This window comes from Numenius arquata, chromosome 11, assembly GCF_964106895.1.
Source record: "Numenius arquata chromosome 11, bNumArq3.hap1.1, whole genome shotgun sequence".
Classification (NCBI taxonomy): domain Eukaryota; kingdom Metazoa; phylum Chordata; class Aves; order Charadriiformes; family Scolopacidae; genus Numenius; species Numenius arquata.
In genome coordinates, this window is record NC_133586.1 from 21,626,794 (window position 1) to 21,695,310 (window position 68,517).

Genomic DNA, 68,517 nt, shown 5'->3' on the forward strand with positions numbered 1-68,517 from the left:
TTCTGGGTGCAGGCACTGAGCAGGCGGCCAGTGGATGAAGCAGAGAAAGGCTCCTCTTCTCCTCTCCCCAAGGCTGAAGCCATCTCAGATGGGATTGTTCCCTTCCCTTCAGAAGAGGGGTTGGCCAACCACTACCCCACTGCCCATCTCCAGGCCTGGACATGGAGCCCACAACAACATTCAGGCTGAGACCTCACCTCTCCAAGGCTCAGAGATCCCCCTTCACTAGCTCTCGTGGGTGCCTGAGTCCCAGACAAGCCCTGCCTGTGGGCTGTGGGCAAGATCAGGGTCCAAGGACCTCGGGCTGGATGCAGTGCCACCGCGCCGACTCCAGCTGTCCTCGGCTGCACATCTCCCTCCAGTGCAGCAGCCCGGCCCCAGGGGCATGGGGACCCACCTGCACGTGGCCCAGCGGGGAGCTGCGGGTGTAGATGCGAGCCTGTGGTGGGAGAGGGGCAGAAGCACTGTGGGACACGGTTGACGGCCTTCAAGCAGAGCTAGAAACACCCATTGCTCCCAGAAGAACAATCCCACACAAGCAACCTCCTGCGGGTGGCAAGGAGTACCTCCTCCAGGCTTGCCTGTACCCCTCCCACAAGTTGGGGCCGAGACCCCCCCAGTTGCAGGAGCATCTCCTGAGCATAGGGGATCCAGGCCACCTTCTGGCCATGGTCACCTTCACTCTGCTCACCTGCATGACGGTGAACTCCAAGGCCAGCTCTTGCTGCTGGATGTCCCCAGCGGGGAGGTTGAAGAGGAACGGTGCGTTCCAGATGGGGTTGTAGCCGGTGATGGACTTGGTCTCCTTGGTGTCAATGACACGGCCGTTGTGGTAAAGCTGGATGATGACGTAGTGGCCTGGAAATGGAGATGGAGCCTTGGTGAGAGGGACCTGCTCTGGACACCCACCAGGGTGGGAGGCGGGAGGTTCACGAGCCAGATTCATGGCTTGGGCAGCCAAACTGGGGTGCTGGGGATGGAGGGGCTACAAGATCTCCGTGGGGCTCTGTGAAGCTGTGAGGAGAGGATGGAGACACACTGTCCATCTTGGTTGCACCTCCCAAGTCCTCAGCTCCCATGCCTACCTGCATCCCACGGGCTGAGGGAGCCAGAGGTGACAACAGCCAGCAGGACAAAGCCACGTGCTATTTTTTTTAACCATAAATAGGTGTATTTTTAAGCATTTTGGGGCCGTATTGGAGATCTCCAGATCCTTGCTGTGCTGCGTGTTACTCAGGAATGAGGAGTTCGAGAGAAAAAGGAGGGGAAGCCGGTCCCTGTGCCCACCTGGGCAAGTCCTTGCCCCCGTGCCCTACCTGGAGTGCCCAGCATGCGCGAGAGCCGGCCCAAGTGCTCTGCCTTGCGGACCAGCACCTTGATGCGACTGGCCAGGGCTTGGTACTGGAGAAGAAGGAAGAGCTGGCCAAGGGACCTGGGGGGCGAGGAGAGGACGCTGGGGCTCACGTGGTGGGCGCCGAGACGCTGCAATGGGATGAGAGAGCAGGAGACGCCATCAAACCTCCTCTGACCTCACCCAGCCCCGGACCCCACCTACACTATGGGTCAAGAACAGGCAGAAAATGAGTCAAGAAGGTGACTTTGATGCTCACCATCACCATAAGGATGGTGGCAGCTCTGCCTTTAACCCTTCCACCCCTAGAAACCCCACCTTCAGCGAAGCCCCTGAGCAGAGATGCTGCCAGTCACTATGGTTGATGGATATTAATTGTGGGGCAGCCCATGCACCAGAAGAGAGGACACCACGGGGACGGGGGGGGACTGCTGTCTCAGCACCTCTAATCATGCTGCTCTCCCACCTTGGGGAGGTGGCTCTGGTTCTCGCTGTGGAGTTTTAGGACTCTGAGACCAAGCGGACCTCTGCCAAAATGTGAGGACAGCCACCCCCCCCTCCTCGTTGGAGACCTCTGCCATCCTGACCTTTCTGAGCTTGGTCTTGGTCCTCGACAGCTCCCAGCTGTAGCTAGAAGACTCCTGGGGGTCCCAGGTGGCCTGAGCGCAGGGGAAGAGGACCTCTCCCACAAAGGAGTCCTTGAGACCTCTGAACCCGGCGTAGACGGCGAAGCGCAGGGTGAAGCTCCTCAGCTCCTCCAGGCTGTACCGGCCAAACCGGCATGGCTCCCGGCGGGCAGGGTGGAGGCCACCGTGCTCCAGTGACACGCGCCGGGATGCTGGGAGCCGCGGCAGAAGGTACACCTTGACGTAGGAGCCCTGGCCACCCCGCAGACCCTTGGGCAAGTGGGAGAGGCCGAGGACCATCACGGTGAGCGTGGCCTCAGCCGGCGAGTAGGACAAGTCGCAGTGGAGGAGGGGACGCTGCCTGGGGACGGGGACGGAGGGCAGCGGGGTGGGGGGTCCCAGGACGGGGTGGTCCAGCGGGTCTTCCTCATTGCAGAGAAGGTTCGCACCAGAGATGGTGCAGCGGCGCCACCAGGCTCCCGCTGGCTTTGGGGAGAAGGGGAGGCTGGGCAAGGAGGCTCTGCCGTGGAGCAAACCCCCCTGAGATGCCGGTGACAACGGGGGATGCAGCACCTCTCCTGCCACCTCCTCGTAGTGCCCCTGGATGGGCACCGGCACCGTCCCGGCAGGCAGGGAGGGTCTCAGCCCCACCATCGCCCGCTTCCAGCCCAGGGGAGGGCCCGGGTGCCAGCGGTGCCACCAGCACATGGCGCATCCCAGGAGGATGATGAGGAAGAGCAGGGCCAACCCCACGCCGAGGAAGACCTGCAAATGCACTGGAGAGACAGAGACGGGCACCGTTAGCGCGACGGATGGGTGACGGAGCCACCGGAGAAGAGCAAGACCAACCCCGGGTGGCCCCCCTCCCCGTCTTCACCCTGGTGGGATTGGACTGGAGCATCCCAAAGGCAGGAGGCGGGAGAGGGAGCCGGCGGGGAGGTGCTGGGAGGTTCGGCACCCCGGTGGGGCTCCGGCCAGGCTAAAACAAACCTGGCCTCACCCCGGGGGACGATAAGGGCTATGGAAAAAGGTGGCTTTTATCAGCCCCTGCTGCCAGGCTGACGCAGGCAGGGCCCAGCCGACCATCAGCGGGCACAAAACTAGCGGGGAAGGGCGGGGGGGGCACCTTCCAAGGAGGGGGTGTCCCAGCAGGATTCAAAGCTGCAGCGGCCCCCCTCCCCCTCCCCAACCGAGGTGTTATATACACTCAAAAAGAGGGGGGGACCTCCTCCCCGAGGTGTTGCCCAGGGGACCGGTGTCCTGCGGGCGATGAGATGACGATGATGGGGGCGGGGGGGGGGGGGGGGTGCCCGCGTGGTCTGGGGGCTCACCGGCAACTGAGCAGGGGGGAACGTCTGGGCACGTTGGGCATTTAAGGAGCAGGGAAGCAAACAAACTCCTGGCCATCAGGGCTGAAGTTTCTTAGGAAAGTTGGATTTCGGAGGCGGGCGACAAGCGGCGATGCGAATATCACCCTGCCCAGAGCTGGCTTGGCCCCCCCCAGCAGCGAGGGATTGCGGAGAACGGGCTCTGGACCAAGCTCTGCTGGGTTCGATGAAGGAATCTTGATTTTTGGGAGAGAAATCAAAGAGAAATCGAGGTCTCATGCCGTGGGGCTGGGCTTTCCTGCCCCAGAGGGTTTAATCCGCGCTGGGCTCCCTTTCGCCCTTTGTTATTACGCCAGGTTGGGATGAGCGGTGAATGGCGGCGTTTTTGGGGGGGGTGGGGTGGAAGAACTCACCCTGAGGATTAGATTCCAGCCCAAACAAGGGCTGCTGATGGCTGGGGAGTCGAGTCGGGGGCTGCCCCCCACCCCAGGCACAGGGACCCATGGTGGTCTGTGGGGCTGGGGAGGAAGCGGGGAAGGGATGGCATCCCTTGGGGTACCTGTTTTTGGGGGGGGGCGCTGGAGGCTGGGAGGGATGTCCCAGACCTCAGCAGTGAGGTCGGGGTGGCCACCACAGAGCCCCCCGCCCCCCCCCCAAAACCAGGTCTCTGAGCGCCCCAGGAGCTGAGGGGAGACCCCCCCCTTCAGCTTGGCACCGGGGCTGGAATCTTCCCATCTCTGATTTTAAGGCTGCTGGTGGATAACTCCCCCCCATCCCGGGCAAACACCAAGGTGGGGGGGGGGGGTTTGCTCCCCCCCCCGCCCACCTCCCTCCATTGCCAGAACCCACCTTACCTGTTTCGGGCATCTTTTAAGGTGAAAGGAGGCGAGTCCTTGAGTCGCCTCAGCTGGGGAAAAGTGGGAGCTGGGAAAAGCCAAATCCACCGGGAGGGGTGGAAACACCGGGGGCGTGGGGGGGGAAAGCTCTGGATAGGCTGGGACGGGAGCCCAGGGGAGGTGAGCAGCTCCACCAGCCCATTCTCCTCCGATAACCGGGATCCTTGGGGCGGCTGGGGGGGTCATTGAACATAGGAATGGCTCTTCTTACCCGGCACGGGGTGACATAGTGGAGAAATTTGGCCAGGAGCTGAATTTTGCCCCCCCCCCCCCAGCGACGGCCACCAGCCACATCCCCATGGCACGAGCTCGGGGACTCGCCTGCCTCGCGGAGAGAGGGGGAACGAGCAGGTTCTTGGCATCTCACGTCAGCTTTGGGGCCACCAGGAGCAGCTCCCGGGCACCCACCGGGCAGCAGAGGCTGGTCCATCCTCCCCAGGGGAGCAGTGGGGATGCTCGAAGAGCTCCCAACCTGCTGGTCCACAGCATCCCGGCCATGGGGGATGGGGCAGTTTGGGGGGGGGCGGGGAAGTTTGGGGGGGACGGGGGAGGTCACTGGGCTCCGTCCCAGCACCCTGGGACGGGCCACCGGCCAAAACAAACGCTGGCATCGGAAACGCTGGTACGAAAAGGGCTGGAAACCAGTTCCTCTCCCGCTGCCGAACTGGTTCAATGAGTGGAAAAACGACGTCAGGCGCCGTGCAAATACCCAAAGCCCGGGGGAGCGTTAAACGTCCCTTCGGTGGGGAGGAGGAGGTGACACGGGAGGGACTGCCCCGGGTTGGGGGACACGGGGCAAGCCACCGAGAGCCCTCGGCAACCCCTGGGAAAGGAGACCCAGCACCCGGAGAGGACAAAACCACATGGCAACAGCCCAGTTCTCCCCAGAAAGGGACAAACTGGGAGACAAAGCTGCCGTCCCGTCCCCCCCCCCCCCCCCCGAGAGCTCACCCAGGCCCGAGAAATCTTTTAATGGGGCAATTAAGCAGAACGGGGTGGCCACAAACGAGGCTCGGTGGGGTCACCACGTGAAGAGGTAGAAGTTTATTGGAATATAAACATTCAGATAAACGTGTTAAGATAGAAAAACCAACCAAAAAAAAAAAACAACCAAAAAAAAAAAAACCCAACCCAACAACAACATATACAGACACTTGTTGGAAGGAGACGTTGAGGTATTTATCCACCGCCTAGGCTAGCACAATGCTTTTTTTATTTTTAATTATTATTTCTTTTTTTTTTTTTTTCCTTTTCTTTTTAAATAGGTAAGAAAACTAGTAGCGAGGCTGCTGCCGCTGTTTTGGTGAGAACATCTGAGATCCGAAGCCGGCGTTTGGAGCACACGCAGCGGCCGGAAGGGCTCGGAGCCAGGCGGTCACTGTGGGAGCCGCGCAGCCTCCCCCCTGCCCCCCCCCCCCCCCCCCCAACCTTTCCTCCCCCACCCCACCTCGCCCTTTCCCCTTCCCAGCTCAAAACCTTTGTGCCTTCCCAGCAGAAACCGGGATCTGCTGGAAGAGGATGGAGCAGATTTCGGGGGGCTTTTTTTATCCACGGATTCCAGCTGGGAATTTCCTGACACCCCCCCCCCCCCCCCGCCCCATGCCCCTGAAGCAGGAGGATGGAGGCTGCACGGAAGCGAGGTGGGGGCTTTAATTTTATTTTAAAGTTATTATTTTTTTTTAATTTTTTTTTTTAATTTTTTCCTGCTGCTCGCTGCGAAACCTTTGGGCCGGGCCCGGAGTTGAGAAGAGAATTAAAGCCACACTGCGAAGCCGGGGGGGGGGAGCTCTTCACGCCGGGAAACGAGTCCCACCCCCAAGTATCAAAAACCCCTGAGAACTTCTTACAATCGACGGCGGGCGAGAGAAACCAAACGGAGCCGGGGAGAAGGCAGGAGGGATCCACCGCCCCCCTCTTCTTCCTCCCCCCCCCCGCACCCCAACTACTCCTCAACTGGGGTGGGGGGGCTCCCAGTTCCTCCTCCCCCCCCCCCCACCTCTGCTGCTGGTTTCCATAACCCTGTGGTCCCCCCTCCACCCCAAAAAAACAAAAAAGCCTGGCAGCTCAGTAGATCTGGAGCTCGGCCCTTGGGCCGGCTGCCAGCGTCAAAGCCAGGCGCAGGGGACAGGGTTTTTTTTAGCCTTTCACAGTCAGAACAACCGGTCCCTGTCACCGCCCGGGGAGAAGGGACCGGTTTATTGTTGCAGCTTATTTTTTTTTTTTATTTTTTTTTTCAATTTTTTTTTTTTTTTTTAACTGAGGTATCTGTTATAACGCATCCCGACTCGATTTTTTTTTTTTTTTCCCTGAATTGGATACGAAAGGATCTGGGTTAGTCCCTGTCTGTTTCCAGTCTAAGTTGTGTCAAGCTTATAAAACATTAATACTCTGGTAGTGTCCGAGCTGTTGAGCAGTTCAGTGATTCGAGTGCCCTTCTGTGCAAGAAAACACAACCGTAGCGTGCGATACAGAAGCCAAACCACCCCATTACTAACCCTCTGCTCCCTGCCCCCCCCCTCACTCCCCCCCCCCTCCCCCCCCCCAGGACCAAAGAAGAAAGCAGAAGGAAAAAGCAAAAAAAAAAAAAAAAAAAAGGTCCCCCCGCGTAGGAAAGAGCCCCCCAAAACCCACCCCAAATTAAACAAACCAAAAAAAAAAACCAACCAAAAAAAAAAACCAAACAAAACCAACGACCAGAAGAAAATAAAAAAAGGGAAAAAAACCACCCCCCAATCTGAATGAGCCCCAGAGTCTGGAAAACCCTCTCCGAGGCGGCGGAGACCTGTGGGATCTGCCGAGCAAACACCCCCCGCAGCCGAGGAGTGGCTTCCCCGAGGTCCTGGCTCCAAGCCCAGAGCATCCCGAGACGGGACGTGGCCGAGCAGCATCCATCCGGGGACGCGTGCGTCCTCCTCACCCCGCTTCCCACCAGGCTCTCCCCTGGGATAACTCCAGCTCCAGCCTGTAAAGTCACCTACAGAGGGCACGGGGCCCCCACTCTGTGACGAGGTTGAGCCGGCTCTCGGGGACGGAGCAACAGCAGAGGATCAACAGGGAGAACCTGACATTTGAGAACTTCCAAGGAAAGATTATTCACTTCAGTTTCTATCTAACCTTTTTAAACCCAACCCTCGGGCTGCTGACAGGGCTTTTCCGGGTGGGTTTTAAAAGCCCTGCTCTTTCCAGTAATACAAAATACCAGCAGGCTGTGCTGGGAGCAGGGGGACCATGCCACAGCTCGCCAGAGGGCACCTCCCCTGGACGGGGAGGGTCTCCCGGAGCACCAGGAGAGGCTCCAGATGCTCAGAGCATGGGCAGGGGAGGAACAGCCTCTAACGGCAACAGCACCTCGAGCCCCCCCCTGCCCCGGTCCTGCACAGAGAGAGCTATGGGCTCCCAATGGCTCTGATGACCTGCGGGAGTAGATAAAGGTGACCTTCTCTTCTCATACTGGTGGTGTCACGCACCCACCGCGCACCAGGACACTGCTTTCGAGGAGAGGCTGAACCTCTGGAGATACAACTTCCACTTAAATCGTAAGGTATCTGGCTGGCTCAGGTGGTCACTGGAGTAACTTCTTATTTTGGTGCCTCTGACAAAGGACCCCCTCACCGTGGCTTGTAGAGTAACCAGGATTAGGCATAATTAGCCAGAATTAGCTGTGTCCGGGTTAACGAAGTCCCAGCAGAGCGGAGGAGGTGGCTGGGCACAGCACCACCAGACCAAGCTGGGCTTTCAGCTGCCAGAAACTACTGTTTCTGGGAGAAGCCTGGCCAACCTGTCGTCTAAGCGGCGCTGTCACCTGGATCTCGGGGACTTTGGAGCCACCCTTGTGTCCCAAATGAAGGCTCTTCTGAGTCAGCAGCCGCTCCTGCCCTCTTTTCCCGTCTCTGCCTGCCCTCCTGTGTCACGCACACGTCCTGGGACGATGCTGCTCGGCTTGTCACCCGCTCGCCTAAAGGATGGGGAAGCCACCGCCGCTTCGCTCAGCTTCTCTTTCTGTCTTTGGTGATACAATTAAAAATAATAATAATAATGATAAAAAAAAAAAAAAATAAACACAATGTCAGCAAAACCACATAAAAAAAAAAAAAGCGATAAGATATGCCAATACTTCCTGAAGAGGTTAAAAAAACCCAACCAAACCAACCCAAAACAAAGAAAACAAAACAAAACAAAAAAAACCCCCAACAACAAGTACGTATCTGAGGTATTTCATCTGCTCAAAAAAATAAAAACCCCTGACTCGGGCCTGGAGGATGGGAAGGACGTCACCGGGGCAGGAGGAACGGTGCTGGGACCTGATCTCCCAAGGGAAAGGCCAGCGGGAGGCGAGAGGACAGAAGGAGGCCACCTGAGTGGGAGCGGAGCTGGGGAGGGGGTCACCAAGAGCCACGGTCACCTGGAGGTTGGCGGGGAAAGGGCGAGGAAGGGCTCCTCTCCCAGCTGGTAGAGGGAAAGGTCTCGCTCGACTCAACTCAACTCCCCGCTTGCTTTTCGCTCAAAGGACAATTTGGAAGGGGACGGGGCCATCCGTGGGCTCGTTCAGAAACCAAAAGACGCTCCCAGAACATTAACAGGGACACCACCCCCTGCACCCCACGTCCCCACTCAATGGGAGTTCACTTATCGCCTCCTGCTTTCTCAGCGCAGGGACGTGGAGAGTTTCCAAGGGGCTACCAAAAGACACCTTCCGAGAAGGAAGTCGCTCCAGGAAACCCGGATCAACCTCAGTGACAGCCCTTTTGTGTCGAGGGGAGCGAGGGGATCAAACCGGCAAAGCCAAAGGAGCCCGGGCTGGCACAGGGTGAACGTCAGCGGGATGAGTTCCTGGAGGGGAGGGGAGAGAGACAAGGTCAAGGGCGTTCAGAACGTGGCTGAAAGCCTGAAGAAGGCAACAGTAGGGCCGGCACCAGCCAGGAGGAGGAAGCAGCTGATGGAGAGGTTTTTTTATGGGTCAAACGGAGCGGTGAGAAAGTCCTTCCCCTCTTGCCAAGATCTCAGAGAGGGAAGAAGGAGGCTCAAAAACCAAGATCGGGTGTTCGAGGGGAGGAGATACCAACACCGGCCCAGGACAGATCCCTGAAGAGGGAGCTTGCCCACTCTGCAGCCGCAGGAGCCACCGGAGGACCAGGGACAAGGCACCCGCCGGCTCTGAGGATTGTCAATACACGGAGCTGTTTACTGGAAAGAGCCCTTGCGGCTACTGGTTTGAGGAGAAATGCCCCCCCTGCTCTTCCCTGCCCCAATTCCAGCTCCTTCCACCTGCCTTGGTGACGTCTCAACCATCTCCACCCCAGAGACGATCCCTGATTGAAAAACGCCAGGCGTGACCCCCCTCACCTTCCTCCCCTCCGTGTCCCACCCATCCAAGAGGAACACAGCAAACCCTGGGAGGAGGAGGAGGAAGAAAACGAAAAAGCAAAAGGGAGGAAGAAAGGGAAAGAACAAAGAAAAAGGCTGGACAAACAAGACGATGAAGAAAAAAACTCGCTGGCATGGAAAGGTTTCATCATCATCATCGTCGTCTTGCCGTTGGCCAACCGCAAAAGCAGGTTCCTTGAGATGAGGTAAATCTGTGCGACTCCTTCCTGGGCTGGCTCCCTGCCCAGAGCAGAGACAACAAGTTGCCGGGGGCCCAGTGTGAGAGACAGCGGGCTCGGCCAACCATCAGAGGGACCAGCTGGTGGAGGGCTCTGCGCTGGGGGTTCCCCGGGATGAGGTAGGGCTGGGAGAGCAGTGGGAGCTGCCGCCGCTGCTGCTGCTGCTGCAGGAGCTCTGGGTGCTGGAGCCTGCGATGAGATGGACGACCGGTTTCTGGGCGAAGAGCACTCCTGCAGGGCAGAGAGAGGGACAGAGAAGGGTCACTGGGACGACGAGGTGGCACGGCTGAGGAGGACACAGCAAAGAGCGGTATGTCCAACCCCAAAGACCTCAGCCCAACAGGAAGGGGCTTGGCGCAAGACAAAGAGGCTTGGAGACAGATCAGAGGTTCAATGACAACCAGGACATAAGGAACCCCCAGGACTTGTTCCAGCAGCCTCTGTCTCAGGGATGTTTTGCTTATAAAAGATCCCAAACGGCTTCAGCACCTTTGGAGAGAAGCAATTTTCATAGAATCACAGAATGGTTTGGGTGGGAAGGGACGTTAAAGACCACCCAGTCCCACCCCCTGCCCTGGGCAGGGACACCTCCCACCAGACCAGGTTGCTCCAAGCCACATCCAACCTGGCCTTGAACCCCTCCAGGGATGGGGCAGCCACAGCTTCTCTGGGCAACCTGGGCCAGGCTCTCACCACCCTCACAGCAAAGAAGTTCTTCCCCACATCTCATCTCCATCTCCCCTCTTTCAGTGTCAAACCCTTCCCCCTCCTCCCATGGCTCCCCTCCCTGATCCAGAGTCCCTCCCCAGCTTTCCTGGAGCCCCTTGAGGGACTGGAAGGGGCTCCAAGGTCTCCCCAGAGCCTTCTCTTCTCCAGGCTGAACCCTCCCAACTCTCTCAGCCTGTCCTCACAGCAGAGGGGCTCCAGCCCTCCCAGCATCTCCGTGGCCTCCTCTGGCCCTGCTCCAACAGGTCCATGTCCTTCTGCTGTTGGTGGCCCCAGAGCTGGAGGCAGCACTGCAGGGGGGGATCTCCCCAGAACGGAGCAGAGGGGCAGAATCCCCCCCCCTCGCCCTGCTGGCCATGTTGCTGGGGATGCAGCCCAGGATACAGGGGGCCTTAGATTTTAAAAACATTAACAACCACCACCACCAGAAGGAAAGGCCGTTCATCTTGACCGCTAGGACTAGAAAAAAAGAGAAGAGGAATCATTTCCTCCTGAGCTTTCTAGGCCGGAGGGGTTGTGTGTGCCCTGCTTTGGCAAAGTGCAGCCCCCCTGGGAGCCCCCTCCACGCCTGCTCGGTGCCACCTCCCACCCCCGGCAGCGGGTCTTTCTCACCGGCGTAAATGGTGCCGTTGATCTCCACCGACATGTTAATGCTCCCGATGCCGTTGGGTGACAAATTCAGTGCTGCCGCCGCCGCTGCCGCATCTGGTTTGTCTTCTTTCAAGAAAGGAGAGAGGCAGAGTGAGAGAGTGACCACCTCGTTCCCCAATCAGAGGCGCAGGCAGCCCTCCTTTGGTGAAGAAATCCCCACACGATGGCCACTTCCAGTCTGATTTTAAGTCTACAAAGTTGCTGAAGCGCTTAAGGGGTGTGAACGGAGGGCGGGCTAGGACCCCACTGGAATTTGCAAGTCTCTCCTGGAGCTTTGGGCAGGGGCAAATTAACCTCCCCTCCAAAGAAAAAGGTGCCAGGAGACCAGACCAGAGTCCTGTGGTCTGAGGGGTGGCAGCTTCTCAGGGAGCTGGTGGGAGTCCCCGTGCTGGGCTCGGGCTGCAGCAGCTCCAGTGGCCACTGGAGGGAGGGGACACAGCACCAAAGATTCCAACCCAGGAGCAATATACGCTTGGCTGAACCTACAGCATGTGTAAAATCTGCTTTTTACCCCATTTCCTCAGCCTGGAGCCTCCTTTCCAAGCCGTGAGGGGAAGCTCTGGAAGGGTCAAGGCAGAGGAGGAGCTGGATTTGCAGTGATATTTAAAGGGGGAGCTGAACGTCAAGCTCCGGGCTGCAGGACGCCTTCTCTGGGCTCACCAACGGGGGCTCTGAGTTTGCACAGCCCCATCGTGGTTACCAACCTCACCCCGTGTTGGTTTTGGGCCACCGGGCTATTCAAACAGCGAGAGATTACTGCAGACAGTCTGCCCTGGCTCTGACACTGCATGGAAAATGAAGGGGGGGGGTGTGTTAGCTCCTTTGGAGTCTGCTGGGACAACGAGGCCACCCTCCCTCTAAAGAACACTAAGGACGTCGTTAACGTTTAACCAAAATATTCCTATCAAGCGATGATAAGCTCATACAAAGCACAATATTATTTCTATTTCGCAGTTGGGAAAATAAAGGCACAAAAGACAGGACAGGCTTGCCCCCGCTCAGGTAACAGAGGTGGGAATAGCATCATCCGAGTCCTCAGGGCTCAGCCCTCGGCCCGAGTCCATTTGGAGAGACTCAAATTGCTCCCGGCTTTTGATTTTGGAAGTTCAGCGGGGAGAGAAAAAAAAAAAAAAAAAGATGGGAGGGAATGAACGTTACTTGATAAAATTTGTATTCCCCTTTACTCACTATTTTTGGGTTTGGTTCGGGTTTGTTTTTTTTATATCAATGTGAAATTTAGGTGGATGCAAAGCTGTTTGGAACTCTGATCCCAAGTCTCAATCCTATTAAAACTCCACAACAAGCTGCTCCTGCTTCGAAGGGGAACCTGCTTTGACCCTTTCCCATCTCTATTTCTGGCAAAACGCCTCAATAGAGCATTTCCCAGCGTTTCTAGCCAAGGCCTCAAGAACAACCCCTCCCCTTTCTTCCATGAAACCTGCCTGGCCTTGCGCCCTCCCTCCCAATGTACAATTCAGTGGGGCTCCGAGACCTTTAATCTTAACGGATCAAAAGGTTTGGAGGAAGCAGCTGGTGGGACTGAATTTTTTTCTTTGCCATCCGGTGAAGCGCAGCCCCCCCCCTGCCCCCTCCCCAGGACAGGTAAAGTGTGTGGGGGGGATAGCTTCATCAGCTTTTGAAGCCTCTATGTAACGACGTGACCTTTAAAAGGGGGTGACTCCCCCCCCTTTTACAAAGCGCTTCAGGAGCGCCTTTCCCAGGCCGTGAATGCTGCTTATTCGTGACCTTCTCACCCAGCCTTGCCAGGAGTTCTGCGCCTGGAGGCTTCGCGGCAGATGGTGGCAGAAATCACCTCGCTCTCTTAAAAGCCCTGGGAGGCATCAGCACCCCCGCCCCCCGGAGATAACACAGGTCTTTGTGGCCTGCTCATCACACCTGGATTCCTAAAAGCTGGGGTATCTGTCTCCTGCAGGCTGCTATCCCTACAGAAAAAGCCTCCAGGACCAACTAAAAAGGTTCCTGGTCAGGAAAGGACAGGAAAATCATTCCCTGCGGCACAATGCTGGTGTGAGGCTCGGATGAGAGCGGGTCAGGGGAAAGCTGAAACCATGGTAATGGGCTTCCCCTCCAAAAAAGTCATCGTATTGACCATAGAACCACAGGATAAACCTCGCTCTGGGAGCTGAAATAAGTACCAGGGGGCATATATAACCCCTCCCACCCCCAGGGGGGCAGATATGGGGCCCAAAGCAATTTCAGCCAAGCCAGGCGCTTCCCAGGAAGGAAGGAGCACGCTGAGGGCACACAACAGAGCGCTGCTGCCAGGACAACTGAGCTACCGTCACCCCAAACTGGTAATTCCACCCCCCAGCGCCAGTTCCAGGGAGAAATAACAAGCTTTGAGTCCTGGAGGAATCTCACCAGGATCAACACAGGAGGTCGTAAGCTGGGAGTGAGGGGCCTGTTGGATTTTTCATCAGCTTCAATCCAGAGCTTTGTGAGCACGGCTCGGGTGTTTCTGAATTGGGGCTGGATTATGGATCAGCAAGAACAGAACCGAACCTACCAAAACGTCGCTACGCTTTAGTTTTGCAGTTAATGTGCTCTGTTTTAGCAGCTTCTTGACGGTGATCTCTGGCATGGCAGCCAGAGACATAACGGAGCCTGCGTGTCAGGAGGTGTTTGAGACCCTGCATGGGGAACGATTCCCTCCCTGTACACCCTGCCCAGCCCTTTTGTGTACCCAGAGGCGCTGCTCACCCTTGCCGTTGATTTTGATCTTCATGGGGATCTGCCGGGCCACGCTGAAGAGGTTGCGCTGAAGAGCCTGCTGGACAAGCCGCTGCTCCTCCTCCGTCATCCGCGAGACCTTCTTCTCTGGAGGCTCTCCCGACTCCAGTCTCTCCCTCAGCTGCTCCAGGGTGGCCGTTCTTGCTGCCACGGTTGCCTGTTGGCTAGCCAAGGTCACTGGCACGGCGATACGGTTTGGCATAGACACAGTCAAGGGCACACCGTCACCTGGAACAGAAAAGAGTCGCTTAGTCCTTCCCACAGCCCTTCTGAGCACAGAATCCCAGAACGGTTGGGGTCGGAAGGGACCTCTGAAGATAATCTAGTCCAACCCCCCTGCCAGAGCAGGGTCACCCAGAGCAGGTTGCACAGGAACACGTCCAGGTGGGTTTGAATATCTCCAGAGAAGGAGACTCCACCACCTCTCTGGGCAGCCTCTTCCAGGGCTCTGCCACCCTCAAAGTGAAGAAGTTCCTCCTCATGTTTACACGGAACTCTCTATGTTTAAGTTTGTGCCCGTTGCCCCTTGTCCTGTCCCCGGGCACCACTGAGAAGAGCCTGACCCCATCCTCTTGCCACCCGGCCTTTAGATATTGCTCAGCATCAGTGAGATCTCCTCTCAGTCTGCTCTTCTCCAGCTGAACAGCCCCAGGTCTCTCAGCCTTTCCTCAGCAGAGAGATGCTCCACTCCCTCATCATCCTCGTAGCCTCCGCTGGACTCTCCCCAGTAGCACGCAAAGGTTTAAACCGCTGGTGGAATATTCTACAAACCCTGGAGCCACCCAAGTCCCGTTACTCTCAAATCCCAACTATTCTGGATGAAGAAAATGGATAAATAATTGGGTTTCGGTGCCTGTACCTCTTAACCCAGCCACCCCCTCTCACCTTTTCTGACCGCCGCTGCCGGAGACACCCGAGGGTTGCTGGTCCCACTGCCCGGGGCCACCCCGATGATGGGGAAGCGGATCTTCGGGGGAGAGAGGAGGGAAGGAGGCCCCGTGGCGGTGGGCGAGTAGCTGAACAAGGAGGAGCTGTAGCTGGGCCGCCTGCCCTCCCGTCTGTTGCCATCGATGGCAGCCTGGAGCTCGGCAGGAGAACTGAGGGATTTCTTCTCACATTCGTAGGCGTAGAGGTACTTCATATACCTGGGAGAGAGGCGAAAACAGGGAAACTCAGGCAGGTTTTCTCGACAGAACATGAAATCACAAGCATTGCATTCAGGAATGTTTATCAGAGCGAGGTCCTCTGCAGATCCAGAGTCTCTGTCTGCGCTTGGTTTGATAGAGAAGCATCGTGCAGCCCGGGTGCGAAGCCCAGCGCTCTCAAAGAAACTCTGAATTTACTCAATATTTCCAGGGAAGCACGTAGTTACCTACTACTACACCCACAGGGGCGGAAAAGAATCATTCACAATTCCTTTTACGACTGAGATACCATCTAAAAATGCCAAGAATTAAGATCTTGGACTCTTAACGCTTAATGCAAGGAATTTTGAGGAATTACCTGTGTCCAAGCCATTTGAGTCAGGCAGCACCACACCTTTCGGCAAGCACGTTTGCGGGAGACAGCCCGACGGTACCAAAGGCTGTAGAAATAGCAAGGAGTTTCCCTCTCTGGGTCTTTCTTTCTTTTCTACTTTTTTTTTTTTTTTTTCTTTCTTTTCTACTTTTTCTTTCAGGGCTTAGTTTTGGGGCCAGTCTTCTTTAATATCTTTATTGATGATCTAGATAAGGGGATCGAGTGCACGCTCAGTAAGTTTGCAGATGACACCAAGCTAGGTGGGAGTGTTGATCTGCTTGAGGGTCGGAAGGCTCTACAGAGGGACCTGGACAGGTTGGATGGATGGGCCAAGGCCAGTGGGATGAGGTTTAATAAGGCCAAGTGCTGGGTCCTGCATTTCGGTCACAACGACCCCAGGCAATGCTACAGGCTTGGGGAAGAGTGGCTGGAAAGCTGCCCAGCAGAAAAGGACCTGGGGGTGTTGGTGGACAACCGGCTTAACATGAGCCAGCAGTGTGCCCAGGTGGCCAAGAAGGCCAACGGCATCCTGGCCTGTATCAGGAACAGCGTGGCCAGCAGGAGTAGGGCAGTGATGGTGCCTCTGTACTCGGCACTGGTGAGGCCTCACCTCGAGTGCCGTGTCCAGTTCTGCGCCCCTCACTACAGGAAGGACATTGAGCTGCTGGAGCGTGTCCAGAGGAGAGCCACCAAGCTGGTGAGGGGTCTGGAGAACAAGTCATATGAGGAGAGGCTGAGGGAACTGGGCATGTTTAGTTTGGAGAAGAGGAGGCTGAGGGGGGACCTCGTTGCCCTCTACAACTACCTGAAAGGAGGTGTAGAGAGGTGGGTGTTGGCCTCTTCTCCCAAGGGAATAATGACAGGACCAGAGGAAATGGACTAAAGTTGGGGCAGGGGAGGTTTAGATTAGATACGAGGAAGAATTACTTTACTGAGAGAGTGGTCAGGCGCTGGAACAGCCTGCCCAGGGAGGTGGTGGAGCCGCCATCCCTGGAGGTATTTAAGAAATGTGTAGATGTGGCACTTCAGGGCATGCTCTAGTGCCCGAGATTGTTGGTTTGTGTCTGATTGTGGGTGGGTGTGGTGTGGGGTTGTGGGTGTTTGTTTTGGTTTGGTTTTGGTGTTGTGTTTTTTTTTGGTTTTGTGTTGGTTTTGTTTTTATTTTTGTGGGTTTTTTTTTTTGTTGGTTGGACTCGATGATCTCAAAGGTCCCTTCCAACCAAGAAGATTCTGTGATTCTTCCTTTTTTTCTTTTTTGTTTCGCTTGCCTAATCAACGTGAGGTCGGAAAAACAACCCTGACAATAAGTAGGTGCTAAATGCAAGTTTCCACAATTTAGTGGTGATAACAGAGGTGGTGAAATGATCAAGTTCGTACTTGATGCCTCCAAGTCAGGAGGCCTCTTCCCTCCTCCCCCGTGCCGAGGACCCTTCGGAGACAGAGCAAGAGCCTCCTTGCCCCGAGGAATTGTGGCTCTGAAGAGGCAGGAAAGGCAGAAGGCGGAGGGAGGCACGGAGCTCAGCGACCCAGGCCATGGCACCATAGTGCTGGGTTGGAAGGGATGGAAAGGGGAAAGAGTTCAGGAAAAGTCCTGGTTTGAGCAACCCAGGACTAATTTCTCCTCTAATGCTTGGGAAAACTGCACTTTTAGAAGACTGCAGTGTCTGAATTTGTGAAAATATTTACTTTATAGCCAGCTATTGTGTGTGGGATTCAAGGTCTCAGTGTTTTCCAGCTCCCCAGGTGCAGGGATGAGGAGGAACGAGACCTGGGCACTTGGCCCAAGCTGCCACCAGGGTTATTTCACACCATGAATGGCACACTCAGTATAAATTAGAAAGTTTGCTGGGGAGTTCTCTCTCTCTCTCCCTTGATGGCTGGGATCCTGAGAACTCCTTGCCCTGGTGCTGGAACCCTGAGCCCTTCCCTTCCTCCCGAAGCCACAGTGCTTGCAGGGTCCCACATTGGCTGTCCCTGCTGGGAGGGCACAGCTTCCTGGGATGGAATGGGCTGAGTATAATCCTTTCATATTAGTACGAAGATCAATACTGGTTCTTTAGTGTTATTAGTGTTAATTACTTAGTCTTATCTTATTAAATCTATTTATATTTCGACCCTCGTGTTTCCTTGTTTTTCCCCGATTCCCCTTCCCGGGTGGGGAGGGGTCATGGGGTGAGAGAAGAATTGTCTGAAGGACAATAAATTGTGGTGGGTTCCTCGAACCATAACAGGAAGGACCCCTGCTCAGAAAAATAAGGGGAGAAGGAATAGAAAAACTGCAAGCCTTGGGTGAGAGGGATAAATAAAGCAATTCATCAGCTCCTCTCTGACCACATTTGGTCTCGGTTTTTCTACCCCAGTCCCTGCTCGGCAATGCCCAGTCCATGTTGGCATCCACTGTCTTAAGACTTACTGGGTTCGAAGCGTGAAGGCGGCACTGGTGATGGAGGTGGGCAGGTTAAGGCCTTTGGTGATCTCTCGCCAGATTTTCTTGTTGATGATTTCCACCAGCCCTCCTTTCTCCGTCACCAGCTTGTAGAGCATGTAGAGATCCAGGATCTGCTTTGCCATGATGGGGATCCGATTGATGGGAGTTCCTATGGCAGGGGGGAAGGAAAGAGAAAAGTCAGAGAGAAAAAGAGGCCAAGAAAACCGGTGGATTGGGGCTACCCATCTTCTTGCTAATAGGAAAATTCAGGTGACTTATTTGTAGCCTGACTTGAGGCCTCTCTGGGCGAGTAAACGAGTGAGAGAAGCATAGCTACACGGCACGTCCTTTTCACGGAAAACTCCTTTCCTGTAGGCAAAAGCAATTATCAGACAAATAACGACCTGCAGCCAAGAGCGACTTCTAAAAGAGAAAGAGGGGAAGTGGGGACCGATCTGCTGCCAGGGGTGAGGGAGCAGCCCAGAGGAATCATCTTTTATGAGCTCCTGGAGCAATCTCAGATAAAAAGCTGTATCACTTGAGCTCAGGAAGGGGCTGAGTGGGCAGGAAGCTGCTCGCATGCTGGGATTCGGCTCCCTCGCTCCCCAGGATTTGATTTTGTGAGATATACACATATATATATACATATATCTCCTTCTGATCTCACAAAGCATTTTCACTCTCCCGCTCCTTCTCTCTGAAGGCAAGATGCCAAGGGGGCCGCACGTGTGTCTTGGCAGCAGCTGCAGCCCTGCTGCCGGAGCAGAAACTGGTGCCAGAGAGCCAGAGGAATGGTGTTAATGGTGAGCAAACGAGCCCAGTGATGGAGCACCAGCGTCCCGTCGTCCCCCCCGCCCCCAGCTGCAGACACCGCATCCTCGAAGCACCAGGCATCCAAGCAACGTTTTGGTACCCAAACCAAGGTGCAGCTCCATCCTTCTGAGGATGGAAGGGGCAGACGGGGAAACAGCTCTACCCTCCCTGTTCCATTTTGTCATCTTCTGGGTTAAAAATCGGATTTTTAACCTGAGAGCGCCCTTTTAGCAGCACTTTAAAGTGATAAAGCACTTTGAAAAGGTCAAACTAATGAGATTTAGGGCGAGGAGAGAAAGATGGTGGGGGGGGGGAAATAATGCTGATGTGGCAAACCTTTTATTTGGCATAGGAAATACTGTCCTGGATCAAAGAGGTGTCCATCCGAGGGCAGTTATCCTCTCTCCCACAATGGTCAGCCCCAGCCTTTCCAGGAAAAGCCTGCCAAGGGCTGTAATGGACAATTATGGGATCCCCAACCCACAGGGGAGACTTCTGCCACCGCCCATCAGCCAGCGATTGGGTTAATGCCCCTGAGCACGGCGGTTTATGGCCCTTATAAATGGGTTTTATTCCGTTTAGTGAAAAGGAGCTCAGCTCAGCTCTGCAGATGTCCTCATTATACATCTAAGTGTAATTTTTTTTTTCTTTTAACTCTCTCTTTTCTTTTTGAAGCCTGTTACGCATTAGCTCACGGGTTCCCAGTTACCGATTCCCATGGGGTAATGAGATGTTAGATAGAAAAAGTAAAACTTTTTCAGCTTTAAAAGGATGGCCTTCGACTTTACCGAGTTACTAACTCTTACACGGTAAGAAAACATTAAAGAGCAACCTGATCAGGCTTGGGCTGCACGCTCCGGCATTTTATATCCATCACATCCTCTTTTCCTTGTCTAAACAACCCCTCCCCTGTCCACAACACAAAAACCCGGCAAAGCAGTAATTTCACCAACTGCATCAGATCCTCTTCCTGCATTTTCCGAGACGCCCGTTCCCTCCGGGAGCTGAGATAAGAGACTGGTTTAACCAAACTGGTTAAACTCCATCCATCCCTCCCTCCATCCCAGCCATCCGGAGCTGGTCCCAGCCTTTGGAAATGGAATCTCCAGTTTGCTCCATTTTTTCCTCCGCCACCGTTTCACCTCCGCAGTGTTTTTGCAAGGATTAAGAGCGCGCTGAAGGGCGCCCTTTCAGACACACAGAGGGCTGGGAGTGATGGTGTCACCAGCCTGAAGTCAGCATCCATCAGCTGAGCCACTGCAACCAGCGGCACAGCCAGCCCCGCTCCCAGTGAAAAGCCGGGAAAGATTTATCCGGGCGGTCTCTAGAAAAAGCCAGGAGCAGGTTTTTCCACCCCAAAACGCCCCTTTGTTAACAGTTTGGCATTTCTGCCTTCGCAGGAAGGAAAGCCGGGGTGTCCTAAGCAGCGGGATGAAGACCCTTCGTCTCCCCATCTCCTCCACAACCCCATGCCACCCAAAGCTACTCAACTTGTCCCCAATCCAATGTAGGAAATGAAATTAACTCCTCCAGAAGGGAATTTGGTCTCCTCGGACAGTGACCAGATGGGGAGTGAAAGGGAAGGGTCACGGCTACGGCTCCTCAGGCAAACAGTAGGAGGAAATATCTACTTTTTTAATATACTGCTTTTATCCTAAACACAGTTGCACTCCCACCTAGATTCTCCCACCTCAGCATCTGGAAAGGAACACAAGTGTATTTAGCCAAATGCTCCTGTGAAAGGGACAAATAACATCTACATCAGCGGGAAATAAAGGCTTAAATCTATTTTCCAGGGAGCCTGCTCAGAGCTGGGGCATGAACAGCCATCAGTCCTTACCACCCCGCCGACACCTTCCCTTCCTCACGTTTGCCTTTAAACAAGACCCAGGGACCGAAGTGCCCTGAAATCTAATTAATAGCTTTATAAACTAAGCCAAAAATTATACCTTTCTTTTTTTCTTTTTCCCCTTAAAATTTCTTTATGCAGGCGGAGATACTTTCCAGCAGGGAAAAAACCACTTCCACCCTCCTACCCCTTGAGCACGGAGGTGCAATCGTTTTCCTCCCGCTCTTTCTCCTAGACTTCACTCCAAGGAATATTCACCCGGAGCGGCAAAGAGCGATCTGGGGTTTGGACCTGGGAAATTATCTGTATTTTTCAGAGCGAGCCAGGGCTCTGGATGTTTCACAGGAGCCGGGAAGCACGGAAAAGCTGCTCCCACTGCCCTTCTCTTCCCCTGGCCCCTCTCTCCGAGGAAAAAGTGAGGCGATAAAGTCTTTATTGGAAACCCCCCAGCACTCCCAACAGGAAAGGCTGAAAAACGAGTATCATGGGACGATTGGATGCTGAAGCCGAGCGGATCCTTTCACAGGCGGCTGCGAGGCTTGTCAAGGGGCCATGATGGATTACTGTCATCTGGCAGCATCAGGATTAATGATCCGGAGGTCAGAGGGGAGAATTCCAGAGGGAAAGGTCAGCAGCCGGGGGCACAGCATAAGACTTGTTGCCTTTTGATGGCAAACTCATTTTACTGTACTTTCAAGCCTTTCTATTCTGCCGTCTCCCCGAAATGCCGTATGTACTGTGCTTGCAAAGAGCCAGAAGCCTTGCAGGACTGGAGGAAAAGGAGGAGGAAGATGAGGGGCTCCTCTCCCTAGTTTTCTTGGTAAACATCTTTTCTTCCTCGTCGTATAACCCTGGCTACGCAAGGACAAGCCATTCCTGTAAGGAATGGGCCAAAGGCGGGGGGAGAAGGAGTCTGTCTGTACTGGAAAAGGGCTGATGGATAGTTGATGATGATGGGAGACCTCAGGAAGATAAACTCCGGCTACTGAAGACCCAAGGTGGGAGTATAAGCCTAAGAGTAAGAGGCTGTCAGACTCCAGACGACCTACCACCCCCTTTGCTAAGTAGAAGGGCTATGAAGACAGGACAAAAAAAAAAACCCAAGAATGACACTTGGAAGGAGAAGGAGGAACCATCCCAGAGCCTGTGGGCTCCTGGTTTTCTCAAGACAGCTGTAACTACAATTGAGAATTCTGGAATAAAGAGGTTTTTTCCCCGAAGGAAGCCTGACTGTAGCTATTAAACGTCTTTGTGCTTGGAGGGAAATAAGCAGCCCCCTCTGCCAAGCTGTTTCACCCCCCTCAAAAGCCTCTTCTGTTTCAGGCAGATGTAACAGAAGCCTGAAGGGCTTATATGGATGGGCTTGAATGTCCCCTATGTCCCCTCCACTGGAGAGGCAGGAGGAGCAACTGTTTGATTTTCACCCTTCAAGAGCAATTTTAGAAGGGTCCGAGGAAGCTGTTAAACCCTGGATAATCTCGGAATGACCACTTTTACATCTATTAGCAAGGAATTGGTGTCTTGGGGGTGCTGGCTCTGCTCCTGCGACAGCCACTCGCTCAGTGCAGGGGGCTCTCTCATCTCGCTTCTTGAAAGGGACCTAAGCCTCGGACCATCATCTTCCTCACCCACCCAAACACACTGCCCAAGGTGGGCTTTTTCCCTGCCAGACTTCAGGTTTACACCTAATTCTAAAGATGGAAACAAGGCAAACTGCTCCTAAGACTGGTCTTAAGCATAGAAAATAAGTCCCCCTCCTCATTTTGCGGGGATTTGCTTGGCTTGGCAAGTCCTCCATGATGGGGATCCCCTCCCCAAGGGCCACCCTCTCCTCTTCTCTCCCTTGCCCACCGCAGGGAGCTCCCCACCACAAGGAGTCTAAGCTGTGACTTGTCCTGCACGCAAGGCACAAAGAGCAGTTAATTACAGCCAGCCTGGAGCACTAATTTTTCAACCACCTCCCATTTTTTAACCCTACCCAACTGACTTGCAGAAACATCCTTTTTTTTTTTTTCACGAAGGAACAAAAGGAGGTGAGAATCCCAAACACTTTTTTTTCTGCAGAACAACATCCAAAGTGCAATAAAGCCCACTCTGGGGTGAAAAATAGGCATTTTTAAGCCACAATCTGTACAGGTAATGAAAGAGCTGCTCTTTCCAGCTTCCACTCTAAATACATTCAGAGGAGAAACAGTATCAGCCAGCCAAAAGGATGAGGTTTTTCTCCAGGAGACTGGGGAAGTCCACAGGGATTTAAAACAAATTTAAGCCAAGCCTTGAAGAGATCTTCCTGTTTCTTTGAAGGGAGACAGAGTCACTGCTTGGCATGAATGATCTCCCAGGCTAAACGGGTTAACAAAAAAAAAATAATCAGTTCAACAGCAAATCAGCAGCGCAGGACAGAAGCAAACCCACTTGAACCCTGCCCTGTCTCCTTCCCAGTTTGCTTGAATTCCTCATTCCTGGTTTGCTTGAACTCCTCTCCCAGGACAAACCCTGGGCAGCTTCACACAAAGCTGCCCCAGCTCTTGGCCCGGAAAGTTTTATTTCTGGAGTCCACCCCAATCATTCAACGTTAAAATAAAAAAAGGCAAGGTCTACAGAAGGGAAACAACCTCTGCCCGTGCCACAGCTGATCTAATCTCTCCCTACACATAGCATTTCCACAGCGGGCATTCTCACCTCCCGAGGGGAATGTCACCACCCGACGCGCCGGCCCGCGGCCCGTTAGACACCACTATCAAAGCGGGAGCCAGGAGAGAGGGTAATTAATCATGCTCCATTTGACAGGAGGCCCGCTTCTTATCCGCACCCCTCCAAACCCCATCAGCTCGTGCTTCCCTCCTCAATAAGCGAGGCTGACGGCGGCCCCTTATCAGATTTCGGCTGCTGGACCGGAGGCAGCCCAACTGGCAACCAGGGCCCCGCCGGTATTAGCCAAAGCTCCAGCCACATTAACCTCCCTGCAGAGGCTGCTCCTTCATCCCCAAGACCGAGATCCCATGGAGATTAGCTCTCTTCTACCCAACTCAACTACAATCCGACCCTTTGGCTGCCACAGCTGGGTCCAATCTATCTGCTATCACCGATTTCTTCACCAGATGCTGAACCGGTGGTGGGTTCACACACGTCTGATCTCTGAGCCAAGTGGACAAACTCTTCTTGAGGTAAAGAGAGGTACAAATACAGAAGGCAATGCAGAAAAACAAGGGCAACTTGGACAGGCAGGTTGCACAAAGTCAAAAATTGGAGCATCTTAATGCCTTAATTCCACCTTCTTCCATCCACCTGGGTATCTCCAGGGTCATCTCTTCAGTGTTGAGCCACCTCCGCTGCTTGAACGCAGCAGTTCCTTCATCATTTGAAAGAACGCTGTTGAAATTTAGGGAGGAAGGTCAAGAAGACCCATAGCAAAGAAGAACCAATATGAGAAAGAGCTCAAGAAGATGAGGGGTAATGGCTTCAAACTGGAAGAGGGGAGATGGAGATGAGATGTGGGGAAGAACTTCTTTGTTGTGAGGGTGGTGAAACCCTGGCCCAGGTTTCCCAGAGAAACTGTGGCTGCCCCATCCCTGGAGGGCTTCAAGGCCAGGTTGGAGGGGGTTTTGAGCAACCTGGTCTGGTGGGAGGTGTCCCTGCCCAGGGCAGGGGAGTTGGAACTCATTCATCTTTGAGGTCCTTTCCAACCAGAACCATTCTATGACTCTAAGACCAGGATTCGAGACACAAACATCCAGTATTTGAGATGCTGGAGCAAGAAGACAATTTAACATCTCAACTTTCAGGAAAAGTGAGGAGAAAACCCCCCTTTTACTCCATCACTCAATTCTGTGCACCCAGGGAAGAGCACCTGGGCTACGGAGATCCTCAGCTGGCAATCACTGGAGCAGACTGGTGTCAGATGAATAAGCTACAGAAAGGTTAATGCAAAGCAAAACGAGCCCCTAATCACTTCAAATTAACGTCTTTTGCACCCTGTCCAGTGCCAACTCACTTCATAACAAAACATTTCAGCTGCTCAAATGTCCTTCATGCTGGCTACATTTAAAACAAAGCTCCTGTAAGCCAGAACCAAGTCAACTCCTAATACTACTCTCCCATTAACTACAACTGCAGCTTCCAATAGGAATTTTCTTGGGAGCAAAAGCAGTATTCACTCTAAACCACCATTTTTTCAGCTGTTTAAAAGCCAGGGCTATTAATTACTTGCACTGAAAAATTAACCATGCTGGGGATTTTCCCAGAAAAGATTTTTTTTTTTAGATCTTTCCAAGGGGAAACTTCCAGGCTTTTTCCAAATTAGAGATTAAAAAAAATAACATATCTTACATATCTGGTGAAGGCTTTTATTTACCTGGCACCTAAGGCTGATGAGCAAGACACTCCCCACACAAAAAGAGATCCCAAACCCCTTGCTTTGTGCCCCGGTTTTATCCATGCATCATTTAAAAGTGTTTAAGAACGCAGAGTAGTGGCGTTCCCTATTCCGAAAGGCTCGAAGAGAGGAATGTAAACCCAGAATGCCAGTTCCCCCTAGAACTTAAGGAAAAGTCATTCTTTCTAACAATATAAAAGAGAAAGCCTAAAGTATCTCACTGATCCCCATCGCTTACCATTTGCACAAGACACTAGGGACCATTTTTCCGGAGTCTGAAGTCAGAACAGTTGACCAAAGAGGTTCTTTGAAGGAGGTATAAGAGGCGGAGATTTAGCTGCGTACAAATCCAAGTCTCTAATGGGGACAAGGACTTTGCCTGGTTGATTTGGCCCATCCAGAGCAGACCTTTGCAGCACCTCAAGGGAGAATTCTCCACTGAGGAACATCACCTGCTCTTTCGGGAAGCATTTGCTGTGGCTCAGCATCCAGCAGGTAGCACGAAAAAAGGACGCCGAGGAGCGATGTCTATCCATGTCTCATTTAGAGAACTACATTGCTTAATTCGGAAGCAAAACTTCTGATCTCCCAGAGGATCTTCTTTGATCTCCCAGAGGAACAAAACAGAAGAAAGCTGCAAAACTGAAATCAGTAGCAGAATGAAGCGTATTCCCCGGATAAACACTTCATAAACACCATTTGGCCTATAGATAAAAGAATCCATTGGTAAATGCTAATGTCAATCCCTTGGATTTGTTGCATTTCCACATCTAAAATTCGCAGGCAGAGCAGACAACAGCAGGAAAACATTAAAACCACACGGTCAGACGTACAAAGCCCCTTCTATGTATATACACATGAAAAACAGCAGAATGGTCAAGCCATCTGGGAAAACCAAGGTCAGGCAGAAACCTTGAACAAAATGAGTAGAGCTGTACAATCGGAGACATTTTATGAGGTCTTCACAAAGGCAGTTCTTAAAATGAACAAAACAGCTTCCCTTGAAAGGCAGCCTTTCCTACCACACCAGGGCACGCAGTCAGATCTCTGCCCCATCAAACCTCTTCTCTAGAGGAACGTCTCGCATGAACACTGATCCTTCCAGGGGGGTGAAACGTTTCCCGCTGCTCCGACTCTCTCCTGGGCCAGCACTGGTGGAACACCATCAGCTCGATAACGGGTAGCTATAAGAGTCATGTCACTACCTGTCCTTCGCTATCTGGGGACAAAAATCATCCTGGCTATGCCACCTAGGACATGCTGCAGGGCTAACAGCGACACTTTTCTACTGTTCATCATACCAATGCCTTCTATCGCTCACAGAAAAAGAAAGATGTAGTCAAAATTTAGCCTCAGGGTAAGTTCACAGGATGAGAAGGACCTGAAAAGAAGTGGGAAGATGTCATCTCTAACACTGAGTTTGATTTAAGTGAACTTGCCCAGAGAATCATAGAATGGTTTGGGTTGGAAGTGAACTTAAAGACCATCCAGTCCCACCCCCTGCCCTGGGCAGGGACACCTCCCACCAGACCAGGTTGCTCCAAGCCACATCCAACCTGGTCTTGAACCCCTCCAGGGATGGGGCAGCCACAGCTTCTCTGGGCAACCTGGGCCAGGCTCTCACCACCCTCACAGCAAAGAAGTTCTTCCCCACATCTCATCTCCATCTCCCCTCTTTCAGTGTCAAACCCTTCCCCCTCCTCCTATGGCTCCCCTCCCTGATCAAGAGTCCCTCCCCAGCTTTCCTGGAGCCCCTTGAGGGACTGGAAGGGGCTCCAAGGTCTCCCCAGAGTCTTCTCTTCTCCAGGCTGAACCCCTCAACTCTCTCAGCCTGTCCTCACAGCAGAGGGGCTCCAGCCCTCCCAGCATCTCCGTGGCCTCCTCTGAACCCGCTCCAACAGGTCCATGTCCTTCCTGTGCTGAGGACTCCAGAGCTGGACACCAAAGCTGAAGCCCCTTCCCTTAAAAATGCCCTGAACCACAAACTTGTCCACTCCTCACACAGCAGGAGGTTAAAAATCCAGCTTCTGCGAAACCAGACCACCAAGACACCAAAGCCCAGCTTGTCACAAGACACCAGGTCAGCAATGGAGATGGAGGGAAGCCACCGAAGCTGCTCATCCCTGCTCAGTGTGAGGAGGGACAACCCGTGGTTTGAGACTGCAGAAGGTGTGAGAAAAGGGAAGGTGGAAGCAGTAATACATCATCTCTGATGAGCTGCATCAGGTTGGAGGCCTGATTTGAAGTCGGTCCCACGTACTAATTGCTCTCCTCGGCTGGTCTCCCCTCCTCTCCCCATCTGCCCCTTCAGTCCCAGCCACGGTGGGACCCATTCACCTAAAGACATACACGGAATAAAACATCTAACAAAGGGAGAGTTACGGCTTTCCTCTCATCTGCCTCTTCCATCATTATTGCCACCGAAGGGCCATTTTTATCACTTGCAGCTGTGGTCATTCAGCGACAACCTGCTGTGCTCAGAGGCAGATGAGACCCGCACATTTGATCTGCATTAAGCCTGTTTCATGGCTTCACATTTCTAGGTACATTCCTAACAGCAGCCCCAACCGCCAAACCTTTTCATCCCTCCAACTACTCGGGAGCTCCTGTGAAATCTGTCATTTATCTTGCACATCAGGCATTTTTTTTTTCCTTTTGGGTTCAGCATCAGTTAGCAATCTGTGCCCCCAAAGCCATCAGCCTCAATCAAGGGGTAGCGCTTCTCCTGGACGACAGCAAAATCCCCGGTTTTTACACCAGCGATGTTTATTAGCAGAGCTGTTTTCCATTCCCTTCAGACACGAGGTGCAAATTAACCCGCTGTTCACACGTAACAGCTAAGAAACCCAGCACTTTGCTCTCAGGTGCAACGAGCCCTCGGTTGTAGCCATCTTTCAGGGGGCACTCTTTCAGAACAAGGCAGTTGTTTCGTCTCGTTTGGTTTCGGAGGCTCGTTTGGCACATTAAGCAAACGAGAGGAAGGGAGGAGAAATGAAGGGGAAGGGGAGGAGAAATGAAAGCCTGAATGGTATCCTGTGATAAACTTGCTGTAGAAGCTCCCAGATTTTTGAAGGTCCTAGAATAGGACTCAGCAGGCATGTCCATCTGCTCACTAAAAAAACCAAAGCCCTGCTGTAGATAGCGGTGGGGAGAGCAGGCGTGGGAGAAGCGGATGGTACAGCTTCTAAAAAGTCAAAAAATTTCCTTTGCAGTAAGGCTCAGCAGCTCAGATTAACCACAGAATCATAGAATGGTTTGGGTGGGAAGGGACCTTAAAGACCAACGAGTTCCAACTCCCCTGTCCTGGGCAGGGACACCTCCCACCAGACCAGGTTGCTCCAAGCCACATCCAACCTGGCCTTGAACCCCTCCAGCGATGGGGCAGCCACAGCTTCTCTGGGCAACCTGGGCCAGGCTCTCACCACCCTCACAGCAAAGAAGTTCTTCCCCACATCTCATCTCCATCTCCCCTCTTTCAGTGTCAAACCCTTCCCCCTCGTCCTATGGCTCCCTTCCCTGATCCAGAGTCCCTCCCCAGCTTTCCTGGAGCCCCTTGAGGGACTGGAAGGGGCTCCAAGGTCTCCCCGGAGCCTTCTCTTCTCCAGGCTGAAGGCCCCCCAACTCTCTCAGCCTGTCCTCACAGCAGAGGGGCTCCAGCCCTCCCAGCCTCTCCGTGGCCTCCTCTGGCCCCGCTCCAACAGGTCCATGTCCTTCTGGTGTTGGTGGCCCCAGGGCTGGAGGCAGCATTGGGGGAGGGATCTCCCCAGAGTGGAGCAGAGGGGCAGAATGCCCCCCTCGCCCTTCTGGCCACACTGCAGGGGATGCACCTCAGGATGTGGCGGGCTTCCTGGGCTGCCAGTGCACATTGCCATCTCATGTTGAGCTTTTCATCCACCACCATCCCCAAATCCTTCTCTTCAGGGAAGAGAAGGATTCTCTTCTCTCCAGCCACTCTCCTCTCACATAGATTTCTGCCTAGGATTGCCATCACCCAGGTGCAGAAGAGAGAGACAGAAGAGAAGGTGCCTCCCATAGTTCAGCACCTGCTGTTCTCCCTTCTATCCACCTGAAGAACCTTAGCTCCCCAGAGTCCTTCTGCCTATTCCTTTTGGGGGTGCCAAAACACAAAGCAACCCCCCCAACTGCCCTGTACCCCGCATTTCCCCCTGGCAGAGGTCTGGCAGTTCACGGCGTCTCTCCCCCCACGGGTGCTGGGCTCTTAAGATTTCATTTTCAGCCTTCTAGTGAGCAGGAAAAACAAGGGAGGCTTCAGAAAACAAATACACTTGGAAATGCCCAGCTGATTAAAAGCTCAACTCCTACAGCAACCAGCTGGTGACCAGCTCAGCCCCTGCACCGGGAACGCGTCAATTATAAATAATTAAAAGGTAATAGGAAGGAGACACTGAAGTATGAAGCAGATTTCTCTCCAGGTACCTGGAGGTTTCTGTTGCTGCCAATCACACCCTTCAGATTATTGTCTTGTGTTGTCAGTCATCCCAGCCCTCACAGTAACGCGGGAGCTCAGGTTAACATTTGCAAGTCAACTAATTAAGCCCAGTTATGCCTCCGCACACGAAAGCCAAAAACGCCAGCAAAACCCAGCTCTTGTTGTTAAGCGACTCAGAAGCAGAACCTGAAGAGTGAAAATTCCACCCACCCCTTCCCCCGGCCCAGGGCAGCCGCCAGGTCTCCAAGAAAAACGGACACAGATACGAAGAGTGATTGGAGTAGCTGCCTTTGGGAGAGCATCTCCTCTCCTTCTCATCCACAGAGGGGGATGCACCTCAAAATGCAGGCTTTAAAAGACCACCAGAAATCAGACTTTGGCTCCAAGCCAGCAAACAGTTAACTTTCAAATAGATGAGGCCGAGCTGTTGCATCTTTATGCTTTATTAGACTCTCAGGGCACACCAAGACAGCCCCCCCTTCCAAATATGCCCAGCCTGGCTTGTTTGGTCACAGAATCATGGAATTGTCAGAGTTGGAAGGGACCTCTAGAGATCATCCAGTCCAACTACCTTGCTAAAGCAGGGTTGCCCAGAGCACATCACTCAGGACGGCATCCAGGAGGGTCTTGAAGATCTCCAGAGAAGGGGACTCCACACCCTCCCTGGGCAGCCTGTTCCAGGGCTCTGGCACCCTCACCGGAAAAAAGTTCTTCCTCATATTTGAATGGAACTTCCCATGTTCCAGCTTGTGCCCGTTGCCCCTCGTCCTGTCACTGGGAACCACTGAAAAGAGTCCGGCTCCATCCTCCTTCAACCCACCCTTTAGATACTTGGAAGCATTGATAAGGTCTCCCCTCAGCCTTCTCTTCTCCAGGCTAAAGAGTCCCAGGCTCTCTCAGCTTTTCCTTGTAAGGGAGATGCTCCAATCCCTTAATCATCTTAGTTGCCCTACGCTGGACTCTCTCCAGTAGTTCCCTGTCTCTCTTGAACTGGGGAGCCCAGAACTGGACGCAGTATATTCCAGTTGTGGCCTCACCAGTGCAGAGTAGAGGGGAAGAATGACCTCCCTCGACCTACTGGCCACACTCTTCCCTACGCAGCTGAGTGTCCAGGACACACAGAGCATTATGCCAAGAGGAAGCAAAAGGTCCTTTTTATGTCTGCTCTTCACACCTACCTCTAGCAGACTTTTTGGAAACAAGAAAAAGGTCTATAGCACAATTTAACACTTTTTGGCAGAAGGATCTTTGTTGGAAGAGTCTGTCCAGCCTCGCATGTTTGGAGGGGGAAAGGAAGGGAGCCCCAAAAAGGATTTCTGCTCAGAGACGGGTGTTTTATACAATACCATATATAAGTAGATTTTTGTTATGAATTATTTGCAACGAGGGAGCTGAGCTTTGATAACTAAGGGACAGAAAGAGACTTTTGTGACATCCCAGCAGAGCTACTTCACACCTGCAGCAAGAAGAGAGGCAAGTTGCCGACACCACGGGGAAGAATGTGAGAAACCGCACGTGTCCGCACTCGGTTACGCAAAATTACTGAACGGAAAGCTGACACATTGTGAGAATCTACGGGAAAATGGGACTCAGGGTCTATTTTCCTGGTCTCCAGATGGTGTGGCCACTGCTCTGTGTGGACTGCGGAGGCATTCACACTCTGCTCCCAACACACTGTTGAAATCAAACATGAGAAGATGCGTGGTCACGCTACCTGAAGGGGAAACGGGAGAATCCCCGGCGGTACTCAGCCTTGGTTTAAAAATCCTGGGGGATCCAGGCTCCTTGGGCTCTCCAGTGCACAGACAACATCAGTATTAGGTAGGAAGGCAAAGAAATAGCAAGTGAAATTCAGTTACGGGGCAGGAGAGCTCTTTCCTACTGCCTTCCTTATCTCCCAAGGCAAGTATCTCAAGTCTGAGATATTTGAGACTTGAGATATTCCTGCTGTGGAACGATGGGTGTCTGATCTGCCACTTCAAGGGCTGGATTTGTTCCTTCAAACTCAGGAGGGATGAATTCAAAGGGCAGCAACACCCCACAGCCCCGTTTTAACCTGTCGAGTTCAAACAAGCGCTCACTCACCCCTCTTCTGCATGAAGATGAAGAGGTCGTCCAGGAACTCTTTCCGTTCGGGGTCACTATCCAGTTCATAGAGCTGGAAGAAAAAAAAAAAAAAAATGAAGGCAAAATCCACAAGGAGACCGAAAATAAATAAAATTAGCTTCTTCCCATAGGCAAGCTGGTGTTTGTACTGGGGGATGGGAGAGGGGGGCAGCCAAAAGGTAGCCACAGGGAGAGAGGCGAAAGAGGGAAGGATCCCCCAGCAATTTTGGTGGACAAGGGTTTGAAACCACCTGGAAGCCAAGGGGAGAGGAAACTGTTAAAGACAAGCTGGAAAGAAAGATGAGGCATCCAAAAGGAAGGTCACAGTGGCTCAGGGCAGATCAGTGGCCTGTACCTTTGAGGCAACCAGGGAGGCAAAACTTCTCTGCAGCTTCTCCTGGCCCTTCAGGGATTGTCACGTAAGTGACAAACTCCAAGTCCCTTGAAGGAGGAGATGAAAGGATCGAGCTTTCCTGTAACTACTAATGCCTGGCGTGAAAGGCTCCTCCAAATTGAGCCAAAAAACCCCTCAAAAATATCAGAAATCAGCCTGGAACCGTTTTGCTGCAGAAATCATTTTACCAAAAAGTTTAAAAACCCCTAGCATTTAAAATAAAGTCCCACAGGCAACTTATTCCAAAGGAGAGGCTCTGTATGGCAGCGTTATCCAACTGATTTCTCAGGAGGGACAGGCCTGTGCCTCACCTTACAGCTACCTCTCCAACAGAAAAAAAAGTCTAATTTTCACCTCAAGAACCCTGTGAGGCCACAAAGTGACAAGCTGAAAGGGCTGAAGCTGGTCTCTCAATGAGATACAGGAGGATACAGAACACGACAGAAGACAACACTGTACAAGGAGAAGAATTCAATTCCTCCTCTTGTTTGCATTGGAGGAAGAATCCAGCATCTCTCCAGGGAATTTTTTTGCTGGTTGCAGCTATTCTTGTAGAGCAGCTCAATGGAAAAGGGAAGATTCACTGGTAAATATGTATTTCAGCCTCTCTGTAGGTGCTGCTGGCCACTTGGTATTCATCCGCCCCCTCCCCAAAAAAAGGGCTTTTTGGGCTTATTTCCTGTGAAGGAAGAGCTTTCTCACCCCCTAAGCTCCGGGAAGAAAATGCAGCAGTGTATTTGCAGAGCAATCAGCTGCCCCCTTTTAAAAAGAGCCAGCTTAGTTTAAAATGAATTCCTGTGCCTGATGTGACACACAGCTGCCACATTCAAATCCACCACCACGACGCTCATCAGCTTCGAGAAATAAAATAGTCTTCTCCCAGCTGGAGAAGCCATTGACTGCGATTTGAAAAGTCAAAAGTCTGGTTATTAAGTCTTGGTTCAAACTATATTCCAGTGACCAACGGCAACAAATTAGCCCCAAACCCAAGAAAACTGCAGGTTTGGAGGCAGAGGGCTGTGGGATAAAGCAGTTTTCTTACAAATTCGCTATAGAGGAACAGCGAGGGGTCTGTAGTCACCCCCTGTCACAGAGCAGGGGAAGAAATCCCCAAAGTTACCCCTTCCCCCAAATCCCCATGGATCAGACTGACCTTGGCAAAGTCTCGTGAGATTTCTCTTCCTCGGCACCCATCACCTTCATCACTCCAGGTCACGCTGCCATTCTAGGGAGAGAGAAAGGCAAGGGTCAAAGGATGGACAGGGCAAGGCTTTGCAGGCAATTTCAGAAAGCTTGCAAACAGGCATTTTTGGGCACAAACACATGCAATAGCAGCTGCTGGCTTAGAGAAAGATGGAGGACATTTGTACCTTGGTCACAGCACACTTTCCTGGAATCTCTGACACCAAATGGGAGGTGGCTTTGCTATAATGAGGTCCAACACCTAAATAGAGAGGTCTCCATGCCCATCTTTTTCCCCAAGGGCCCATCCCAAGTGACACCAAACACAGTTAGAAATGCCCTTCTGTCCTCCCACCCACGTGCCTACAAACCCTGAACCAGAGTGTGTCGAAGAAAGAGGGAAATAATCCCACTGGAAAGCTTCTCTCCAAGCCAGAACCCTTATTTCCTGGAAGCTCCTGGATGTGGATTTTCCTCGCAGAAATGGAAAGCTCAGCTTTGCTGGATTAAGGTTCATTCTTCTTAGGTATTAAACGGATTACTCTAGTTAGGGCTATTCTACTTGGTAAATCATTATCCTGAAGTGATCGCCGGGGCTGGAAACCAGCAGAGGCAGCTTCCGGCTCTACGGCAGGACCGAGACCAGAAGAATGATGCTGCAAAACTGTCTGAGCATCTTTAAACCATCAAGTTCACACAGCCCCAGTAGAGCAAGTGCTCCAGAGCCACTGGAGGAAAAAGAACAAGCCAAATCCACCCAGCTTGGACTATCCTGTCCTGATAAAAACCCAGCATTCTAAGACAGCTAGAAAAGCACTGAAGATAACAAGAGGTTTCAGCAAAAAATACCCCAAACGTGCAGATTAGAGAGGGGGGTCCAATATCTGAAATCTCGGAGTCATCTGGTTGTGACACACACATTGAATTAGAAAGATGAATAGCCCTCGTCAAGGCCAGGCAAAGCTATGCTTCCCCCCTTTAAAACCCACTGCAGTGAGCTGCCCTAATGCCTGCTGATTTGGTTTGAGCCAGTAATTCCTGCTGGAAAGTCAATTATCCAGTGAGTCCCATCAACTGAAAGATATTTAATGGGGGATTATTGCCACTTCTGTTATGTCAGCTGTTTATTACAGCAGATCAATTCCCAGCCCTCTCTAGGAAGAGATCTGAAGCCGGGTTTTTTGTTCACAGGAGGATTCATCTGGGTGTCCTTTGCCGGCAGAGATTAAAAACACTGGGTTTTTGCTAATTACGGTAACATCCAGCTGCTCCTAAAACCCCACCGATGGTTAACTCAGATCAACAAACCTACGGGAAGAGGCAGAATAAGAGACGGACCGGCCCTTCAGAAGACAGCAGCTATTTCCCATCCTCATCTTCACACGGCTGAGCTGCTTCCTTCCCAAGCCTGTACTTGGTTATAAATCCAGAGAGCAAAACCACTCCTGGTGCTAAACTGGACGCTCCAAGAAGCAAAACACTTGCTTTTGTAGGGAACTCTGGTCATGCTGAGGGCTTATTCCGCTACATTTGAGGGCAGGAAAGAGAAGAGGGTTTAAAGGAGATAAAATACTCAACTGCCAGTGGGCTTGAACTTGATAAAATTTCCGGGAACAAAACTTTTCCACGGGATTAAAGATTCTTTGGAAGTTCTTTTACTTGTTTTCTTTGTAAGCGGGAAAAATAAATAAGATTAAGGTTTGATACAGGGGGAAAAATGGAACGGATGCACCCTAAAAACCCCATCCCTACACCCCGAGATGCTAGAGAGCACAGAATAATGGTGTTGTCCCCCTCCCACCTTGCTAGTGAAAAGGAGCTTAAAACCAGCTGAAGCCATCAGGGTTCTTCCATATGTCCAGAAAATTGGTGGAGCTGGGTATCACCTGGCGTGACACAGAGAGAGACGGCGCTCAGCACTGGCATTTCCTCCTGCAATAGCTGGAAAGGTTTAAAGCCAGTTACCCCTCCCCAGGGTAAGCTCTCGGAAGAGATAAGGAGAGTCCTTCTCGCCCACTGCGGTGTACATCAGCAAGGATCTACGCAAAGACAGAGCACAGGTTTGGTTTGGGTGGCAGAGTGAGCAAAAGTCTTGGGCTAGAATGAAACATCAGCTCAGCAGCTGGGGAATAAAGCCGTATTTATTCAGAGAACAGAGCACGGGCACTTTCCCAGGCCTCAGCTTTGATCTACAAAGATGATGAGGGGCCTGGAGCATCTCTCTTACCAGGAAAGGCTGAGGGACTTGGGGCTTTTTAGTCTGGAGAAGGCTGAGGGGGGATCTGATCAACGCCTATAAATACTTAAAGGGTGGGTGTCAGGAGGATGGGGTCAGTCTTTTCTCAGTGGTGCCCAGTGACAGGACAAGAGGAAAAAAAAACAAAACTTGAACATAAGAAGTTCCACCTAAACATGAGGAGGAACTTCTTCACTTTGAGGGTGGCAGAGCCCTGGAAGAGGCTGCCCAGAGAGGTGGTGGAGTCTCCTTCTCTGGAGACATTCAAACCCCCCTGGGCATGTTCCTGTGTGACCTGCTCTGGGTGGACCTGCTTTGGCAGGGGTGTTGGACTAGATGATCTCCAGAGGCTCCTTCCAACCCCGTATCATTCTGTGATTCTGTGATCTTGAGGGACTTATTCTGCTCACCAAAAAACCTATGAGTCCACACCGAGGCTACAAGTGAGAGATACCAAATACCAAATATCTACAAGACACCAAACATCCAGAAGAGCGACTTGAGCACAACTGGAAGAGGTAAATTCAGCTAAAGAGGTGTTCCATCTGCAGAATAAACTACATTTTTGCACAGCGAGAGAGCTCGGCGGGAGCTTTGGTATCAAGCTTCCTTCCCATTCCTTCCAGGAAAACAAAGTCACCCTCCGCTGAGAAGGCCTCCTCCGTATGAACAGCAGGAACCTGAGAAATCAATATAACCTCACAAGTCATTAAAAGACCTTTGTGGAAGTCAGGCAATAGTAGCAGGAAGGAAAAAACACTGTTCAGAGAGGCAGGTCGTTCTCCGGGGAGAGTCCTGCCTCTCCCTCCACCCCTTCTTACCAAGGGAATTTGCTGATGTTTGACAAACAGCCCGGGCGTTACCATGGGCAAGAATTTATCTGGTTTCTTGCAGAAAAAAAAAAAAAAAAAGTGGTAAAAGTGCTACTTTTAAGTGCTTGAGCCCCTGATGCCTCCTTGGGTGGGAAGGAAGAGGTGTTAGGAAGGGCTGACCACCTCCAGGAGCTGCTGGAGACACCTTGGAGGCCACCAGAGCCCCCCCACCCCCTCCACCCCGGACCACCCCCTCCCCGAGAGGCTGCCAGCCTGGCTTCAGAAGCAATTATATCTGGAGCTATTTTAGGATTACTCCCTAACCACCTGGAATATCTTATTAGAGGGAAGCTCAGATGTCCAGAGCAATTTTGGTTTCCAATCCCACATTGAAAAGGCAGAGTTAACCCTGAGTTGCCAAGCAGACAGAAAAGAAGATGATGACAAACGCTTTCCTGCTTCGTCCACCTCATTCTTTTGAGGACAAAAAAGACCTTACAAACAGGCAAACCTCAACCCCCTCCCTGCAGGATACCTACCTCTCAAATATTGCCATCTCACACGTCTGCCCCTCCCAGGGAGACAAGAGAACTGATCAAAACCCTGCGCTTGATAAAAAAAAGTGAAGTGTTAAGGCAAAGAGAACAGCAGCTCATCGTCTCCTCCTCCAGTTTTGCCCACACAAATTGCAGTTACTGGGCAAGGAGGGACATTGCGGAGAAACTGGAAATGCTCCTTTTTCCAAATCCTTCCCTTCTCCCCCACCCCAATTTTGTGCAGCTGTTTGAGGGGCTCAGATAAAGCCCAATGAGGTTTTACTGGATTAGAAAGTTGTACTCAAATGGCAAACTCTGAACTGGAGAGAACCCAGGAAAGCTCCAATATGTAAAAGAAAGAGAGGAAGAAAAAGATTCTGGCACGAAACTCAAACTTGTTCTGCACCTCCCTGCTGCAGACCTGCAGTTTTGACAGAGGTTTCAGGCCAGAAATCTGAAATATCCTCTTAAGGGCTAGGCTAAATGTTGCAGTGGAAAAAAAAGGCGGCCCCTCCCCTACCCCATGGGTTAACTGAAAGCGCCGAGTCAATGAAAAGGTACAGGGGCAGCAATTTCAGGATTATCAGAGAATCCACCAAAATTCCTTTTGTGGGTAGAGTTAAGCCTTAGGAAGTGAAACAGATGCTATTATAAAGAAAACTGTTGTACTACAAAACGCTGATAAGATCAGGACGACTGCCCTGAGCTGCAAGTTCTCAAGCGCGGAGAACCCAAGTTATAATTACGGTGTTGCACAAGCCGCCTGGTAAAGCTCGGCCGAAAATTGGAATAAACCCTTCCCAGTCTTCCTAATAACAGAGCTCAATTCAATATCTACGAGCTTCAAAGACGGGTTCGGAAAACATTTTAGTGATTTCAGGAACGGCAGGGAGGATGGGGAAGAAAAGAAAAAGAATGGGCAGAAGCAAACAGATTAATTACCTTTTTTTTTTTTTATTAAGTTTCTTTTATGTGCTCCCATGAGCTAGCGACTGTGCCACCAACACAATTCTTTGCAAAAACAGGAATCTGCTTCCTTCTCCTTAAGGAAAAGTTGCAGCCTTTGTGAATGACTCCTGTTCACAAACACTGGGAGGAATTAACTCAAATCTAAGTGACAATAAGATTTGTTCAGCGCTACACGGCTGTGGGAAGAGAAACTCTCACTGTCACGGGAGAGAGTCTCAGATTCACCCCGAAGTGAGAAAAACAGAAGTGTAAGGATACAACACATTCCAGCTCTTTCCACCTCCCCTTCCCCAGTGTTAACTACAATTCTCATAAATTGGCACCCAAGGAGACAAGCTGCAACTATTCCTCCCAAAGATAAATTTAGCGCCCCAACAGATCCTAAAATGAGCCGGATCTTTTCCCAGGATATAAATGAGCTCCTCGCTCTTCTCCTTTGCTCTGCGCCTCCAGATATAGCCCAGGGGTTGCGATACAGCATAACCCTGATGAACTGCTCCTCGAGATGAAGATCTGGGAGGGATTCTCTGCTGCCCCCGCTCATTGTCACGAGCGGTTTCTCGCTTCTCTTCTCCCATATATTATTTGTTATATTAAAAAAAAATAAAAAAGGAATTTTTGCTACCAAGACCCTGCTCTGCTCCAGCCACTGATGCTGGACTTGAAGTTACAGATCAGCGTGAACTCCCAGCGAGGTGTTAGAGCAGAAGCAGGCTGTTGTCACAGGGATGAAGACTTCATCAAAACAAACCTAAACCATGAAATCGGGAGAAGCAGCAACCAGCAAATGGAAACCAGCTTTCAGTAAAAGAGAACCCAAATATCTAATGTCAGGCTATTAATGAAGAATTCTCCTCCCACTACATCACCAAAAGCAAAATAGCCAGTGACCTGCATAAGGAATTAAAAATCCTCGAATTGGGCCCTGGATATCTGAAATAACCAGTAGATAAAAAGTGCACTGCATGAAATGCAACTTTTTTTTTTTTTTATTCCTAGGATCTTCACCCCCCCTGGATTAATGAGTATCTCCTGAGCAACACCTCGATCCACACACCACTTGAGGCACATACTTAAGGTTATGGAATCTCAGCCACTCGATTCCTAGACCCCTAGAGCAAAAGCAAAGCAATTATTTTAAGCTGACTTATCTTAATAAACACCGTGACCTTTGTAAAAAGTTTAGGTCAGGATTTTCAGGACTGACTGGTGATTTCTGAGAATCTAACCTGAGACATCAACCCCCCCCCCCCAAAAAAAAAATCCAGCCCACAAACTGCTCTCAAAGCCGGGCAACTGCTTTAGGGAGACTTACCTTGCTGCATTTTAAGCAGGCATTAAGTATGAGCTGATACATAAAACCTTGGCTTTATTTTTTACATTCCACGAAGGAGTGCATGTCCTAAAGTACGTGCTGTTGTAAGAGCCTGGAGTGGAAAAGCAACCAACAGCACCAGTAAGATGGTGGCTGTGGTCCTGCCTTTCCTACTTGGCTCTCCCGGGTAACCAGAGCCATCGCTGAGCAATGCCGGAATCCACGGGGACCCACACCCCCAACCAGCTGCTAAAAGCACCCATTTTTCACCCGTGGAATTAAAAACACTTTTTTTTTTTTTTTTCCCCTTCAAAAGACAGGCCCACAACACCCTTTTTTCCCAGGAGGAACCTTTGGCTGTCAGAGCCGTGATGGATTTTTGCAGGGGATTCAAGCAAATCTGAGGATCACCCCCCACCCACCCCCCGGCCCTTCTTTCGGGATCGCAACTAACTCCCTGACAAGCAACTCCACTCCCTTGTTGTTTTGTGCTGACAGGATTCCCACCGCCCCTGTGTCATGAGCTGAGCCAGCTCTTTTGTCCGCTGGCTTGTTCTACAATTATTGACTTGGGTCATCCGGGGAGGGAACAGAACGGGGGGCTTCATCTCCCTCCTGGTAGTTTCCATCTTTCTGCCATCCTCACCCCACACACACCTTCTAGGCAATCCCAGCCTTACGTTTGTGAGATACTTTTTTCTTTTTCTCTCACTTGGAGAACAATCTGCATTTGAAAGAAGAAATAAAAGTGACTTTCCCCCCCCACACACACACACTGCCTCCTCCCTCTCTCTTCCGCAAGCAACAGCCATTCCGCATACCATAAATACTCCCAGAGCAGAGCAAGCTGGAAGCAGCCAATTCTGACTGGTTATGAATGTCCATCTCAAGAGAAGCTAAAAGAAAAAAAAACCAAACCAAAAAAAAACCCACCCCAAAACAGGCAAGTTCAGGAATCATTTCGAAAACAAGCCGGAGAAGGCAGGCACTTCTGCATTTTCGTCCTGTTTTTTCCACTGAACGCAACCATTTTAGACAAAGAGAAAAAGAAAAAGCCCAGCATCTTTAAACCGCGCCTTTGAAAGGCAAAATTTCAAGCAAGGCAGCGCAGAATTTCGTGGACAATCCACAGTCGCACGCACATTTCTCCCCCTTCGCTGTCACGCCAGCTAAAAGATCATGTCTGTGTTGTGTGTGTGTCCCCAGTTTATTCTACCTCCGCGCACCAGCTCTGAACTGGTAACGCTGCAGTTAAATTTTTACTCCCTGGTATGCAGGCTCTGGCGGTGAACGGCAAACAAGTTGCTCTGCAATATTTACCCTCCTCAAGGTGAATATACTGCACCAGCATCGCTAAGGCCGGCCACTCGATACGGCCTTTCGGGCACGTCACGGCACCTCCATAACGCCCTCGACCAGCATGGTTAGGAAGATAAAACCGTGCCTTACTGGGGCAGACCATCTAGGCCAGCATTCCACCCCCAGTAACAGCGCTGGGACACGGTATTTGGGGACAACATGTGAACCTGCCCGCTTTCTGTCCTGCTTTCCCATCATCCAGAAACATTATAGCACAGCCCATCCCTAATATACCTTTACAATCCATTCCTTCAACTTGATATCCATTAATTTCTCCAATCCCTCGCTGTTTTTTTCGCCGCCTGCCTCCCCAACAGCAAAACGGATTCCTTTAACACAGCAGCAAGAGAGATTTTTTTTCTTTTCATTTTCCTTCCCAGTGGAGCCTTGTGCGCTTTGGCTTCCGGAACAAGTTGGCCTGAAATCAGATTAAGCTGCAACCTACTAACAAAATACTTCATTATTGCTGAAATGGGCCAAAGTAACTGGATCAGTATTAGTGCAATTGGAAAACAGTCGTCTTTTTTTTTTTTTTTTTTTTGATCTATTCCACATCAGCTAAGACCAGATCTGGCACGTTTACGGTCATTTGTCTTCCCGGAACAGGACAAATGTCCTAAGAATCAAAGCCTATTAATTCGGGAAGATTCACAGGACTCTCACAAGATAAACAAGTATTGCAACGAAGCACAAGGACATACTTGTTAGCACTGGCCGAGCTAGAAATAAAACCAGCCAAAGACTGAGTTCATTGGTTTTTTTTGTTTTTTTTTTTTATGAAGTGATCCCCCCAACACCAAAGTCCTGCCTATTATTCTCTATATAGACCTGAAAGAGGAAGTTTTCACCAGTCGCTCCAATCCAGTAAATTCTGAAGCAATTTCTCGAGCGACCGGCCCCTGACCGACAAAACCCACCTCATTTCCCTACAACAGCTTGAGTAACTCTTGGGTGGTGTTTTATTTTTTTCCAACCCAACCCCTTCTGGAGAAGCCAAGCGCAGAGAAAACACACCAGCGACTGGCTGCCTGCTGCCCCCCCGCCCCACACCAGGGAGCGTTTCATAGTACAAACCCCATTCACCTGGCAACTCAGAGGAGTTCCTGCCACGTGCGCTGGTGTAGAAACACCAAACTGGGATGGGTTTGCAGGAGCAAGCCGGGCCAGGAGCCTGCAGGCCATGCTAAATGGACTGGGAGAAGAAATAAAGCTTGCCGAGATTTAGTAGTTCTCAAACTGCTGCCTGTGAGAGCATAGAAGGAATTATCTCCTGTGTGGAACCAACAGCCCACCCCGAGCCCCCAACAGCAAAGTTTCAAACACCTCGGGCTTCACCAGCCACCACCAAGAAGCTCCTACTTTTTTTACTTCATAGGGTTTGCAGGAGGGAAGGAAAAAAACCAGCTCTGGTTTCATCCACAGAAGGTTTCTTAGCTTGAAGAACTCCCATCTGAAGCAAACCCAGACCCTCTTCACGCTCAGCCTAACATCTGTAGAAAAGGACAATGAAGTCCAACTTTTTCCTTCTTTATTTAAACCTTTGCCTCCACTTCAATACGCATAAATACCGTAAGTGTCTCAAAGTCTGCTCAAGTCAGCTCTAACGAACCAGCACATTAACCCAAACACCCACTTACAACACAGAAAAGAATTCTTGATCCTCTGGCATTTATCTACAAGGAGTAGTAATTCTTCATTCAAATATAGAATTAACCTCCTACTGAAACCAAGCCCCTTCCTTCCCACAGGTGAGATATAAAGCAGCCCTGCTGACTCACGGCATCAGTGGCAGGACACACGCTTTTCCCTTTTCGCCACCAACCAGAGATCCAGCCACGGTGGCTGCATCCCAGAGCTCTTACACAAAGGGGTTATACATGCTGTAGGTGAAAAAACTCAGGAGCGAGACATTAGCAGGCAAGTGTCTGGATCAAAAATAAATATAACACCAGCTTGTTCCATTCTGAAGGGCACGGCAGCAGCGAGAGAGAAGATAAAAGAGCCAAAGAGCAAACCTCTACCTCCCCACAAAGGTTCTTACAGATTGGGGTTTCTTTCTCATCAGCTACAAATCCGTAGCTGTGAAGAAAAATCTCTTTATAAAAGAATAAACCCAGAAGAGCAAACCAGGGAAGCAGCACTCTGCACGAGCCCGGTTCTTGCGCTCTTTCCAAAGCCCTTACAAACACAGCCAGCGCTTGTGAGAGGACACGGGGCTAAAGAAATCCTGCCCATGGTCATTCTCGTTCAGGAGGAAACGACGTTACCACTGACCTGTTTGAGCTGCTCGTCCAACCGCCAGTTCTGGCGTCCAGACGGGGAACCGGAATACGGTTGCTTAGTAGTGTCTTTACCCTGTTCTTCTTTGCCCTGCTGTCCCCGCTGGTGCCCCGAAGCCGGCAGAGCGTTAGAGGTAGAGGCCACTCTTTGGTTTTGATGGGCAACTTTGGGAGCATGAAAGTATTTCAGAGCCGAGCAGCTTTCTTTGCCAGTCGCATCAGCCCCATCCTCCAGATCGCCGCCTTCCAAACCCCCTTCTTCTTCCTCCTCCTCCTCCTCCTCTTCTTCGTCCTCCTCTTCTTCATCCTCCTCTTCCTCTTCCGGCTCGGAATTCATGCTGCTCTGATCAAAAGCCCGCGTAGCTCTGGCTGCAGGTGGGCCTCTGGCCAAGGGACCGAGAGCGGAGCCTCCTGAAGCCCTGCCAGATGTGGCCGCGAGGACAGCCTGCTGCACGGCCAGCTGCTGGGTGTAGAGCAGTTGGGCTTCTCTCATCTGCCTCTGCTGTCTCTCCCTGGAATCCATCTGCAGAGGCGTCTGCTGCTTCTGCTGCTGCTTCTGCAGCTGCTCCACCACAGCTTCCAGCTTCATCCCGCCGTTTGCATGGCTGGGAAAAAAGAGGGGGGCAGGGACGGGGGGGGTGGTTTTGACTTTATCTGGCAGGGTTCAAGCCCCGACCTTGGGAGATTGGCAGAATCTGAAAGATAGACAAATATTTGTCCGTATGAATATAAAATGCTTTCATCTTTTCCCCAGGAAGAGGATAAATAGAGTGCAAAGCCAATACTCTTTCCTGTGCAGGAGACCGTGAAACAATCAGCTTCATGTTTAACAGCCTCAGGCTCAAACTTGCATTCAATTTTCAGACTGTTTAATTGTATTTTCAAGCTGAACACGTTTGCTAGAACCTCAGTTTCATATACCCCAAAGACAGCATCTCAAATGCCTTTGTCCACTGTCCCAGCAGTTCTTTTTTTTTTTTTTGGTCAGAATCCTTCCACACTTCCTAAATAATTACTTTTGAAATGTTAGGTTTAACATCGAGGGCTTTGGTGCTTCTGAAACCACTACCTTAAAAGGAAATAGCCAGGATGATAAGCTGGACCATATTTCTATTAAGAAACGGGCCGGAATTTATCGCGCATCAGTTATGTCTCAATTCTTTTATGTTTTCATTACGTCACTAAATTCTTTACGCTATATTTAGCTGTTATTTTCCCAAAGAGAACGAGATGAGAGGAAAGGAAAGGCCACTGCTGGGCACTGAGCAACTCACGCCTGGTTCCCAGAGTCACCAGCGCATCTCCAGCCCCGGTGGTGGCCTCCCTTTCCTTTTCCCTGCCCAAGGACCCGAGAGCACTCTCAGCCCTCCGTTCTGACCTGCAGCTAGCCCACGTTGAGCCAGCACTAGCCTCCCTCTTGAGCAAGGACCAGCAGAGACACAGCTTGGATCTACAGTAAACCCTAGAAAGACGACTACGCCCTTTAATCCCCAACCATCAAAAACACCTCTGTGCATTTTGGATTGTGTCACCAACCGGACCTGCTGACAAAGACAGACCTTCTCAGCTTTTTTTTTTTTTTTTTTTTTTTAACATAAAAAGATGCTTAAACCGATCTCACTTGCTGCCCTTCAAGGTTCACTGAGATCAAAATACAGAGAAACAAAGGAAAGGCCAACTACAAACAAGGCACGGAGTCTCCTGGCCACCTCCCACCACCCTGTTTACAACCAGCACTGGGCTATTCCAGCCACAGGCTTGAAAAATAAAAAAAAGAGGCTATTTAACTAATGCACATTTTCAAAACGGACACAGTTATGTTCTAAAACAACAAATAACCGACCAAATACCAGTTTTCGAAACAAAAAGACAACTCCCAGTATCCCTACCACCACTCCGAGTCTTCCTCTAAGGTGGGTCAGAGAGTGTCCCTCGTGCAAAGTGCCTGTGAGCTACGATGGGCAATGCATTTTCCCCCCGCAAGCTCTTCCCCAGCTCATTTTTCCCTCCGCAAACTCTTCCAAACTCATTTTCCCTCCGCAAACTCCTTCCCAGCTCATTTTTCCTCCACAAGCTCCTTCCCAGCTCATTTTTCCTCCGCAAACTCCTTCCCAGCTCATTTTCCCTTCGCAAACTCCTTCCCAGTTCATTTTTCCCTCCGCAAACTCTTCCCCAAATCATTTTTCCCTTCACAAACTCCTTCGCAACTCATTTTTCTCTCCGCAAGCTCTTCCCCAAATCATTTTTCCCTTCTCAAGCTCTTCCCCAACTCATTTGTCCCTCCGCAAGCTCTTCCCCAACTCATTTGTCCCTCCACAAGCTCTTCCCCAACTCATTTTTCCCTCCACAAACTCTTCCCCAAATCATTTTTCCCTCCTCAAACTCTTCCCCAAATCATTTTTCCTCTGTAAGCTCTTCCCCAACTCATTTGTCCCTCCGCAAGCTCCTTCCCAACTCGTTTTTCCCTCCGCAAACTCTTCCCCAAATCATTTTTCCCTCCGCAAGCTCTTCCCCAACTCATTTTTCCCTTCTCAAGCTCTTCCCCAACTCATTTGTCCCTCCGCAAGCTCTTCCCCAACTCATTTGTCCCTCCGCAAGCTCTTCCCCAACTCATTTGTCCCTCCGCAAGCTCCTTCCCAACTCATTGTTTCTCTCTGCAAGCTCCTTCCCAGCTCATTTTTCCCTCTGCAAACTCTTCTCCAAATCATTTTTCCCTCCTCAAACTCTTCCCCAAATCATTTTTCCCTCCTCAAACTCTTCCCCAAATCATTTTTCCCTCCTCAAACTCTTCCCCAAATCATTTTTCCCTCCGCAAGCTCTTCCCCAACTCATTTTTCCCTCTGCAAACTCCTTCCCAACTCATTGTTTCTCTCCACAAACTCCTTCCCAACTCATTGTTTCTCTCCGCAAGCTCCTTCCCAGCTCATTTTTCCCTCCACAAACTCTTCCCCAAATCATTTTTCCCTACTCAAACTCTTCCCCAAATCATTTTTCCTCTGTAAGCTCTTCCCCAACTCATTTGTCCCTCCGCAAGCTCCTTCCCAACTCGTTTTTCCCTCCGCAAACTCTTCCCCAAATCATTTTTCCCTCCGCAAGCTCTTCCCCAGCTCATTTTTCCTTCTGCAAACTCCTTCCCAACTCATTCTTTCCCTCCGCAAGCTCCTTCCCAGCTCATTTTTCCCTCTGCAAACTCTTCCCCAACTCATTTTTCACTCCTCAAACTCTTCCCCAAATCATTTTTCCCTCCGTAAGCTCTTCCCCAACTCATTTTTCCCTCCGCAAACTCTTCCCCAAATCATTTGTCCCTCCTCAAACTCTTCCCCAACTCATTTTTCCCTCCGCAAACTCCTTCCCAACTCATTTTTTCTCTCTGCAAGCTCCTTCCCCAGCTCATTTTTCCCTCCGCAAGCTCTTCCCCAGCTCATTTTTCCCTCCTCAAGCTCTTCCCCAACTCATTCTTTCCCTCCGCAAGCTCCTTCCCAACTCATTTTTCCCTCCGCAAACTCTTCCCCAGCTCATGTTTCCCTCCGCAAACTCCTTCCCAACTCATTTTTTCCCTCTGCAACCTCCTTCCCAAATCATTTTTCCTCTGCAAACTCTTCCCTAGCTCATTTTTCCTTCCGCAAACTCCTTCCCAACTCATTTTTTCCCTCTGCAAACTCTTCCCCAGCTCATTTTTCCCTCCGCAAACTCCTTCCCAACTCATTTTTTCCCTCCACAAGCTCTTCCCCAAATCATTTTTTCTCTGCAAACTCTTCCCCAGCTCATTTTTCCCTCCGCAAGCTCTTCCCCAACTCATTTTTCCTCCACGCTAAATAACAGCCCAGCACAAAAATGAGAAGCATTTGTTTTTTTTTCGTTTGGTTTTTTTTTTTTTTTTTTTATCTAGCCAGCAGTGGCGGAGCTTTAGCCAGCAAACAAAACGATATCAAGTGGATGAGGGGTTTGAATGTCAGGAGCAATAACACATTACCTGCCAGCTGCAAAGAGTCTTAGGCTCGTGGGGGAAGGCACAAGACACCATCTGGCCCAGCTCCACGCAACGCACACTCGGCCCAGGAAAGCAACAACTGACCGGTGCGGGTGTCACACACGCAGAGGGAGAACCTCCAAACCCCACAACCTGGCTGAAATACCGTCGGCACCCGAGGCAGGGTGAGGTGTCACCTCTCCCGCCCCGGCGGGGGCTGAGGCAGGGGGGACATTCAGCAAGGGTGTGCGGTTAGTACGCGCCTCGGGTTGGTTAACGAGAAGAAAGAAACGACCTGATACTGGGTTAAGACGTCGAGCAAACACACCTCGGGTGCAGCAATACCCTGGTATGCGGGCGCCAGCCTGTTTCCCGGAGCTTGGGTAGAAAAGCCCGTGATGGGTTATGGCAGGATTTCTGTGGGGCTGCTGAGAGGTTTCGGCACAAGCCGGCACAAAAACTCCCGAGCCCCCCCCTCTTCGCCCCCCCAAAAAAATGGATTTGTAGATAACAAATTGTTATGGTGGAGCAGCAGCCAACTTTTGAGGGAGCCAGGAGATGCGTTTCAAATAATTAAGTCACGACATCGCAACAGAGTTTGGGGACAGCAATTAGACTGATGCCATTAAACCATCCCAGGTTTTAACGTCCATTTTACCCTCGGCATGGATATTTCCTTACTTCTTGCCTCTCTCCCAACCCAGGCAGAAAAAGGATTCGGTTTAACCTTCAGGTCCTCCTGCACCAGCCTTTGTGCGGCTTTTAATCCCTGGGAGAGCAGTTTAATTACACCCCACCCCCCCCCACCACCAATTTGAATTTTTAACTAGCTCTACACACAGCTTAATTAGGCAAACACCCACCTGCACCCCAACACCGCTTGGAAAGAGGGTTTTTTTTTTATCCAAGCGGAAACCACCTGAAGGAGTTAAAGTGTGAGGTGAAAAGCCCCCAGGGAGGGGAAAGGTCTCCCAGAATGGTAAACAACCCCATCACATCCCCCACACACCCCCACCCCGGTTTTACCGGAGCCCTCCTGTGCCCCATAAGCACCCCTAAACCATCAAACACTCCCCCCCCCCCCCCAACACACAAACACACACAAGGGGACCTACTCGGGGAAGGGCGGCTCTTCCCGGCGGCCAGGTCCGCTCCCCCGGGCTCCCAAACCGGTCCCCTCCCCGCGCTGAAGCAGCCGGTGAGATCCGGCCCACCCCCTCCGTTACCGGCTGCCGGTAGAGGCCTAGGCCCAGCACCGGCGCCACAACCCCCCTTCCCCGGGTGCGCCCCCCCACCTCCTTCCTCAACACCCCCGCGGTTCCCCCCTCCCGGTAGTCCCTCAACCGGGGCCCGTTACCTCAACACAGGCCCCGGGAGCGGGTCGCTGCCGGCCCGTGCGCGGCCTCGTCGGCTCCGCCCGTAGCGCAGCCTCTTCCCTTTCCAGCCCCCCCCCCCCCCCCGCCTTCTCTTCTCTTCCCTTCCCTCAACTCTTTCCCCGCGCCGCCCCTCCTCAGCCCGGAAACGGGGCGGCGGAGGCGGTCCCCAGCACCGGAAGCGCCCGCCCCGCTTCCGGGTACGGCCCCGGCAACGGAAGCGCGAGCGCCCCGCACCCCGGAAACAGCTACAGGAAAGGAAAAGAGGCGGGAGCGAGGCGGCCGACAGCCAATGAAATAGCGAAGGGTTCGGAGGGGCGGCTTCCGGTTCCGGGGGGTATAAAGGGCTGCGCGCGAGGCCGGGGCGGTTAGTCGCTGAGGAGACACCGGCAGAGGCGGAGGCAGTGTGCGCAGGTGAGGCTCTGGGTCACCTGAGGGTGTCTCTTCCGTCCTCTGGGGGTTGGCCAGGGGTCTCTGCTGTCTCCTCAGGCCCCACCACTGAGGGAAGGAGGGTGGGGGGTGTGCGAGTCATGGCTGGGCCCTTCTTTGTTCCCTCAGGTCTGCGATGGAGGGGGAGGTATGTTTGGGGGGGGTCCCCCTCATGTCCTTGGGGTGCATTTGAGGAGGGTCTGCTCTTGTCCCCTTAGCGGCTGCATGCGTATATGTAAAGATAAGCTGAGAGCTTTGGGGGGGGGGGGGGGGGGGTTCAGTCTGGAGAAGGCTCTGGGGAGACCTTGGAGCCCCTTCCAGTCTCTAAAGGGGCTCCAGGAAAGCTGGGGAGGGACTCTTGGTCAGGGAGGGGAGCCACAGGAAGAGGGGGAAGGGTTTGATACTGAAAGAGGGAAGATGGAGATGAGATGTGGGGAAGAAACTCTTTGCTTTGAGGGTGGTGAGACCCTGGCCCAGGTTGCCCAGAGAAGCTGTGGCTGCCCCATCCCTGGAGGGGTTCAAGACCAGGTTGGATGTGGCTTGGAGCAACCTGGTCTGGTGGGAGGTGTCCCTGCCCAGGGCAGGGGGGTTGGAACTAGTTGATCTTTAAGGTCCCTTCCAATCTGAACCACTCTATGGTATGTGTGTATTTTGGGACTTCCTAATACATTAATTTCTTCATAGTTTATAGTACATGGGGGGCTCCATAGTTTCAGGGCTCCTTGTTGTTCCTGCTGTGTTCCCTCTGGGGAGGGACTTGGTGACATCTCCGTGTCCCTGCTCACCTCAGGCCCGGTCAGCATGGCTGATGAGGAGATCGCTGCCCTGGTGGTGGACAATGGCTCTGGCATGTGCAAGGCAGGCTTTGCAGGGGATGATGCCCCCCGTGCTGTGTTCCCCTCCATTGTGGGACGCCCCCGGCACCAGGGTGTCATGGTGGGCATGGGGCAGAAGGACAGCTATGTGGGGGACGAGGCCCAGAGCAAGAGGGGCATCCTCACCCTGAAGTACCCCATTGAGCACGGCATCGTCACCAACTGGGATGACATGGAGAAGATTTGGCACCACACCTTCTACAACGAGCTGCGCGTTGCCCCAGAGGAGCACCCTGTCCTGCTCACTGAGGCCCCCTTGAACCCCAAGGCCAACCGGGAGAAGATGACCCAGATCATGTTTGAGACCTTCAACACCCCGGCTATGTACGTTGCCATCCAGGCTGTGCTGTCCCTCTACGCCTCTGGCCGCACCACTGGCATTGTCATGGACTCTGGGGATGGCGTCACCCACACTGTGCCTATCTATGAAGGCTATGCGCTGCCCCATGCCATCCTGCGTCTAGACTTGGCTGGCCGCGACCTCACCGACTACCTCATGAAGATCCTCACGGAGCGGGGCTACAGCTTCACCACCACGGCCGAGAGAGAGATTGTGAGGGACATCAAGGAGAAGCTCTGCTATGTTGCTCTGGACTTTGAGCAGGAGATGGCCACAGCTGCCTCGTCCTCCTCCCTGGAGAAGAGCTATGAGCTGCCAGATGGGCAGGTGATCACCATCGGGAATGAACGTTTCCGATGCCCTGAGGCCATCTTCCAGCCTTCCTTCTTGGGCATGGAGTCCTGCGGCATCCATGAGACCACCTTCAACTCCATCATGAAGTGTGATGTGGACATCAGGAAGGACCTGTATGCCAACACCGTCCTCTCTGGGGGTACCACCATGTACCCCGGCATTGCTGACAGGATGCAGAAGGAAATCACTGCCCTGGCACCCAGCACCATGAAGATCAAGATCATCGCCCCACCGGAACGGAAATACTCCGTCTGGATCGGGGGCTCCATCTTGGCCTCTCTCTCCACCTTCCAGCAGATGTGGATCAGCAAGCAGGAGTATGATGAGTCTGGTCCTTCCATTGTCCATCGCAAGTGCTTCTAGGGGGGCTGCTGGCAGTCACCTGAGGTGTCAACCTTCTCCTACATTGGACCAGAATTGTTCGACTGTTACTTAGTTCATGTTTTAACCCATGTGTTGAAGTACTGAGTGTAGGCTGTAGTTCTCCTGGGGCTGGCTTAAGCTGCTCCTCCTCCTCCTCCTTCCTCCTCCTCTGGAGGGTTGCTCGCTTCTCCTATGTTAACACTGGTAGGATAACACTAAAGTTAGACTTGGCCACCTTTAGGTTTGTCACAACTGACTCCTTTGTAGGATAACAAATAAAATTCTTAGGCTTAAAAACCACAAAAGGTTATTTTGCATTCTTTTGGGGTGGGCTCAGGTCTCCTTGCTGCGGGGAACTTGCTGTCTGATGCTATGCAGTTTTGGACTCAAACCTTGACCTGCTTAAGATGTAGTGGAGCGTTTAACCCCCAAATGTTTGTTTTCTAAACCATGTAAGGGCACCTTGGGAAGCTGCAGGCCCTTTTCAGTGCTGCTGGGGAGGAAAGTGCGGCTGGTATGTGGCTGCTGCAGCTTTCCTGGACTTTCATGGTAAGGCAGCTTTTTTTAGAACACAAACAGCTCTTCTTGCCACAAAAAAGCCGAGGCCCTTGGCAGACGTTTTGGTGACCAGGGGAGCAGCGGCTTCTCCTTTTTTGGGATGGAGGGGGGGGGGGGGGCGGGGACGACAGCAGGAGACCACGCGACCACCCATCGCCCTCTCGCCCCGGCGGGGATACCGCTGCCCGCCGCGCTCCCCCTTTTAAACCCCCAGCCGGCTGCCTATTGGCTGGACGTGGTAGGGCCAGCCAATCGGCGGCCTCCTTAGCCATACGGCACCGCCTTCTCCGGCGGACTCCACTTCCCAGCGTGCACCGCTGCGGCCGGACAGCACTTCCGCTTCTGGTGCGGCCCGGGGCTGCGGGTGGAAGGGAGCTGAGGGGCAGTTGTGAGGGAGGGTTCCGCGGGGGCGGCGGGGGGCAGCCCCTTATCTCCGCCGTCTCTGAGCCGGGAAACGGGGGTTTTAGGGGCTGGGGTATGTGCCTGCCGGGAGAATCGGCTCGAGCCTCGCTCTTGGCTTCTCTTCTCCCTCGGCTGGGTGGTGAGGCCGGCAGGGGTGCTCCTGCCTTCCCCGGGTATGGCTTAAGGCTGAGGTAAAAAAGCGCGGCTGTGCGTTGGGCCGGGCCTCCTGTGAGTTTCCTGCGCCCTTCCCAGCAAATTTATACGGTTTTATTACCTGGCTGGGGGGGAAATCTCACTTGGATTTGTTTTCCTGCCCTTCCAGAGCTTTCTGGGTCTGAGGCCGGTGTTCGGTGGGGAGGCCGCCATGGCCCTGCCGGAGTGGCACATCGCCGTGAAGCTGGCGGATCAGCCGCTGGCTCCCAAATCCATCTTACGGTTGCCGGAGACGGAGCTGGGAGAGTGCCCGCTGGGTGGGTGCAGCATCTCCTACCTCAAGCAGCTCATCACCGGCAAACTGCAGGAGTCTGTCCCAGACCCCGAGCTCATCGGTAGGTGCCCTGCGTGGGTCGTGTCAAAGTCCTGCCGCTTGGGGCCACCCTCTTCCTCTGCTTGCTGTAGCCGGGACACAAACACCCTGTTGTTAGTGGTGTTGGGCTGCGGGGGGAGACCTGCCTCAAGCAGATAGCGCGGTGTGGGGGCTCAAAGACCCTGCTACACTGCAGCAGTCTTAGTATGTGTAATATTTGGGTAGTTTGTTCTGCTTTTGCTTGTGATCGCAGTGCGCCTGCAGTGGTGGTGCCCTTGTTAAGGAATTTTTTTACTTGCCAACACCAACGTGAGATGTTGGTGAGATCTCCTTGTGAGATCTCTTATGAGAGAGGTCGGCCCTTCTGGTATCCTGGGCTGCATTGAAAAGTGTGGTGAGCAGGTCCAGGGACGTTATCCTTCCCCTCTGCTCTGGTGAGGCCACATCTGGAGCACTGGGTCCAGTGCTGGGTTCCCCGGTTCAGGGAGGACAGGGAACTGCTGGAGAGAGTCCAGTGAAGGGCTATAAAGATGATGAGGGGCCTGGAGCATCTCTCTTACCAGGAACGGCTGAGGGACTTGGGTCTTTTTAGTCTGGAGAAGAGAAGGCTGAGGGGGGATCTGATCAATGCCTATAAATACTTAAAGGGTGGGTGTCAGGAGGATGGGGCCAGTCTTTTTTCAGTGGTGCCCAGTGACAGGACAAGAGGTAATAGGCACGAACTTGAACATAAGAAGTTCCATGTAAACATGAGGAGGAACTTCTTCACTTTGAGGGTGGTAGAGCCCTGGAAGAGGCTGCCCAGAGAGGTGGTGGAGTCTGTTTCTCTGGAGACATTCAAACCCCACCTGGATATGTTCCTGTGCAACCTGCTCTGGGTGACCATGCTTTGGCAGGGGGTTGGAGGAGATGATCTCCAGAGGTCCCTTCCGACCCCATATCATTCTGTGATTCTAAAGGAGGTGGCAAAGTCACCTTCTGTGAGCCTCAGCTCTGTGATTTCCTCCCTGAATCTCAGCTCCATGATTTCCCTGCATTAAGGCATTGCTGTGCTGCAGACCGGAGGAAGCAGCTACAGAGGCAGAGCAATAACCCCCAGGCCGCCCTCGGTTCTTAAAGACCCCAGGCCCTTTCTGAGCCTGCAGTAGATATTTATCTTTACATGTTTCTCTCTCTCGTAGATCTGATCTACTGTGGCCGTAAACTGAGGGATGACCAGACGCTTGATTTTTACGGCATCCAGTCTGGCTCCACTGTTCATGTCCTGCGCAAGTCCTGGCCTGAGCCTGACCAGAAGCCAGGTGAGGAGGAGGAGGAGACTGCTTCAGCAGGGGAGTTGGACTAGATGATCTCTATGGTCCCTTCCAACTCTAAAAATTCAGTGAAATTCAGTGAGACGGCGTGGGTTACCCCTCAGGTCTCCTTGGGCTGTATTTGGTGTGGAACCCTGGTGACCTAGGAACAGCTTCTCTTGTGATTTTTTTCTGGGAGGCTGATGTGGAGTTTGGAGGAGGAATTGATCCATATGCTTGTGTGGGAGCTCTCCACCTCTAACAGCAGCAAATGGGTGTTATGTTTTCTTGCTGGGAATGGGCTATGTAATGGGGAGAGTGAATATCCCTTCCTTAATTGACTGTGACCAATTTTAGGGTGTTGCCAGAGAATCAGGAACAACGTGACTGGTTACTCAACTTGAGGAATGAGCAGGCTTGTGTGTGTTCCTAGTCTGCCTGAGTTAGTTTTGAGTTGTTAATTTAATCCAGCTCCTTTTGTATGTGTAGGAGGGTATATCTATATATTTTTATGTATCTGGAAGCTGAGAGTGCGGTTCCCTGTTACACTGTGGTAAATGTGCTGAGACATTCCCAGTCATTAGTCTGTGCCCTTCCTCTCTTAGTCAGTGAAATCCAGGAGAACAAAAGAATCAAGCGAGAGTCCCAGCAGCATGTAAAATGGCTCGTGAAGCTGACAGAGGGAGAACCATGTTCTGTTCTGTTATTTTTCCTCCCCCAGAGCCTGTGGATAAGGTGGCAGCAGTACGAGAGTTTCGGGTCCTTCACACCGCCCTGCACAGCAGTCCTGCCTACAGAGATGCAGTGAGTGGGGCTTTGTCCTTTGATGTCTGGGTGTCTTTTTGTCTGTCTCCTCTCTGTGAAGAGAGTCCTTGAGTGGAGCTTTGTTGCGTGACGCTGCTGAGCTGGTCCAATTCCTCTGGCAGGTCTTCAAAATGCTGGGGAACAAGGAGTCACTGGATCAGATCATCGTAGCTACTCCTGGCCTCAGCAGCGACCCTGTTGCTTTGGGTGAGTCCACATGTGAGCCAGAGGGTCTGAGGAAAGCCAAATATAGTCAGTGTTTATTTAACTCCTGAGATGGGGAAGGGAGAGTTCCCTTCTCTGGAGAAAGTGTCTTTTTTGGTTCCTTTGTGGAGCGTAAGAGTAAGTGTCGGTGTTGTGCTCTGTTGGTAATGTTTGGGGATGGACACTGGCTTGGAAAGGATTAGGGAACGCAGAGCCCAAAGGAGAGCAGTGGGGATGGATGCTTTTTCCCTGCTGCAAAGTGTTACAAAAACGTTCACTAAATCTAGTTTGTTCTGGCCCGGGATGTTACCAGCCCTTTTGGCACTTCGCTATGAGTTGCCACCTTAAGGTGAAGCTATTGGAACTGGAGCACAACCTGTGCTGGGAAAGCCCCATCCCTTGGGTGTGTGTGGCTGAGATCAAGTGTCACCCCAGGAAGACGTAAAATATTTCAGAGAGAACAATAATAGAGTATTTGTGGTGTCTGCTAGTGACTCAGTTCCTGAAAAACAATTAATTCTTGTGGTTTTTCCCATCGTTCTTGCTTGACCGGCTCCTGTTTCTGGTATCCTGTCTTTTACTCCTCGTGTTTCCTGGTCCCTCCCAGGAGTCCTACAGGACAAGGATCTCTTTTCGGTGTTTGCAGACCCCAACATGCTGGACACGTAAGTTCACACACGCTGAGGCAGTGACTAAGCAATGCCTTTGTCACGCTGTTGTATGAGACCACTTCTTTCTGGGTGGGAGAGTTCTGCTCCTGCCAGCACAGCTACCCCCAGCCAGGAATGCAGGATGGGACTCTTCTTCCTCAGCAGCAGGGAAGAGGGGACTTTGATACACGTCTGCCTCCACTGTTGGATTAGAGCAGAGGATATTTAGTGGGAGACAGGACCATGATCGCATCCGGATCGTGGGCTCAAATCCCGATCTGGTTGCTCCCAGCAGGGAGTTGCTCCCGTGAGAGCGTATGGGGAGATGTACACAATGGGAAGGCCAATGGCGTCCTGGGGTGCATCAGGAAGAGTGTGACCAGCAGGTTGAGGGAGGTCATCCTGCCCCTCTGCTCTGCCCTGGGGAGGCCCCATCTGGAGCACTGGGTCCAGTTCTGGGCTCCCCAGTTCAAGAAGGACAGGGAACTGCTGGAGAGGGTACAGCAAAGGGCTACAAAGATGATGAGGGGCCTGGAGCATCTCTCTTAGGAGGAAAGGCTTAGTCTGTAGAAGACTGAGGGGGAGTCTGATCAATGCCTATAAATACTTAAAGGGTGGGTGTCAGGAGGATGGGGCCGGTCTTTTTTCAGTGGTGCCCAGTGACAGGACAAGAGGTAATAGGCACAAACTTGAACATAAGAAGTTCCATGTAAACATGAGGAGGAACTTCTTTCCTGTGAGGGTGGCAGAGCCCTGGAAGAGGCTGCCCAGAGAGGTGGTGGAGTCTGTTTCAAACCCGCCTGGACATGTTCCTGTGCGACCTGCTCTGGGTGGACCTGCTTTGGCAGGTGGATTGGACTAGATGATCTCCAGAGGTCCCTTCCAACCCCCTATCATTCTGTGACTCTGTGTGATTCTGTGGAACACGGTGGGGAGGTGTTTGTGGCTGGACAGCCAAAGGCCATGTCTGAGGTGGCGCTGACACAACCAGCAAGGATGGCTCTGCCATTCCTGACATCGGTTCTTTGCTGCTATCGAGTTGCTGATTTCTTAGTTTCCCTGTGTACGTGATTTATTCTCCCTCTCTTTCTCCCCAGGCTGATCCCAGCCCACCCCGCGCTTGTGAATGCCATTGTCCTTGTTCTGCACTCGGTGGCTGGCAGCACCCCGCTTCCAGCCCCAGAGACTTCCTCCCGAGGCATGTCCTCTGGCTCCTACCGGGACATGCCAGGTACGTTCAGCTGCACAGATGAGTGAGGAACCTGCAGAGATGGTGTGCTGCGGGATTTGCAGACAAATCTGGGCTGTGCTGACACAGTTATTAATCAGGCTGGGAGGAAAGCAAAGGAAGGACGTGGACCTGTTGGAGCAGGGCCAGAGGAGGCCACGAAGATGCTGGGAGGGCTGGAGCCCCTCTGCTATGAGGACAGGGTGAGAGAGTTGGGGGGGTTCAGCCTGGAGAAGAGAAGGCTCCAGGGAGACCTTGGAGCCCCTTCCAGTCCCTCAAGGGGCTCCAGGAAAGCTGGGGAGGGACTCTTGATCAGGGAGGGGAGCCATAGGACAAGGAGGAATGGTTTTAAACTGGAAGAGGGAAGGTTTAGATTAGATATTAGGGAGAGATTCTTTGCTGTGAGGGTGGTGAGAGCCTGGCCCAGGTTGCCCAGAGAAGCTGTGGCTGCCCCATCGCTGGAGGGGTTCAAGGCCAGGTTGGATGTGGCTTGGAGCAACCTGGTCTGGTGGGAGGTGTCCCTGCCCAAGGAAAGGGGTGGGGCTGGATGGTCTTTAAGATCCCTTCCCACCCAAACCATTCTATGATTCTATGAGAAGAGGTTTAGTTTCCATGCACTGTGGTTTGATAGATTTTTGCGCTGTTTGAGACTCATCTGGGGCAATTCTGCCTCTGGGCCTCTCCCAACCAAGCGTGTGTAACGACTGTTGGTAACAGAGTGCTGTGGCCTCTTGTTTTGTGTAAACAATGGGCCTGATCTGCCTTCCACTGACCTGCTGCACGTGGACTGGTTGGTGCTGAGGCCTCAGTCCTAACCAGAGTTCCAAATGGGGCTGAGCCTGGCTGCTGGGCCACCCAGGACTCCACAGGATTCTCGTCTGGTGCCCGACTCCTGCCAGCACCCCGTTTTCTGCATCTGTTGTTTCTCCTTTCTGTTGCAGGTGGCTTTCTCTTTGAAGGTCTCTCTGATGATGAAGATGACTTCCACCAGGTAAGCAGCCAGGTTAGGTGGAACGTCTGTTTTGGACTTGTAATATAGGTTTAACTTGTAGCCCTTAAGGACTCCGAAGGTTGTTTCCCTTGCTGTCTCATGAACAGCATGAGCTGCTCTGGCTCCTGGGGTTGTTGTGGAGACATAGCCAAATTGACGCAGAGCCAGAGTTGTGCGCAGAAGAGTGTGGCTGAGAGGACGGGAATGTTGGTCCCTGCCCTTCTGTAGCATAGAAAAGTTTTCCTCTCCAAAGGACAAAGTCTTTTGTAAAGAGAAATTAACTGTTTAGGCCAAAAAAAGTGCCTGTCGGTGGTTATTTTTTTTGTTAAAGACCAATAACACTTTGTTTTTAAGCTGATATATGATAAGGTTTACTGACAGTTTCCACGGCTTTGTAACAGCTGAGTTTGTGGGGAAAAAAGATCCTATTCTGTCACCTTTATTTTTCGAAAAGTTCCGGACTTGTGAGTTTCGATGACAGGGATCCCTGGGAATGAGTGAGTGCATGAACTGGACGACACCGACATCAGCGGTGGGGTTGGTTTTGTTTCCTCCATGCAGAGCACGAGATCTACCCCGTCCAGCAGCACTTCTGGTTCCCGCCCGGCTTCCCTCGGTTACGCCGGGGCTGCAGGACCCCGACCCATCACCCAGAGCGAGCTGGCGACTGCCCTGGCGCTGGCGAGCACCCCAGAGAGCAGCTCCCACACCCCTACCCCCGGCACCCAGGTACGAGGGCAGCACCGTGGCGAAGGGCATCCTCCTGGGCCCTAAAACCAGTGCTTGACCGAGCACAAACCCAGCTCCGGTCTGGAAGTCCTCACTGGTTTATTTTCTTATGGTTGGGGTCTTCATATGGGCTTGGGGAGGCGTGATAGTGGGGGTGCAGCAGACGTTGCCCTGTGCTGGCTCTGGTTGCTGTGACAAGTGTTTGAGGAGGGGCTGAGGGAACTGGGAATGTTCAGCCTGGAGAAAAGGAGGCTGAGGGGAGACCTTCTTGCTCTCTACAACTACCTGAAAGGAGGTTGTATTGAGGTGGGGGTTGGTCTCTTCTCCCAAGGACAAGAGGAAATGACCTCAAGTTGCGGCGGGGGAGGTTTAGGATGGATATTAGAAAAAATTTTTACACTGAAAGGGTTATTAAGCATTGGAACAGGCTGCCCAGGGACGTGGTGGGGTCACCATCCCTGGAGATATTTAAAAGCTGGGCAGATGTGGTGCTGAGGGACATGGGTCTGGTGGTGGTTTTTGTCAGTGTTGGGCTGATGGTTGGACTCGATGATCTGAAAGGTCCCTTCCAACTTGGGCACTTCTGTGATGTGTTCTGATCCATACACAACTCAATTCCTCCTAGGGTCACTCCTCTGGAACCTCCCCAATGTCCTCCAGCGTCCAGTCAGGAACACCCATCACCAATGACCTCTTCAGCCAGGCCTTGCAGCACGCCCTACAGGCCTCAGGGCAGCCCAGCCTGCAGGTCAGCGTTCCTTCTTCCTTCGGGACCCTGTGAAAACCCCGTATCACATTGGGTGTTGCAGGGTGGAGGCGCTTCTTCCAGCCACCTCCCGTGGCAGGACGTTAAGCTGGAGAAATGGTGGTTGCAGGAGGCATGGTAGACCCATGTGGGTGGAAGCGGGAGGGGTGGGCTGGTGGATTTGCCACAAGACTTAGAGCTTTCAAGATTTGTTTGCGCACTTAGCGTTGTACTTGTGAGCTGGAGAGAGGTGGGAGAATCCAGCATGGAAGAGTGAGCTGTGGAGAAGGCTGTTTTGTTTCCACTTGGACTCTTGCACCTACCTTTTGTTTCTCTCTGTAGAGCCAGTGGCAACCACAGCTTCAGCAGCTGCGAGATATGGGCATACACGATGATGAGCTGAGTCTCCGGGCCCTGCAAGCCACAGGAGGGGACATTCAGGCTGCCCTGGAGCTCATCTTCGCTGGTGGGGCTCCCTAGCTTTTCTGGATGGGAGAGACTGGACTGGTGAGTGGCACTGAGGCAGCTGTGACATTCCTTGGGCTGGGATTTGGCCCTGAAAACTTTTCTGTGCCCTGGGGTTCCTCTCTGCAGCGTGGAGCAGTTGGGGTGACCGCTCCTCACAGGTGGGCAGCGTATTCCTGGTTGAGAGCCCTGGCCATGCCGAGGGCAGCTCCTCTAGCTCCAGCTTCTTCTCTCCAGCCTCCTCCTTCTGGCCACCAGTGACGAGACCTCAGAACTTTGTCCAGCACTGGAAAAAGAGGTGGCTCTGTGTGTTGGGGAGATGTGGAACCTACGGTTCTGCAGTCTTAGATCTGCCAGCACGTTCTCCTGCCTGTTGTTTCATTCCTGCCCGCCTGATGTGCCTCAGTCTGGCTTGTTTTGCTGTTGTGGTCCCTCTGTGTTTGACTGTATTAAACGGACTGTATTCACTTGCCTGTTGTGATCTGTCCCGGGTCGTGCTTCAGATCTGCGAGGCGACGTGCTCGTTGCGTGAAGGGACCCGGAGAAAGATGCTTTGCCTGTTGTCGGGCTGTTATTTTTGCCAGCAGAGGGCTCTCCTCTCACAGAGCAAAGCTGTATCTGTCGGGAGAACGGTGTCTGGGGGGGACCAGACCCTCTTAGGAGCGTCCTGTCCCGAGTTAGACCAAGACAAAAGAACTATTTGTCCTGCGGATGTTCTCCAAGAAGGTGCTCGTGTCTCCTTCTTAGCAGAAACCTGCTCTCGGTTTTGTTGGGTGAGGCTGGTAGAGTCCCGTAAGCTGACAAGAACAAAGGGTGCAGGTGTTCACGGCCACCACGGGGTGACAGTAAATGATGAGCACGAGGGTTGAGGCAGTTGCCAAACGGCGTGAGGTGCCACCAAATGACTTGGGAGAAACGCCTTGTCTCTGACACAGGTTAGTCTGGCTGCAGCTGGTGTTTTGCAAGTGTTTTCTAATCCCGGTTTGAGCCATGTTTGAGGTGCCCAAGACCTGAGCTGCAAAGGCAATCAAAGGCGTTTGCCTCTAATTACTGTCAGTGGGAGCTGAGAGAAGCCAGAACCGGAACTGGGCTTGGCATCACTCCGATTGTACCACTGAGATTAACGAGGCATGAAAATGATGGGAGCTGGTTTGCCTGAAATGCCACCCTGTGTTAGCAGGGAAGCTAAAAGCAGAAAATGCTTTCCTACCTTCAGGCTGCCCGCGCTCCCCTCCCATTCCTCTCCAAGGGCTGGGTTCCTTCGCTGATACCATCTCAGCTATCGCCCAGCAAATGCTGGATTGTTCTCTCCAGGACTTTAATCCTGTCTAGAGGATTAAGTCTCTCGGGAGGGGAGGGTCTGTTTTGATTTTTTTCAATATGTGGGAGATAAGATGGGATGGATACAACCGACTTTCCTGGCTCAATATGCCCTTCCGGGTTACTGCCCTCGTTACCTGCTTTGGAAACCCAGTCCAGATGATGGGCCCTGATTTTTTTATGTGCATGAAAAGAGATTTGTTTGTTCCTGTCCCTGCTGCCTTCGCTCTTTGCTTTGCTGGGGGAGCGGATAGTGCGTGCACAGCATCCTCCCTCCCTTCCCCGCTGTGGGTCAGCCCTCAATCCTCCCCGGGCTAACTGAGGATTAGCCGTATCGCAGATGCTGCTGCCCAGAGCTAGAAAGCATTTATGGGCTCTCACAGACCTGCTTGGGGCCAGTAGGACTTGCTTTGGGACCAGTACCACTAGTGTGCTTTGCTGTCCCTCATCAGTTCTCAGCTTAGCCCAGCTTGGAGTTCTTGGTGTCCCAAAACAGTATTTCTTTTCAGTCCTGACCTTGCTTTTAGGATTTCATCCCTTTCCCGACCCACGTTTTGCATTAAGTAATTTCCGTCTGCTGCAATGGCTATTTCTGCTTCTCCCCGTTGCCCCAGATAATTGAGAATTGCCTGGCTGTTTTGTACAGAGAGAACTTTTCTCTTAATTTCTCTCGCGAACGGTGGTACTTGGCTCGGAGAACGGCATCAAGACACGTTCTCGCTCTGAACCGGCTCGAGCAGAGAAGAACTTGGCACCGATGTTGTTCACGACGCAGCGGATGCGTGCGCTTCGCTTCCCTCGTCTCGCCTGCCTTTGGCTGCCTAGAATAGACGTGCTCAGCAACCAGGCAAATAAATTTAGAGCTGCAGGGATGGGAAGAGAAGCTCTGCCTGGCACCTGCAGGGCTGGTGATGGAGGAGGAGGAGGAAGGGGAAACTTTGATGCAGGAGCTCTTGTAGGAGAGCGGGAAGCTCAGAGTCACTCAGAACTGGCTCTGCAGCAGCCGGAGCATCGCCTGCTCTGATGGTTGAGTGCTTCCTGCCTCTCAGATTCGAGATGAAAACGATGCTGGCAGCCACCTCTGTGTCTCAGCCAGTGCAGCCTCTGCTGGGGGGGGTGTGTGTGTGTGCGGAAATAGGCTGGGGGGAGGCTGCAGGAGGCACACACTCATTTGGAGAGGCCCTTTGCCTGGGGTTAGTGAACATGGCTTATGGGGGGTAGCGTGAGGACTCTTGTCCAAACCAGTTGTCCTGGCTTCCACAGTCATTGGAGGAGCCTAAACTCCCAAGAGAGGTGCCGGAACAAACCTGGAATGACTCTGGGAGATGTTCAGACCTGTGGTCCATCCCTGGTGCCACTGCCCCGGCACCTTTCACTCATCTCACGATTTCTATGCTTGGATTCAAGGTGCCTCCGTTCTTCTGGATCTCACTTTATCTGTCTCCTGCCCAACCTCCACCACGCTCGGTTCCCCAGCCAAGCGTCTGTGGTGTGGCCTGGGAGGTGCTTGGCTGACCTTTTTGGAAGAGGTGGAGGTCAGAGCGCGGTTCCCCAACGTAAGCGCCTTCAGCAGGAACTTTCTGGTTCTGACATCAAAGAGAAATGTTTCGTTCAGTTCCTCCTTTGCCTGGAGTGGAGCTGACAAGGGAAGCAGTGACAGCGGGTGTTCTGTTCTCAGAAGTAGCGGGAGCAGCTGATTGTCTCCCCTGTATTTTCGATAATCCTGTTATTTGTTCTGCTGCTTGACCGTCAGTGCTGGTGCGTCATGGACGCCTGCAGATGGTTGGCAATTTGGCTGGCCTCTAGGCTCCTCACCACATGTGCCCCTGCTTTTCCACTTTGGCCACTTTGATGGCTTTTCCACTGTTTCCGCCTCGTCTCTTTTTCCCTAAGACGGTCCGGAGCTGACTGTCTCCATGAGGAACAAAGTGCAGGTGTAATTTTCCAGCAGAGGAGCGAAATGGAGACAGAGCAGAACCTCCCAGGCTTCCTGTCCCCAATGGCTTTTGCAGTACCACAGCCTGGGTTACCGCCCACCTCCATCTTCCTCTGCTTTTGTGATGATGCTGGAGCTTACCCATGTGTGATGCGAACACAACCGGCAAGATCTATCCCGGGAGGAGACGCTGATGTTTGAGGTATTAGCTGGTGTGCAGATGTGGTCCCTCTGGTGTGAGCTTCGGTGATTTGTTGGATCAGATGGTAAACCGCTGTCCTTCCCCTCATCCTCTCCGATATTTCAGAATAAATGTTTCCTCCTTTCTCTCCCCCAGCCAAACAAAGGCCCCCTGCTTGCAGGACCCTGGCACAGGAGCTGATTCCCCATCTGGGCCAGGCAACAGGGCACCTCAAACCAGTGTTGCTGTTTTCCCCAGCTCCATCCACCAACAAAAACATGCAGGAGCCAGAGGACTGACCATTGAGATGGCCCTGCTCATTGTGGATATCTTGGGGAATATAGAATCACAGCATGGCTAGAGTTGGAAGGGACCTTAAAGATCACCCAGAGCCACCCCCTGCCCTGGGCAGGGACACCTCCCACCAGACCAGGTTGCTCAAACCCCCCTCCATCCTGGCCTTGAACCCCTCCAGGGATGGGGCAGCCACAGCTTCTTTGGGCAACCTGGGCCAGGCTCTCACCACCCTCACAGCAAAGAAGTTCTTCCCCACATCTCATCTCCATCTCCCCTCTTTCAGTGCCAAACCCTTCCCCCTCCTCCTATGGCTCCCCTCCCTGCTCCAGAGTCCCTCCCTATCTCTCCTGGAGCCCCTTTAGGGACTAGAAGGTTGATACATGGTCTCCCCGGAGCCTTCTCTTCTCCAGGCGGAACAACCCCAACTCTCTCTGAGCCTGTCCTCACAGGAGAGGTGCTCCAGCCCTCTGATCATTTTTGTGGCCCTCCGCTGGACCTGTTCCAACAGCTCCATGTCTTTCCTGTGTACTGGACACAGTACTCCAGGTGGGGTCTCACGAGAACAGAGGGGAGAATCACCTCCCGCAACCTGCTGGCCACACTTCTTTTGATGCAGCCCAGGATGTGTCCTCTTCTCCCCAGCATAGTGTGGGGCTACAGACCTTGGCCCCCCAGGTCCTCTCTGGCACCTTAATTCAGAAGACTGGTGAAGCTGACGCTCTCCAGTGCTCCAGGATGCTCAGCATCTCCCTTGGGATTTGCTTGGGCAGCCCGGAGGGATGAATCCCTTTCATGAACAGGAGCAGGGAACTTGCCTGGCAGAGCCCATGCCCATTGACTTTGCTTTCTTTGTAAAGGTCTCGGTGCCTTCCTGGCTGCTTTCAGCTTTGCCCTTGTGGGGAACACCAAAGTATCAGGAAACTTAATAATTTTTAGTTTCTCTTCTTAAATTAGCTTTGTGCTGGTTCAGTGCGAGCTGAGCGGTCTCTCCGGGTGGGGGGGGGACGGGACAGGCTGGTGCCAGGGCGAAGGGAAGAAGGGGCTGGTGGGATTTCCTTGGCAATAATGAAATCCTGGTCTTACTCTTTCTCAGGGAAACTTCCGAGACAGGAGGAAATTTTTCCTGAAGCTGGGACAACTGGTCAGGAATAAGGTGAGAGCCCAGAGATGAGGGCAGGTGATAGAGCGCGGCTTCCCAGCAACCTGCGTCCCGTGGGACTCGGTCCCTTTTCTAGCATGAATCAACATTTTTCTTTAGAAGTGATAAAAAAAGGGAGCTCTCTGACATCAGTCATCAAAGCACCCTTTTAAGGAACTGGGCTTTGCAGCGCTGAGAGTCCCTGTGATGCTGTCTGGAGAGCAGCACAATAAAAACATGCCATTTTAAGGCAACTAACTCTATCTTAACTTCCTGAAAGCAGAGACATACTGAAAATGTCACACCATGAAAATATTTCTATTTCCTAGTATTTTCTTCTATATTTATAGTACTCTAATATTTATAAATCGCAGTGTTTATGAATAATCCTTTGATTTATGGTAGTGTGTGTCGTTCTGCCTTACAAGGATGCTGGTGTTTAAGAGTACGCTAAGCAAAAAGCAAAGTTCAGAGGGAAGAAGATAAACATCCCCTGAAGTCAGGACAATTCCTGAGCCACCAGCTTTGAATATGACGCTTCCTGGCTCTAGTCCTCTTGAACTGAGCCTGGAAACTTTAAACAAAATTAAAAACCAACCCAACAAATGCTGTTAAGGTGAGATCAGGGATTTGGGGGAGCGTTTGTGACCACACAGCCTCTCTAGCTGCTGTCTGGGTGTCCCAGGCTGCCAGCAAGCAGAAGGCTTGTCCCAAAATCACTTGAAGACTATAATTTTCCTCCCTTGCTGATTTAAGAGCGTGGTCCGCTTGTTGAGCAGGGTGTGTTAGTTTAGGTGTTGAGTTTGAGGGAGAAGCTGGAGAGCTTCCAAGAGGAAGATCCCTCTCTAATAGATTTTTCCAGCATCTACTCATCTGAGGTTTAGGTACTTTTAGAGCTAGAAATCAGGTGGGAATAGTTATCAGGCCCCACAGGATTTTTTTTTTTCCTTTGAACACAGGAAAACTTGTAGCCTCCGGGCCACCCCACAGCGAGGAGTTTAGCCACGGGTTCAAGGTCCATGACCCACAGGAGCGTTCAGCCGCTGGAAGGGGGAGATGAGGCTCAGCCCTGGGACTGCGGCACAGGTAACTTCTGGGCTGTCACACTCTATAAAGGTGGTGGTGGTCCCAGTAAAGCACTGAGATTTAATTTTGGGATGCCTGGGATTAGTGCGGCCACCGAAGCAGCAACATTTGACGAAGGCAGCGAGGGGAGTTGGGCAGTCGGGTAGAAAATTGTAACTTAATCTCGCTAAAGCAGAAAGGGTTGTTGATGACGGCAGAGCTCTGTGATCCCCCAGCAGTGCTCTCACACAGCCCCGACATTCCACACAGCAGGCTCCAAACTGTTTACCTTTTTGTCTGAACTGGTTTGCGTCCAGCCCCGTTCCAGGGAAGGGAGGGAGTGCTGACCGTCCTGAGGATTCCTTTCCCAGGTGGAGCTCCCCGCCATTAAATGCTTTGATCCCAAAGGATCCTTCTGTTACGCATAATTAAATCATCCCCTGGATCCTGCCAGCTGGTGTCTGCTCACACAAGTTCATGCCCATTTATTCTTCCTCCACCTCATTATTTTATTCTTCTCTTCCTCCCTTCCCAAGAGCCGGTGACCTGGTTGCTTATGGCTTCCTGCAGTCGCTGTCCCAAGAGAGCCATGTGGGAGTTATCTGGACACGTAATGACCAGGAAGCAGGTGACAGGCATGAAGCCTGCATAAAGGAAGGGCAGATGGGAGGCAGGAAGAAAGAGGAGAGCTCTTCCCTGCCCAGGCCAGTGTCCCTTGGAAGAGCTTTGACAGGTCACAGAGCAAAAATAAGTCAAATGGGTCCAGCACATGGTGAGATCCTGAGCTGTTCCCACTCTCCTGCTGGAAGAGATGGCGGGCTTCCCACGTCGGATGGAAAGAGAAACCGGTGCATCTGTGGTGCCGAGCCTTCGTGTCGCCAGGCAGGCTCTGGATTTAGAGCCAAGGACAGCGCTGAGCCGCAGACACTTACCTCCTGCGTCATTTGGCCCAGGGTTGGCTTGCAGGGGCCAGAATAAGGAGGAGGAGCAGGAGATAAACCATTTTTTAGACGTCTCTCCCTTCCTGGCAAGACAGATATCGCTGCTGGAAGTATTTGAATACTTACAAGGTCAACTCTAGTATCTTTAAATGAGTTTACTTTCCTGAACAGCTTCTACTTAGCCTTATGTGTCTGTCCAGGAGATTGTGTTGGCGTTTCTCCCAGCGGCCCTTTGAAGTGGCTTCTTGGGGACCAGGTGCCTTGCTTTGATTTCCCAGAGAAAAAAATGTGGCCTGAAATTCCAACCCATATTATGGCAGGGAATGGGAGAACAGATTGCAGAGATGGATTCTTAATTTGCCTATTACCGGGGGGACTCATGGGTTTAACAGAGCTGATAAAGGAGGGGGCTGAAAAGCTTGTGTGTGGGATGGTGGGTGCTGGACCCTTCTTAGGACTGTGGGAATGGGTACTGCTGAGGAGGCTTTGCCTGCTGAAACATAACCATTCCCACAGGAGAGCGTGGTACCCGCTCGGCAGCACCTGGGGATGCTGCCCTGAGACACAGGCCCTGCCAGGAAGGAAGCAGAGGAGCACAGGGGTCAGTCAGGAAAAGAAAGGCCGGGGATTTCAGGTGAGCAAACCCCGGTCTGGGCTGCTGGGCCCTCCACGGAAGAGGGAGCTGATGTGCTGCGCGGCATTAGTATATCAATATACAGCTCTCGCCGTGGGAGTGTGGCAGATCAGTCTCAACAAAGTGGCTTATTTCTGTGTTCTGTTTTTTTTTTTGTGGTAGCTTTCTTTTAATTGGGTAGGACTCTGCGTTGGGTTTTATTTATTTAAATAAAGCCTTTGGCACCACTGTCCTGGGGGATGCACACTCTCTGTCACCGATGTGCATCTGTTTTACCTCCTTTCCTGCTCCGTCATCGAGTTCTGGCTGAATCCCTATTGACAGCGCCGCTCGTTAACATGACGGGTGTTCGGGTGAAACTCATTTGCCAACCAAATGGATATTTGCAATGGAAAAAATGAGGTGCGCTTTGGGGTCATCTAGGGTGGGATGGGTGGGACCTCTGGAAGCTGCTGGGACCAGTGAACAGTGCTGTGAAGCTCTGGTCTGGGAGGTCCTGCCTGGGGGGTGAGCCCCGGAGCGGGGTTTCCTCAGTGGCACTGAAGAAGGGGAGTCCCAGCTCAGGGTTTTGCGCTGCTCTCTGAGGAGCTGAGTGCGAGATGGCTCTGGCACAGGCTTCCCTGGGCAAATCTAAGGGGTTGACCTACTAGAAAAGGATGTCCTGGGGGAACATTGTTCCTTCTCCCCTTCCCTGAATCATTTTTAAAGCTCTGGGAGTGGCATTTAGCCCATGGGGGCTTCTGACCCCTTTGGTTGACCCTTCTTGGGGCTTTAGATTTACTCTGCTGTCCTTCAGCATCATGGCAGAACTGGGAGGGGGATTTACGCCAACTGATCCTCCTCCCCCAGGCTCAGTCCAGTTTCAGCAGCTGATGGAGATGAGTTGGCAGAAAAAAAACATGCCTGGAGAGGCTGAAGGGTTGACAGCCAGGGCTGTGGCTCTGGGAGGGGATGGCTGAGGTAGCTGCGAGGAATGCGAGTCAGGGGGAGGATTGGTGTGTTGGAAGCAGAAGGCAGCAGTTTGCTGATAAATGCTCCTCTTCATTCCCACTTCACTTTGTCATCTGAGGACTGAATGACTTGTTCAGTGCCAAAAGAAAGAAATGAGTGGAATTTCGCTTATTTTCCTCCCAAAGTCTGTGCTTATGAGTACTTGCTCCTAAAAGCAAAATGCAAGGAAAAGAAATAGAAGCTCTGGTCTTCCAAAGCTCTGTAATGGTCATTTATACCTGTGTCCTGACCTCATTGGGACACCAGTTCACCTTGCAGCAGGCAGGGTTTAACAGAGGATTCCTGTGCCAAAACATGCAGGTTCCCAGTCTCATACTGGGGAGGGACTGTGGAAACGGATGCACATGTGTGACGTGTTCAAAAAGGTCCCTCTTTGTCCTGTTCTGAGGCTGCTGTGGCTGATAACAGCCAGAGATCGAGATGTTCTTGTCAGGTGTCAGGCACAATAGAGGAAAGACCTCACCTGGCTTTCATCAGGGATAAGGGTGTTTGTTCTTGGGAATATTTTCCATGTGATATTTCCCTGTGTTCAAACCCATCACACCTACTGGTTGTTTCCCAAGGTCACGTTCCTGGCCTGGGGTTAATAGATATGTTGTTTTGAGCCATGTTTTAACACACCTTCTCTTCTCCAGTGAAAAGATACCGGATAGAAGGGGAGGTTTCATAAGAGCATAGGAGCAGTCTCTTTCCTCTGTGGCGGCGAATAAAATTGTTCCTCTTCAGGAAAATCTGTGCTCGATAGTTATTTTTACAAGATACCTTGGAGGAAGCTGCCTCTGATCCATGTTGGAACCGAGTAGTGTGATCTGGAAAAAAAAACCAAACCAAAACCCAAAACAAACCAACCTGTGCATAATTTGCGCCGTGGAAGTTTTTGATAGTGGAGCGAAGCAGACGGAAAGCATTGCAGGGAGGGATCAGTGCCTGGAATCTGATCGCTTGTGTACGAATTCCTTTCGTGGAGTTGCGGGAGGACGTGGCATGTGGCTCAGCAAGGTCCTGAGCAAACTCTCTCAACAGAAGAGCCTGCCTGTTTTGGGATGGGGAGAGTGGGGGAGGGGGGGTGTATTTAATGCACAGCGCGGTCTCTGGCTGTTTTCAAGGCGCTGTTGTGTCTTCAGCAACCCCTTGCAAACTGGT

At 52.2% G+C, this 68,517-nt stretch overlaps 3 protein-coding genes across 7 annotated transcripts; 2 read left to right on the forward strand and 1 right to left on the reverse strand.

Annotated features, from left to right (window-relative positions):
- Positions 1 to 9,711: 9,711 nt before the first annotated feature.
- ARID3B (AT-rich interaction domain 3B) lies at positions 9,712 to 43,248 on the reverse strand. 2 transcript variants are annotated; one of them, XM_074156285.1, is made up of 8 exons: positions 42,549 to 43,248; positions 33,019 to 33,090; positions 31,451 to 31,523; positions 17,864 to 18,047; positions 14,818 to 15,077; positions 13,903 to 14,160; positions 11,143 to 11,244; positions 9,712 to 10,035 (listed from the first exon to the last, which is right to left on the reverse strand). In XM_074156285.1, exons 1-8 carry the CDS (start codon positions 43,140 to 43,142, stop codon positions 9,872 to 9,874), a joined length of 1,707 nt encoding a protein of 568 aa, XP_074012386.1. In that variant the 5' UTR covers positions 43,143 to 43,248; the 3' UTR covers positions 9,712 to 9,871. The 2 variants fall into 2 exon arrangements, with proteins under 2 accessions (XP_074012386.1, XP_074012385.1); XM_074156284.1 differs by having other exon boundaries at positions 9,872 to 10,035; positions 11,143 to 11,247; positions 42,549 to 43,142.
- A 4,980-nt stretch (positions 43,249 to 48,228) lies between these two features.
- On the forward strand, positions 48,229 to 50,549 carry LOC141470539 (actin, cytoplasmic type 5). 3 transcript variants are annotated; one of them, XM_074156630.1, is made up of 2 exons: positions 48,229 to 48,310; positions 49,116 to 50,549. In XM_074156630.1, the coding sequence occupies exon 2, from the start codon at positions 49,127 to 49,129 to the stop codon at positions 50,255 to 50,257; it is 1,131 nt and encodes a 376-aa protein (XP_074012731.1). In that variant the 5' UTR covers positions 48,229 to 48,310; positions 49,116 to 49,126; the 3' UTR covers positions 50,258 to 50,549. The 3 variants fall into 3 exon arrangements, with proteins under 3 accessions (XP_074012731.1, XP_074012732.1, XP_074012733.1); XM_074156631.1 differs by lacking the exon at positions 48,229 to 48,310 and having other exon boundaries at positions 49,127 to 49,255; positions 49,382 to 50,543; XM_074156632.1 differs by lacking the exon at positions 48,229 to 48,310 and having other exon boundaries at positions 49,139 to 49,753; positions 49,919 to 50,257.
- Positions 50,550 to 51,159: 610 nt separating this feature from the next.
- Positions 51,160 to 59,327, forward strand: UBL7 (ubiquitin like 7). 2 transcript variants are annotated; one of them, XM_074156183.1, is made up of 12 exons: positions 51,160 to 51,408; positions 51,540 to 51,765; positions 52,925 to 53,044; positions 53,757 to 53,839; positions 53,962 to 54,046; positions 54,651 to 54,708; positions 55,791 to 55,924; positions 56,863 to 56,912; positions 57,474 to 57,641; positions 58,267 to 58,389; positions 58,729 to 58,893; positions 59,089 to 59,325. In XM_074156183.1, the coding sequence occupies exons 2-11, from the start codon at positions 51,582 to 51,584 to the stop codon at positions 58,864 to 58,866; spliced, it is 1,143 nt and encodes a 380-aa protein (XP_074012284.1). In that variant the 5' UTR covers positions 51,160 to 51,408; positions 51,540 to 51,581; the 3' UTR covers positions 58,867 to 58,893; positions 59,089 to 59,325. The 2 variants fall into 2 exon arrangements, with proteins under 2 accessions (XP_074012284.1, XP_074012282.1); XM_074156181.1 differs by having other exon boundaries at positions 51,170 to 51,408; positions 58,729 to 59,327.
- The last annotated feature ends 9,190 nt before the right edge of the window (positions 59,328 to 68,517 follow it).

Coding starts and splice junctions, on each gene's coding strand:
- ARID3B (XM_074156284.1), bottom strand. CDS start 43,142: ATGAAGCTGGAAGCTGTGGTGGAGCAGCTGCAGAAGCAGCAGCAGAAG. Junction 31,524..33,018: donor TCTCACGAGACTTTGCCAAG/GTCAGTCTGATC, acceptor TTTTTCTTCCAG/CTCTATGAACTGGATAGTGA. Junction 14,161..14,817: donor GGCAGCGGCGGTCAGAAAAG/GTGAGAGGGGGT, acceptor TTTCTGTTCCAG/GTGACGGTGTGCCCTTGACT.
- LOC141470539 (XM_074156630.1), top strand. CDS start 49,127: ATGGCTGATGAGGAGATCGCTGCCCTGGTGGTGGACAATGGCTCTGGC.
- UBL7 (XM_074156183.1), top strand. CDS start 51,582: ATGGCCCTGCCGGAGTGGCACATCGCCGTGAAGCTGGCGGATCAGCCG. Junction 53,045..53,756: donor TGAGCCTGACCAGAAGCCAG/GTGAGGAGGAGG, acceptor TTCCTCCCCCAG/AGCCTGTGGATAAGGTGGCA. Junction 53,840..53,961: donor GTCCTGCCTACAGAGATGCA/GTGAGTGGGGCT, acceptor TTCCTCTGGCAG/GTCTTCAAAATGCTGGGGAA.